Below are 72,089 nucleotides of genomic sequence, written 5' to 3'. Positions count from 1 at the left end.
CTATCTGTATCAATCTGCGGTATTTTGTCTTATACCTAGATGTAAGCTCCTTGGGACAGGGACCATCTTTTTGTTTTGTTTGTACAGCACCTAACAAAATGGTCTTGGACTTGGACTTGGACACTTGGTATAAGACTGAGGCTCCTAAGTGCTAAAGTAATAAAAATACAATAATAAATAACATAATAAAATGAAAAGGGATGTCAAGTGAGTAAAAAAATTAATCGTGATTAATCGCATTGTTAAACAGTAATAGAATACTATTTATTTAAATATTTTCAAATATATTGATTTCAGTTACAACACAGAATACAAAGTATACAGTGCTCACTTTATATTTATTTTTGATCACAAATATTTGCATGGTAAAAAAGAAACAAAAAAATAGTATGTTTCAATTCACCTAATACAAGTACTGTAGTGCAATCTCTTTATTGTGAAAGTTGAACTTACAAATGTAAAATTATGTACAAAAAATAACTGCACTCAAAAATAAAACAATGTAAAACTTTAGAGCCTATAAGCCCACTCAGTCCTACTTCTTGTTCAGCCAATCGCTCAGACAAACAACTTTGTTTATATTTATGGGAGATAATGCTGCCTGTTTCGTGTTTACAAGTGTTCGCATGGCACTATTGTAGCCAGCGTCACAAGATATTTATGTGCCAGATGCACTAAAAATTCATATGTCCCTTCATGCTTCAACTACTATTCCAGGGGACATGCGTTCATGCTGATGACGGTCTCTGCTCGGTAACAAACCAAAGCAGTGCAGACCAACACATGTTCATTTTCATCTTATGAGTCAGATGCCACCAACAGAAGGTTGATTTTCTTTTTCAGTGGTTCAGGTGCTGTGGTTTCTGCATCAGAGTGTTGCTCTTTTAAGACTTCTGAAAGCGTGGTCCACACCTCATCCCTCTCAGATTTTGGAAGGCACTTCAGATTCTTAAACCTTGGGTCAAGGTCTGTAATTATCTTTAGAAATCTCACATTGGTACCTTCTTGCATTTTGTCAAATCTGCAGTGAAAGTGTTCTTAAAATGAACAACATGTGCTGGGTCATCAACCAAGACTGCCATAACACGAAATATATTGCAGAATGCGATTAAAACAGAGCAAGGAACATACAATTCTCCCCCAAAGAGTTCAGTCACAAATTTAATTAACACATTATTTTTTTTAATGAGTATCATCAGCATGAAAGCATGTCCTCTGGAATGGTGGCCGAAGCATGAGGGGTATAAAAATGTTTAGCATGCCTGGCATGTAAATACCTTGCAATGCTGGCTACAACAGTGCCATGCAAACATCTGTTCTCACTTTCAGGTGACATAAAAAAGAAGTGGGCAGCATTAGCTCCCATAAATGTAAACCAACTTGTTTGTCTTAATGATTGGCTGAACAAGAAGTAGAACTGAGTGGACTTGTAGGCTCTAAAGTTTTATATTGTTTTGTTTTTGAGTGAAGTTATGTAACAAAAAAAAATCTACATTTGTAAGTTGCACTTTCACAATAAAGAGATTGCACTACAGTACTTGTATGAGGTGAATTGAAAAATACTATTTTTTTTCTCATTTTTACAGTGCAAATATTTGTAATGAAAAATAATAATATAATGTGAGCACTGTACACTTTGAATTCTGTGGTGTAATTGAAATCAATATATTTGAAAATGTAGAAAAACATCCAAAAATATTTAATACATTTAAATTGGTATTCTATTGTTTAACAGTGCGATAAAAACTGCAATTAATCATGATTACTTTTTTTTTTTAGTTTTTCATTTTTTAGTTAAGCGCATGAGTTAACTGCCCTAAAAATAAAATAATAACAATAAAATACACCACTGACCACATTCTGCCCTGACTTACACTTTGTGCCATCTCAGCTGGTGAGTGCAGAATGAGGCCAACTAATTAGTTGATAAAGTACCAAAGCTTGAAAAAACAATTAACTGGGCAAACAGAAAAAGTTGTATAAAAATTGATAACTGAAAGGAGGTATTAGATCTAAACAGAGTTCTCTGGCCTCCCCCAATCCTGCATCTGTAGCATTATTTCCACATAGTAATTATATATATTCACAAGGGGGAATTAACTATCTGTGGAAAAAGGAAAGATTCATGTATCTCTAAAGCTCTTTCCAGTACAATGACAAGACACAATACTTTTCAGTGTCTCAATATAGCCAGCAGAGGGCACAGCCAAACAGTCTCTTGTTCTTAGAGAGACAAAGTGGGTGAGGTAATATCTTTTATTGGACCAGCTTCTTTTCGTATAAGAGACAAGCTTTTGAGCTACACTCAAAAGCCTGTCTCTTTCGCCAACAGAAGTTTGCCCGGTAAAAGATATTATTTCACCCTCTTTGTATATTTGATATCCTGGAACCAACATGGCTACAACAACTCTGTTGTTCTTACTCTTCTTTTGTCCTTCCAGCTTAGCCTGGGTAGAATGGTCACAGAAAGCTGTGCCTCCACATCAGTGGGAATAGAACAAAGTTCTTTCCTATTTAACTTATGTTTTTTCCCTTTCAAAATAAACTATTGCAGCCTGATTTTCAGAGGTGCCGAGTACCCACAGCTCCACTTAAAGTCAGTGGGAGATATACCCATCTAGCACCACTGAAAATCAGGCCCTTTATATAGAACATACAAATAAATACATGAAACTTCAGATGGAATAAGAGAGCTAATCTAAGACTAAACTCCAGTTCTGGAATGGTTTTAAAATGCTGGACAAAAACACCTTTCTGATTGGCTCAGCATGATGTCATAGCACCAAAAATAGATCATTCTGATGACCTTTGTTAGTAATACTCAGGAAATGTCAGGGGAAAACATTTTAAGGTTTTAAATAATTATTGTTTCCTAATAGCAGTAAATGCCTCAAATATTTTGCGGGGACTGAGACGTGCCTTGCAGTATACCCCAGAACTATACAAAGAAATAGAATGCGTACAGTGGGCACAGTGAGTAGCAATGCCTTTGGTGGTAAAATGCAGTGTCACAGTATCGTAAAAGTAGTGAAATGCAGAGCTGTACAGCAACCCTAATCTGTCTCATTCTCAGCAGCAGAGAAGCAACAGGAATCTGTGAAAACTCACGCTGCTGCTGATCTTCTAAATACAAGGCCTCAATATAGACCGAGGCCAGAGTTCAGATCACACGTCATATCCCCTCATTTGAGATGATGTTTCCACAATACGGACAGACCACAGGGACTAGGTTGGTAAAATCTCATAATGTTTCACCTCTAGGTGGGAGGCATGGATCAGCGTTCACGTCACACTCCGCATCAGTGCCTGGCCTGGGCTGGGGAACCTAACAATCCAACCAGCGTACCAAATTTGGTGATTAATCCTGGTCATGTGCCTCCTGAGGCACATTGCGCATAGGCTTAGAAGAAGACCTCTAGGTCTTTACTTCAAATCTCACTCAGCTGAAAATTACAGAAAGTGACGTGTTGAGTTGACTACATGAAATTGATTGGTCTTAGGCCAATTCCTAATTGGGACAGGTTTTTGCATTACAAAATCCATCACCAAAATTGGCCCATTGTTGATAGTTGCAGCAGAGAGATGTATGATTGAATGGATCAGGGAGACATGAACTTTCCTTTCAACCCTGTGAGGTGAGGCATGTTGGTGGACTTTGCACGAAAACCGCCTCTGTTGTAGCTGTTTGGTGATTATGCAGAAGACTTCAGTCTCCTGGATTGTCAACCTGTCACTTTTCATACAAGGTAACGTGTATTTTTAAAATATATGAACAAGCTAAACTTGTCACTTGGGAAGGTTGAATGGAATACAGAGGAAAATAAAAGCTTGCTTGGGTTAAAAAGAAGCAAAGGATTCTTTAAATAGCTCATGGCAAAGTATCACATTATCTCTGAAGTACTGAGGCAGAATCGACTATCCCATACTCCTACTCTCTCTCATCCCTTGTCAAATGCAGGGAAATATTTATTCTTTTTAAACACTGCAGGTCACTGTGAAAAGATCACATGGAAAATGGATTCTTTATAAACTGCCTGGGATAGAACTGGAGCCTCTCTCAGTAACTGGACACAATCAAAGAGGAGGAAGCTGGCGTTCTACTAGCTCAATTACATGCAGAACAAGAGCTGTCTTTTCTGCTCAGGAGATGGAATTTGCTTACTGAAACTCCAGAGGAAACATAATTGGGGCACAGTCTACATTTCCAATCAAAGCCTAAACCTAAGGATTATGCTGAAGTCAAGGTGCTGGGAGGCTGTATGGATTTTTACTGCCTACAGGCGGTCCCTGAGGCATTAAGAGGATTAGTCTACAGCTAAGAGGAAGGTTCAAAAAAGTTCTTAGTGCTACTTCACAGGAAAATAATCCTTTAAGTTAAGAAACTAGCTGTTGGATTTCTCTCTCTCTCCCCCCACCCCCACATTAATTTAGGGTGGGATTTTCAATAGCATCTAAATGACTTAGAAACATAAGCCCCACTTACAGAGGGACTTGTGCTCCTAAGTCACTTAGACACTTTTGAAAATTCCACACAGTGAATGCAGTAACAAAAATTGCACTGCTGGCTCAGGGAACTGTAGATACTTGAGCTGTCTAGATATCAAATTATGTTTAAAAAATGTCTTCTGTTCCCTGTCTCTCTCTACCCTCAGGACCCCAAAAGATCTATGTTTCTCTAAGATAATTTTATAAAATATATATATATAAAACAAACATGGCAGAAGACTCAGAGTCAGAGAGACATTTTGTACCCATTACTGAAAATAGGCTCGATCCCATTCAGGCAAATGTTTAATCATATGCTTAACTTTAAGTAGGTGAATACTCCCATTGACTGTAGCTGAAATAGTCACTTGCTTAATTTTAATCACGTTCTTAATTTAGATCAGACTACAGCACTCAGCATCTTGCAGGACCAAGCTCAATATGTTTTTTGTGTTAACATCTTGTGACTTCTTTCAGATATATGGAAACACAGCAAATCTAATACATCTTGAGGTTTTTATGACTCCATATGACTTTCATTTGCTGTATCACTATGATGTCATGAAAAGGGGTGTGTGTGGAGGTGAAGTAATGTGTATGGGAATGGTAAGGTAGGCTCTGTCTACACTAAGGAAACTTTCTAACATGATTTCCACTTCACTAATGTTAGCAATGGCAGGCTGTTTAGAAAATTTCCTACTGTTGGCAGGGCTGTGGAATTTACAGTCATTTAAATAAAATTTTCTCTTTTGTTTTTTAAAACAGAAATGAATCAGGCTTCTTGTTGGGTGGTGGGATCACAGAGGCAACTCAACCACTCATTGGACAGTTGATTTTGTTTCATTTGGATAACGTTATGGTTACAAATAGTGTTGAGATGCCCAGGTATTTATTCAGGCTTTTAAGGTGGTCTAATATCACAGCTATGACAACACAGGCATGACACATAATAAACAATAATTTAGCACTTGTCAGCTGAGCTGCTTGAAGTGCTTTATGAAGGTAAGTATCATTATCCCCATTTTCCAGATAGGGAAACTAAAGCGCTGAAATGTGAAGTGACCTGCCCAAGGTGAAGCAAGGAATTGAACCCAGACATCCTCAATTGTAGTCATAAGCAATAATATAAATTATTAGCAGCAGCATGTTTGTACCAAGGGCCTTTGAGCTGGGCTGTGAGGTATAGGACTAAAACCCAAGAATTTAAGCCACTCATACACTCTGAGAAGGGCAGGTACTCAGTACAGCTTCTCCATTTAGATGCATTGTGACTTCTGTCTTTTTTTTAAATCAGAAGGGAAAAAACTTTATTTTTTAAAAAATATTTGTTTAGATTTACCCCCTGTTTTCTTAAGATAGACTAACCCCTTCTAAATGATTTAAGACTGTAGCTCCCCCGCCCCCTGGTTACTTTAAAGTCTATTTTCATGTATCCTTATGAGCAAATTCCTCTATGATTGCTATTCCAGCACTGCTCGGTACTCAGTATTCTGTTCCTCTCTGCCTTCTTCGGTGCTTTTTTCCCCTTCTTTGTTAACAGCTGCCACCCACTCACCGTATTCATTGGATTTTCTGCATTCCCCCCCTCTCCCCCACTTTCATCCTCTCAAATTGCTGAGATTTTAAGTATGAACCATATGGCCACTAGCTCCTCTCTCAAAATTCTCTTATTTTATCTCTCACCTAATGTTATTGTTTAGAATGTGGGAAAGAAATGGAAAATTACAGGTGCACTGAGAACAGCAGGGGATTTAAAAAAACACCACATTTATTTATAATTTCAAGAACATTGTGCACAATCAATAGCAATTACTGAAACAAGATTGAGCAGACATTATTACATGCCATAATATCAAATATAAACCAAGATCTTGTACAGATTAAAAAGAAAGACCTCAACAATCTTGGAGAAGAAATAGAAAACCAAAACATATATTAGGAGTCTAGACGTTATTACAACCTAATGACATGAGGTAAAATATTACCTATCTGAACATAATTGGCTATTTCAATCACATGGGATTATGAGTGATCAGATTAAAGTAAAAAGAAGAACAGGAGTACTTGTGGCACCTTAGAGACTAACAATTTGTTAGTCTCTAAGGTGCCACAAGTACTCCTGTTCTTCTTTTTGCGGATACAGACTAACACGGCTGTTACTCTGAAACTTCAGATTAAAGTAGTTCTGAAGATTAGATACCCATAGAGAGGGGTGGATTAGAAATGTTTAGACTAATTTGTATAGTAATAGTGGGTAGGAGTGCAATTGGAAACTTCACCGCGGAAACTGAAGCCTGTTCCTATCATGTCCATATTCTATAAAGAAAGGGAACTAAAATTATTGCAGTGGGCCATTCATTGAAAAATGAGGGACCCACACATGATTATCACACCAGAGGCAGGCTATGGTATTAAAGCAAATTTAAACCCTCCCAAAGTTAAGACATTTTTGAAAACAATCAGTCCTGTAGGTCTTGTCCCTATATTGAGGTCAGATGCATGTGATGACCTGAGATTTAAAAGAAAGAAATGATACTGAATTCTTGCAAAGCTCCCGGCTGTTTGCTTAGATGTTATCTCAGCAAATTAGCTGTTAGTGCAGTCAGACTAGTGATAACATAGGTTCTTGTAGCACATGCTGATTTATGGATAGAGAGCCCGTGATACTGACTGGAACAGGAAAGAGACATGAGCCAAATCCTGGAATTTTTATTTATTTATTGGTAGAAGTTCATCTACTCCTGTTGCTTCCATTCAGGGCCGGCTCTGGCTTTTTTGCCGCCCCAGGCAAAAAAGCCTCCCGCTGCCCCCCGCCGGGGAGCGCGGCAGGGGAGGGCGGCGAGCCCGGCCGGGGCCCCGCTCTCCCCAACCGGGGCCCTGCTCTCCCCGACCAGCCAGAGCGCCGGGGGAGGGCGGCGAGCCCGGCTGCGGCCCCACTCTCCCCGGCCAGCCGGAGCGCCCAGGGAAGGTGGTGAGCCCGGCGGCAGCCCCGCTCTCCCCGGGTGAGCACCGCCCCCCTCCAGGTGCCGCCCCAAGCACATGCTTGGAGGGCTGGTGCCTGCAGCCGGCCCTGCTTCCATTGACAGGCTTGTGTGTGACACTGTAATTAACTCTGCAGCAGCTGGTTCTGATGGCTCAGAGGGGTAGGAATAGAAGTGGAAAACAAGCAAAGGGAACAGGGGAATTAAAAAAAAAAGAGACAGACAGAGAAATCCAGTTTTCAAGAAGAAGCTTTTAGGAACAGAGGGAAGAGAAAATACAGGTGGAGGAAACAAAGATTTTCAGAGTGTAGACATTTTCAAAGTGTCTACTCAAACTATCAACTATAAGCATCTCTTTAAATCTAATTTTTCTGCCTGTATTACTACTAACCTCAGAAACTGCAACCTGATGGTTGGTAGCAGCATAAAAATAAGACAACTGACTGCCATAATGGGGCAGCAGTGCAGCTCTCTGTTCCTTCCTAACTTCATTGCTCCAAATCTGTCTGGGGGAAAATGAACAAGGTAAGAATGTGAACATGCATGGTGCTCTTCTCTTTGCATCTCAGCCTTTCAGGAAAATAGGCCTATTGGCCTTACCTACAATGCAAATATCTGGAACTCCTAGAAAGCCAGTTTCCACTGGTGCATGGACTTTCACACCTCCGTTTAGACTGTACTTGCTGTAAGCAAGACTAACCACTTTAAATCACTCTTCCTTGTTACAACCAGTGTAGACAGCAGTAAAATAGTCCCACAATGCAATTAATCTTCCTACTCCCACTATAGTGCAATCACTATTTAGGTGTTATATCTGTTGAGTTTTTACATTCTAATAAAGCACGTTGAAGTTTCCCAGAAGTCCTTTATTTGTGCAATTAGTGCTGCACACAACTTACTTATTTGTGATTGCTGTGTTAGCAACCCACTTTGGAGCACTCTCAGAAAAAGACATTGTACAAGCATGCTGCAAGCTAGCACAGAACCAATGGTTGAATTTTAGTGAATATTCAGGATGATGAAGAGATCTGGTCCCCACTGAATTCTGTTATCAAAATCCGTGATATATGATCATGTCTGAACACCTTGTCGAGCAGAGAAAATAAAAGGGACAAAGTTGTAGTATAATTTAAGGACTGGGATGCCATGCAAACAGTCACTCTGGGACAGGAAGCACATATGTGTGCAATGCCTGATCTTTTGTTAGTCAAGCACAATGGTCTTCTTAACCCTGAATTAGTACCCAACTGACCTGAAATGATCTGGAATAGCTGGCACCCACATGCAATCACCACTCCCTTTTCCATGGTAAGCAGAGTTCTCGCCCTCATGATCTGGTCCAGCTAGTCTTCCTCCTCAATGGGAGGTTCTTCTGCCATGTTGCTCATCCAAAGTCTCAAGAATAACTCTGTCTTGCTAGTTCTGACCCAAAAGTTGCACTCTATCCATTGAGCTGCATCTTGGAATAATGCACAGATCTAGCTACTATGGGGATGGGGAAGAGCACAACTTCTCACTAATTTGCAGCATGAATTTTATTAAACTGTTGTCTTTTTTCTTTAGCTCTCTGCACATACTGTTAGAGCCATCACCTCTCTTGAGCCACAGGAGTCATTTGAAAATTGATTTGTAGGGCTGCTATCAGAAAATTGTCTCGGATCAGAACTTGCTGTTTGCTCATTCAATCCATCCTCTGTTCTGAGAATACAGAAATAGCCGCATTCCCCAGGGTGTTGTGTGAGGAAGGGTCAAAATCTCATAACTCCTTTGAGGCAGCAAAAAGCCTTGCCAACTTTCCCACAAGCCACTGATTTTGGGAGTTGTGTCCGGAACTGCAGTATAGGTACCTAAAGGGTGAGGCAACTGCAACCCTCAACTAGAGTTCTGTATGTGGATGTAGGCAGAATTGCACCCAAAACAGATAGCCAATGTGATGCTCTGCACCACTGCTACTTACACCAGTGCTATCCCAGTTACTAATAGTTCAGTTCTCTAGTGTTGATGCAACTTTTGAAACTGAAACACGAAGCTTGTTTTGCTGCCAAGAAGCTGCTAACCAGTCATTACAAAGCACGTACAGTTTTTTAACTCATCCAATTCAGTCCAGTATCAAAACATGTTAAAAACATAACAAATGGAAAGGGACAAAGGTATCCCCAGCCACTCCTCTTTTCAAAAACGTATGTGTGACTTAGGCTTGGTCTACACTAAACCCCCAAATCGAAGTAAGGTACGCAACTTCAGCTACGTGAATAACGTAGCTGAAGTCGACGTACCTTACTTCGAACTTACCGCGGTCCACACCCGGCAGGCAGGCTCCCCCGTCGACTCCGCGTACTCCTTGCGGCGAGCAGGATTACCGGAGTCGACGGGGAGCACTTCTGAGTTCGATTTATCGCGTCCAGACAAGACGCGATAAATCGAACCCAGAAGTTCGATTGCCTGCCGCCGAACCAGCGCGGTAAGTATAGACAAGCCCTAAAATTGGTTCACCTCAAAACAAAGAACTGACAGTATAGTCTCAAGCTAGGTGCTGTGTAACTTTCCATTATCCAATAGCTCTCAAGTCTGCCCCTGTAGTATCCTCTGCTCCTCCAGTCCTGCCCACCATAGCTTTACTCAGAGGTGCTGGAACAATTTGTATAGTTGGGGTGCTGAGAGCCACTGAACCAAACGGTAACCCCTGTATATAATGGAAACCACTTCAAGCCAGGGTGTGCGGCAGCACCCCCAGTTCCAGCACCTATGGCTTTACCAGTGCAATCAATCCTGACTACAGCCCTCTTGTATTCTAGTTCTGTTCTTCCACAGTCAGCTCTGCCAGTGACTTCCCTCAGATTATTTATCTATAGCACCAGTAAGAGAGGCACTTTTTACAACTTTGTGTCTGAGCTGAGGAAAGAGGTGGCAGGAAAAAGTTGACAGCTTCATCCGTACTATATGAGGCTGCCAGGTAGGGCCTGTACTTTTTGTTCTCCTTCAGTGGACATGGAGAACAATTAATCACCATCCTCTTTATAACGTTATTATGTTCCCCTCAGTCTTCTTTTCTCAAGACTAAACATGCCCAGTTTTTTTAAACCTTTCCTCATAGGTGAGATCTTCTAAACCTTTTATCATTTTTGTTACACCCCTCAGGACTCTCTTCAATTTATCCACATTTTTCCTCGTGTGGCACCCAGAATTGGACACAGTACTTTAGATCAAACTAACTTGATACATATATATAAAATATGAGATTACAAGTTTTGTTGATAGAGGTAATAGCGCTGATGTAACACACAGACTTCTGTAAGCCATTTGTCTTGGTACTGCATGATGGTTTGATTAAGAAAAGAGAATGATGTAAAATCAACATGGCACACAAAATTGATTAAAACTGGTTAACTGATCTGTCTCAATATTTTATGATAAATGGGGAATCACCACTAAGTGTGTGTTTCTAGTGGGGTCTTGCAGGCTCTTTCCCCTATCCTATTTAACATTTTTTATCAACGACCTGGAAGAAAACAAAATAATTACTGATAAAGTTTACAGATGATAAAGATTAGGGAAATGATATATAATGAAGATTATATGTCACTCATAAGAACAAATCCCATCACTTGGTAAACTGGGGGCAAACAATATGTGTTTCAGTATCACAGAATGCAAAAAGTCTTACATCTAGGAACAGAGAATGCAGGCCATGCTTAGAAGATGCAGGGGGTGAGGGGGAGTGGAGAGGGGACTCTATTCTGGGAAGCTATGATTCTGAAAGAGTTGGAGGCCCTAGTGGATAATCCACTGAACATGAACTCCCAGTGTGATGCTGTGGCCAAAAGGACTAATGCAATCAATGGCTGTATAAACCAAGAAATTATCAAGGAGGAGAGAAAGGTTATATTACCTTTGTATTTGGCAGTGACCACTTCTGGAACACTGTGTCCAGTCCTGGTACCCACAATTCAAGAAGGATGTTGATAAATTGCAGAGAGTTCAGGGAAGAGCCATGATATTGATAGGAAAACATTAAGTGATTGAATTCCTTGAGTCTGTTTATCTTATTAAAGAGAAGGTTAAAGGGTGACTTGTTCACAGTCTGTAAGTACCTACATGGGGAACAGAAATTTGACAGAGGGCTCTTCAATCCAGCAGACAAAGGTGTAACAAGAGCCAGTGCCTGGAAATTGAAACTAGACACATTCAGACTTAAAATCAGGCACACATTTTTAACAGTGAAGGCAATTAACCATTGGAACAACTCAGCAAGGGTTGTGGTGGATTCTCCATCTCTGGCCATTTTTAAATCACTACTGGATGCTTTTCTAAAAGATACGGTTTAGCTCAAACAAGAATTAATTCTGAGTCCTATGGCCTGTGTTATGCAGGTCAGACTAGATCACAATGGTCCCTTCTGGGTTTGTAATCTATGAACTTGATTTAAAAAAACAAACAAACAAACAACAAAAAAACAACCCTGTTTTTTGTCATCTAGACATATCCCAAAGAACCACATATCAGCTATGGATAGCCAGAGTGCAGCCACTCCCTTTCTCCACTTCTGCAGCAGGGGTGACGAGAAAGATAGCATAGCAGCCAGCTACTTTGCCTCTATGGATGTGAGCAACTCCTGCATGCTGGGATAATCCCTAACAGGACAGTGACTGGTTTCTGTTTCCTTTCTGGCACTTGGGCAGCACAAAAGATGGGAAACTGGGAGCAGAATTTGCCTCACGTCACTGATCTGGCAGCTTGACCTTCCTGAAGTCAGGGCTGAAAACGCTGGATGCAATTGTATAGATTGTATGATCCAAGAACATCCTTCTTGGGGAGAGACTGAAATTCTTGGCTCCGGAAAAAAGTATTGCTTCCTCTTTGAGAGGAGATAACCTACATTAGCAGTTTGCAATTTCAACTTTCGCACACTTGGCTGACAAGATTAGCAATCAGTGTAGGTGTCTACCCCTACACAGACAGCATGCTTCTTGCAGTTTTCACATAATTATGGAAGTTCGAGATAGAAAAGATTTGTTTGATTATCTAGCCCATCTCTATGCCAGTGCAGGATTTTTCACAACAACATATTTTGAATGTTTTGAAAAATCTAATTTTACCTCTTCTTTTCCAAACTGTTTGCCCCTTTAGTGGAGATATAATAGGCAAGGATTAACATTAAAGATCCTGTGGTACTTTTTGTAGGGACGTGCTATTACATGCCACTTGTTGGTACGCATTGCTCCAGAACTAGCTGCATGTGACTGTAGTGCTGTTCGTTACTCCTGGAGGAATTCTGCACCAAGAAATTAAAAATTCTAAACATAATATTTTAAAATTCTGCAGATTGTCAAAATAACACAATATAATCATGCCAGTTTCAATTATTTTGGTAATTTATTTCAAAATACCTGTCAGCAAGTATGTCTGTATCAATACAGACAAAAAAAAATTTCCTGAATCTTTTTTGGATAAATAGATTTCTTACTAGGTATATTAATACAGAACTTTGAATAATAATTCATTTAAACTACAATACAGAACTGTATTTCCTGCACCCCTCAGAAGCAGTGCAAAGGCTTGGCTGAGTCAGGGGTATTGGAGTTGCTGAGGGAGAGGGCAGTAATTGCTGGGAAGGAGCCTGGGAGTGAACTTAAGAGGAAGAAAAGTAGGGAAGAGGGTTTTTTTTGGGAGGGGGGGAAAGGATTGGTAGGAAGTTGAGGAGCCTCCCCCATGAAGACTCTAGCTGACCCCTAGCCTCTCCCATTTCAGTCAGACAGATCTGTCACAATCCCCATGTGTCCCTTCAACTCCCTGCCCTCCCCAGCCACCTCTCTTCCTCCATCCCCATGTGTCCCTGCACCCTCTGCCCTCATGTGGCTCTACACACCCATTCCCATTCAGCCCGACTCAATGCTGTTACCACACTAGCTCCTGTGCCCACTCCAGTCTGTCATCCCCCCCCAACTAGCCTATTTGAACCCCAGCCTGTATCACCCCCCAGCAGCCCAGTGTTCCCTGCTCTGTCCGTCCCCCCATATCTCCTCACCTGGCCCTGCGGGCAGGATGCTGTGAGGAAGACAGCCTCTCACCCTCCCTCTCCAGGGCTGGCTGAGCCAGCTGCCCTCTCTTCTGGTTCCAAAGCAGCCCCTGGTGGGCGAAAGGTGTATCTGCAGCGCCTTTCTGGCAGACTATTTTCTGCACGGGGAAAAAAAAATATCTGCAGGAGGCATGAATTCTGTGTACGCGCAGTGGCACAGAATTCCCCCAGGAGTGTGTTTGCATAGAGTATTTTGTGGTAAAGGACTCCATAGTTTAATGGTATTATAGCAACCCACAATTTTTCAGGCACATACTTTATTTCATTCATATTTCACAGTCTGTCTCTAGAAAGTTTTACAGAAAAAAAAGTCACATTTTGTAATCAAGTTCTCATACTACAGTATTCAGATTTTGCAATGCGCTTGAAGATACAGAAAATATTTACATTCAACCAGAGTTATTGAAGTTAAAAAAAAAACCTTCATTAAAGCAATTAAAAATTCAAGATGTATAAAGTTATTAAAACTTTTACATGAAAGCAGAAGTCTGCTTGACCCATCAATCTTCTCCTTTCCATGTCACTTCAGCCAGTTGGTGGCAGCAGCAACAGCTGAAGCTGCAGAAACTGTTTAGATGACCTTTCAGAGCTCAGGACCTCTGGTTTAAATCTAGGTTGTTAAAGCAAATTCTAGTTCAGTGTTTCCCAAACTTGTTCCGCTGCTTGTGTAGGGAAAACCCCTGGCAGGCCAGGCCGGTTTGTTTACCTGCCGCGTAAAGTTGTCCCCAGAATGTCCCTCGGCCCACACCGCTTCCAGCAGCTCCCATTGGCCTGGACCAGCGAACCATGGCCAGTGGGAGCCGCGATCGGCCGGACCTGCGGACGCAGCATGTAAACAAACTGGCCCAGCCCGCCAGGGGCTTTCCCTACACAAGCGGCGGAACAAGTTTGAGAAACACTGTTCCAGTTGATCCATAGATCAAAAAACCTCCAAAACTTGCAGGGCCAATGCTTACAGAATTGTTTCATTGAAGAGGCTGATGTTTTTGGACAATCTGGCTAGGCTGTTTCTGGATTCAGTCTAGAACTGGCTTCAGCTTCAGACCAAGTATACTAAAAACCAATGAATTCTCTCACCATAGCTCCATCCCCTTTTATTTTACTAAACTTACAACTAGGGTAGGAAAGCTTTTGCTATATAAAGCTTCAGTAAGGCTTCCAGCAATAAAGGCAGCAAAGAGACATATGAGTAAACTGGGGTTTGACAGCTTTTTGTATATCTACAATCAGCGCCTTCCAGCATACTTCATTAATGACCTTAACTGCTAATTTATCTGGGGACATGGGTCCTAGGTGACCCCAGATTTATTCAGTAGCTTTGAAGAAGATTTTTCTAATTCAGAACATACTGAATAAGAAGTTGAGATTCTGACAAGCAGTATGATTTCGAAGCAGTTGCTGAATTTCTATTCACAGTTTTACTATGTTCACATATATTTTATATAAAACTACACTAGTTAGAAAGATCCGCTAGCTCTGAGCATACCACTTTTAGCCCACCCCTCGTGAGAGAGCCTGTGATGTTGTGTGAGCTACAGCAGATTTACACTGTCCAGAGTTTTCCTACATCAGGAAGTACACTATATCCTGTTAGGGTAATTTTCTGTCCTCTCTGCTCCACCAGAGTGGAGCAAGTGGGAGCCTCCCTCTCTTCCCTTCAATTAACTGGGACTGAATTTCTGTCAACCGCCATTCCTCTTAATTTCTAAAATGTCTATAAATAATTCTAGATCCATCACTTCATGTTCTAGAACAGTCATTCCTAAATTCAGATCCTATTTATTAAGATTCTCCACAGCCTCAGATGGGAGAAGCAGAGCTTCCAAGGAAAGAGAAGGGACCTCTGAGGATAGGACTAGGTGGCTCACATGTCTATTCCCCTCTCTGTAATCCCATACACAAACACCTGTATCACTCAGATCAAGGGAACAACCTTTACTCTCTTTCAATAAGGGGGTTGGAAGCTCCACTGCAGTAACTTTGTTATGATTCTCTAGCAGGCTCAGGTGTCTCAGTGTTTGGCCCGGAATGTGTGATGGCCTCCTGCTATATGCAGCGTCTTATAGATTCATAGATTCTAGGACTGGAAGGGACCTCGAGAGGTCATCGAGTCCAGTCCCCTGCACGCATGGCAGGACCAAATACTGTCTAGACCATCCCTGATAGACATTTATCTAACCTACTCTTAAATATCTCCAGAGATGGAGATTCCACAACCTCCCTAGGCAATTTATTCCAGTGTTTAACCACCCTGACAGTTAGGAACTTTTTCCTAATGTCCAACCTAGACCTCCCTTGCTGCAGTTTAAACCCATTGCTTCTTGTTCTATCCTTAGAGGCTAAGGTGAACAAGTTTTCTCCCTCCTCCTTATGACACCCTTTTAAATACCTGAAAACTGCTATCATGTCCCCTCTCAGTCTTCTCTTTTCCAAACTAAACAAACCCAATTCTTTCAGCCTTCCTTCATAGGTCATGTTCTCAAAACCTTTAATCATTCTTGTTGCTCTTCTCTGGACCCTTTCCAATTTCTCCACATCTTTTTTAAAATGCGGTGCCCAGAACTGGACAGAATACTCCAGCTGAGGCCTAACCAGAGCAGAGTAGAGCGGAAGGATGACTTCTCGTGTCTTGCTCACAACACACTTGTTAATACATCCCAGAATCATGTTTGCTTTTTTTGCAACAGCATCACACTGTTGACTCATATTTAGCTTGTGGTCCACTATAACCCCTAGATCCCTTTCTGCCGTACTCCTTCCTAGACAGTCTCTTCCCATTCTGTATGTGTGAAACTGATTTTTCCTTCCTAAGTGGAGCACTTTGCATTTGTCTTTGTTAAACTTCATCCCGTTTAACTCAGACCATTTCTCCAATTTGTCCAGATCATTTTGAATTATGACCCTGTCCTCCAAAGCAGTTGCAATCCCTCCCAGTTTGGTATCATCCGCAAACTTAATAAGCGTACTTTCTATGCCAATATCTAAGTCGTTGATGAAGATATTGAACAGCGCCGGTCCCAAAACAGACCCCTGCAGTACCCCACTCGTTATGCAAATCCAGCAGGATTGGGAACCATTAATAACAACTCTCTGAGTACGGTTATCCAGCCAGTTATGCACCCACCTTATAGTAGCCCCATCTAAATTGTATTTGCCTAGTTTATCGATAAGAATATCATGCGAGACCGTATCAAATGCCTTACTAATATCATGCGAAACCGTATCAAATGCCTTACTTGTTTGAATCTGGTGTCACTATGCTATGTGTTAATAATAGCAAGTTAACTTCAGATATCAGGCAACACAGGAAACCCACATAAGATTTTGGCCAAATTCCCATCCACTGCCCCTCTCCCCCCACTTTCTTTGGTGGTGCTCTACCCCACAGCTGGGATGGTGCTTAATCAGCTACTATTCAGTTGGGTTTTGAGGGGAATCTCTCTCTAGCTCCAGAAGTCAGTCCAAGTCTGACTTTCATGTTCCATCCCTTCTTGAGGCACGTATGCAACTCCTTTTCAGTGAGCTAAGTAAGGTGCTGAAAAGGGAAGACTCTTCTCCTACCTCCAAAGTTTCCCAAGGCATTTATTACAGTAATGCTGTAGGTGAATTCTTTAGGACCTCCTGCAATGTTCATTTGAGACCATCAGAAGAATGAAAGGGTCACATCACTGAATGAAAAGACAAAAGGCCAACTCAAACTTTCTAACTGGAATGCTTTTAGGTTTCTTTTGGAGAAACTGAAATACATACAGGAATGTAAGAATGTCCAGGCAATACTTGATCACATGAAATGCAAGTTTTGTTTGAAAAACATTGTCAAACCAAAGGGATCAGACTCTGATCATATAATTTAGAATGGGAAAGACTGTTCACTTCATTCTTAGATGACCATATTTTAAATCTCCTTATACAGAGGAGTATTTGAAAGACATGGCTCAAGATGAAGGGAATACAAAGGAGAGTGACAAGTCAAATTCAAACAATATGAACGTGTCTGTAGAACAGCTTTTGAAACAAGATTGTTGGGTACATCTGACACTAAGGTCTAATGCCTCTACCAGCATCAGTGTGTAAGTGCATGCTTCAAGACAAGCAGGTTGGGAATGGTAATACTCATACTGAAGAGAACATTAAAAAGTGTTCAAAGTCATATTCTTGGGAAGATGTCACCAAGGTGACCAGAGTCTTTTCTAGTGATACACTCAGATGTTTCTCATAAAAAGAAAAGCAAGGCTTGCTTCACCCTAGGACCTGTATAACCATTTTTTCCCCTTCTTTAAACTCAGCAAGCTGATTTCACAGCCAGAAAAGAGTCTCTCCTAAACTGGATAAAGACCAAAGGATGCATAGCTGGTCTTGCTAGCTGCCTAGCGAGGAACGTATTTTGGAGAAGTTCTATAGCCTATGATATACAGGAAGTCATACTAGTTGATCACAATGGTCCCTTCTGGCCTTGGAATCTACAAATCTTCATTGTAATGCATTTAAAAAATACCACTTAGCTTTTTTTTTTTAAGTAACAGTCAGTGTTTAACTCCTTGCATACTTGGGAAATCCAAAGCCACCTTGCTTAGAACAGCTGTTAGCTGTTAATGGGCAGTACAAATAAACCTGCTTTGGAATAAACACTTCCAGTGCAGGTCTAGTGCTTTCAAATTTTCACCCAGCTCTCAACTTTAAAGAAATTAAAATAGACAGGCTAACAGGGCCCGCCTAGAACTATCACATCCCCTACCTCCCCACCCCCACTTTGCTCAAGCAATGCAACATATAGAGTGCAGCTTTAATGCAAGCAGATCTCCATTTGTTCAATGTGGTGATTATCCAAAAGCAAGGTGTCATAACTATAAAGGGAAGGGTAACATCCCTCCTGTGTACAATACTATAAAATCCCTCCTGGCCAGAGACTCCAAAATCCTTTTACCTGTAAAGGGTTAAGAAGCTCAGGTAACCTGGCTGACACCTGACCCAAAGGACCAATAAGGGGACAAGATACTTTCAAATCTTGGTGGGGGGAAGGCTTTTGTTTGTGCTCTTTGTTTGGTGGGTGTTCGCTCTTGGGGCTAAGAGGGACCAGACATCAATCCATGCTCTCCAAATCTTTCTGAACAAGTCTCTCATATTTCAAACTTGTAAGTACAGCCAGGCAAGGCGTGTTAGTTTTATCTTTGTTTTCTCAACTTGTAAATGTACCTTTTGCTACGGTGTTTACATGTTTGCTGTAACTTTGAACCTAAGGCTAGAGGGGGTTCCTCTGGGCTCTTTAAGTTTGATTACCCTGTAAAGTTATTTTCCATCCTGACTTTACAGAGATGATTTTTACCTTTCTTTCTTTAATTAAAAGCCTTCTTTTTAAGAACCTGATTGATTTTTCCTTGTTCTAAGATCCAAGGGGATTGATCTGGACTCACCAGGAATTGGTGGGGGGGGAAAGGGAAGGGAGGGGGGGAATGATTAATTCCTCCAAGGGTTTTGGATCAGTGTTCACCAGGGAATTAATTGGTGGAAGAGTCTCTCAAGGCTACCCAGGGAAGGGAGTTAGCACATTGGGAGTGGTGGCAGCAAAAGCAGATCTAAGCTGGTAGAGAAGCTTAGAGGTTTTCATGCAGGCCCCCACATCTGTACCCTAAAGTTCAGAGTGGGGAAGGAGCCTTGACACAAGGCCACCTTGTGTCTTTGGAGTATTAACACAAAGCCGGAGATACTATGTTACCCATCAAGTTTCCTCTTTCCCTATCAATTCATAAGCGGCTACACTAGATCAGGTCTAGTGAATTCTGTGAATTGGCTGTCTGGAGATAGGGGGTGAAAAAAGGTGCTTGCCAGGAAAGAGCCATTTTCAATGTTCTCCATCATAAGAATGGGAACACATCACATCATAGCACCTTCACACCTTCATGGCCCAAAGAAGAGCACAGTTACTCAATTCCAGGTCACATGAAGCAGTACTAATTCCTGCCTATGCCTCTCAACTGGCATTTGGGACAGTTTATTAATGGCATGCTGCTTTGTGAATGAGTTTTAAAAGTAGTCTCAAACTTAGAAAATGCTCTTGTAAAAGCTTGAGACAGAGGAAGAGAGGCACTCTAATCACTTGACCAGCTATATATCTTTTGCACTACATGTTGGGATATGTAGGAGAAGCCTCAAGGCTGCTGTCCGCTTTATCTGACCCTGTTAAGGATGCCTCTAGCTCTGCCCAGGCCTGAGGAGCATTGCTCTTTATTGCCTCCATGAACAATTGTGTTTGCTGCTTCAGTCGGTCCAGTTCAATCTGGGTTACCTGGTTCTGATGAATCAGCTCCTTGGTTTTCAAGGTGATCTCCAGCAATCCAGACCTGTGCAGCACAACAAAGGTATTCTGAAAGCGCTTGCGCTTGCGTTGCTGCTGCAACAATAGCTCAGGAGTAGTGTAAAGTTCTTCTGCTGCTAAAGGTGGGCTGCAGGTTGCTAATTGCACCATATGATGTACTGGATTCTCCATCTCAGGAGATTTGCGGTCTGATATCTGGAGGAGTCCAGTAGGGGAAAAGGGAATCAAACCTGGGGCCTTTTGTTTGGCAGTAGAAATATACTGAAAGCCATCAATAGTTGACATTTTTCCATCTGCCATCAAAGCTGGAGAACTCTGCTGAGTAGAGTCCTGAGCAGGCTTAAAGTCAGGTGATACTTGGGGGCAAGCACTAGAGGGCAATAAACTATTATTGGACATAGCAGTATCTGTGCAAAGCCATTTCTGTCCACTGGTTCTCCCTCTTTCCTCCAAATCCCAGACACGATCTCTTTTGCTGGGATGTGGTGCTGTCTTTGTGTAGGAGTTCAGGATGGGCAGGTAATTAGTAGAGTCACTTCTCTTTTCACCAAAAAGGTGAGGGTTAATGGGATGGGAGATGGCTGGATGAAGAAACACTAGCTGTGGCTGACCTGGAATCACTTCAAAAGATGGCTGAACAGTCCAAGACTGAAGCTGCGATGAACTGCTTCCCTGAGAAGTATGGGGGGAAAAAGTGGAATTATCACAACTAACAGTGTAAGAAAAAATGTTAGAAAAGCTTTATCAGAACAGGTGAGCCTAGTGCCAATGACTGTAGACATTGTTGCTGCCAGTTATAATGCAATCTGAGTAGGTTTTACCTCCTATAAATTCATTCTTCCCTTCTTGTGACATTTGAGGACACTGCTAGAGACAAAGCTGTAATTCAGAATCTATTTACTGCTGAACAGCAAATACATTTAGAAGCCATTCAGTTTTAGCATTCCTATTTATGCTAACCCTGGACTTGAGGATATAATAAGAGAATAATAACTACAAGTGTCCAGACAACTTTGAAAGAAAGCCACAACACTTAAAGTTATGATTTAAAAAAAGCATTCAGATGAATGCTGCACAAACATTCTATCTAGAAGTTTAAATTATATATTAGTTGAGACATAAGAACCCTATCCTGTCTCTTCTATTCTTACAGCAAGTGCGTGAAACAGTCTCAGTTATTTCTAACACAGTAGGTGGTCACTAACAAGTGCTGTAGTTCTAAAATTTACTGAAACCACATATTATACAAAAACCTAGCACTTGAAGTGTACCTAACGCCTACTAGCCCAAGGAGAAACACCTGCTCTCCACACAAAGTTGCACCCTTTCAACACCACACCTTTGGTTAAACTGGTGCAACTTTGTGTGTTGACAAGCTTAAAGTCTATTACTGTGGGGAGAAAAACACCTGTGCCGCCTCTCCCTTCCTAAAATTACACCTCTGGCAATGTAAAAAAAATGAAATATTTGTAACATTATCAACCATTTTGATTTAATTAAAAAAAAACACTTACCACATTGATACTAATTGGCTCTAAATTGTGTCTTCAGCTAAACCTATCCTAAGACATCCACACTACCTCCCACTTATTTGTCTCATCTACCTTTAATGGTGGGTCTTTTAGATGCCAATGCAGCAAAGCATTTAAACATGAGCTAGAGTCCATCTGTATTCAGCAAAGCACTTTACCACACAATTAAGTGCTTTGATGAACAGCAAACGGCAGAGGAAGGATGATTCTGTGGCTAGGATACTAGTCTGGGACTCAAGAGGCTCTGGTTCAATTCCCTGCTATGCCACAAGCGACCAGTATTACTAAGGGCGAACCACTTAGAGGCAGAGAAACTGTTTCTCATCTGTAAAATAGGAATAATATTACCTTCCTACTTCACAGTGGTGCTGAGAGGATAAATACGTTGTGAGGTGCTCAGAGATTACAGTAATAGGGGGGCCATAAATACCTTAGATATACAGAATACAGATGGGCTGTAGAATTTGAAGCCTTAGGCTACATCTACAACAAGCAGTAGGGGCGTAATTCCCCTGCTCATGTACATATACTTACGCTACCTCTCATCAACCTAACGCAAGTATAAATAGCAATGGAGCTGAGGTAGCAATGGTAGCAGCAGCAGAGGCATGGCTGAGTCATGCCAAGCACATACCCAGCAATTTCAGGCAAGTTTGTACTCAGCATGGCTCAGCCTTGCTGCCATTACCAGTGCTACAGTGGCTACACTACTATTTATACTTGAGCTAGCATGAGTGTGTGTACACAAGCAGGGGAAATCATTCTCCTAGCTGGTAGCACAGGCATAGCTTGAAAGGGCAAGCTCTTTGGTGCAAGGCCTGTCGTTTACTATATGTTTGTACAAAACCTAGCATAAAGTGGCCCCAATTTGGTTGATGCTTCTACATGCTATCTTGCTCTTCTTTACTTGCCTGGATTCCTTTCTCATAATACATATTTTCCTACATTGTCCATTTCCTCCCTCCACCATCCGTCACTCATTTTTCCCCTTGACACTGTGTTCTCTGGTCTTTTGCCTCCTACCAAAATCTCACTTTGTATCACTCTCCTTTTTCCTAAGTTATTCTATTCATCTCAGCTGATTCACATTTGGAAAGCTCACTTTACAGCTTTTTTTAAAATGGAACCTTAAATTTTGCAACAGTCAACAGCACTTGTCCAGAAAGGCTTTGTGCATGCATGGGTGAGTGACTTTGACAAGACTTGTAAAAACTTCGCAGATAAATTGCACTGAGTTTAACCGAATTAATTCCATCTTGTTTTTAGCAGAATTATAGTAGACCACATTTTCACTTTAAAATCAGCACAGCTGATCTGCACAGCTAGTATGTGTTTCTATGTAGGAGGATGGTACTGTTCTAGTAGTTCTCCTAAGCTGCTTGCCTGGTCTGAACCAGAGGAGAAAAAGACAGAATGCTGATGGTCTAACCTGTGATTAAAAAAAAAAAATTCTGTCTCATAGCTGTTGCACCAAGAATTGTGTGGGACAACAAATCAATAAACCCTCTTATTTTTGGCACTGATCACTGTATTCGAAGGATCATTCCAACACAGTTGACTGACCCAACATATTCCAATTTGCTTAGTTATCACAGGTTGAGGCAGGAATGCATTTCATGATCATTAACCTATAATCATTGCTTTTGTTTGCTGAAGTAAAGTCTTCCATTTTACTTTAACATGACTCCCTCTTTATTTTATATAAAGAGGTTTGGACATGAAGATCTATGACTCAATGGACTGTCTTCCTTGTTTATTCTTAATTTCTCTCCCTCACTCTGCTACATTACAAAATTTCGTAACTTAGGTATATTATAAAAACCAGTAAAGTTTTGCTTGCACCATGCCCTGGGAAGTTTGTTAGCATAACAAGAGAGCCCCTATTTCATTTTCCACCTCTCACCCTGAAGGCACCAGTAGGAGAAGCTAGCCTAACCCCTACCAGATTGGAGCTTTGTGCGTCTGCTTAAACCGTTTGTCCACATTTCCAAGAACTGTGAGGGAGGGAGGAATCCACACAGTGTTTTGTCAAGCTAAAGAGAGCATGTCGTGGAGATCAAAGAACTGACTTCCCTCTAAATGCCTACTCCAGCCATCTCTTTCATTGCACATCTTAACAGAGCATCACTCTCTCTTTGGAGATCAATAGTGAAGTTTAACCACATTTGCTTGCAACCATTCCAGCCTGGGCTGTGAGTCTGTCAGATCTCACAACAAAGTCAGGAGAGACTAAACTTGGATTGTGGTTTCTCCTTGGAGGGTTCCCATCCATTTTTCCCCACTGCATTTTCAGGAATTTTTCACTCAGATGGAAGGCTGAAGAAATTTTGATCCCGCTCTGATGAGAGAGTTAGAAATAATGGTTTCTCCCACACCTCATTTTAAGTTGTACATGTTTCAAAAGTGGCTTACAATGTGCTCATAGACTGACAGAACGACGTGGCAGAGAAACTAATCAATTAATGAGTTCATTCAGTTGTTACAACTTAAGCCCTGAAATTTACTTTTTATTTAGCAATTGTTTAACATTTTGTGCCGAATCATCTTAATTTAGACACAAAAATATAGATTTATTAGAACAGAAAAAGCTTTGACAAAATCCAATATAAGCAGAGATGGTTTCATATTTTATTCATTTTGAATTACACTTTAACATTTGCTTATACTATTGAAATCCAAAATCCTTCTTAAATACTTGAGATCTAGCAAGTGAAACTGACTATTCTAGTTTCACTGTCTAAGCTGAGTAAAATACTCCTGGGGGAATTCTGCGCCACTGCACACACACACAGAATTCATGTCACCTGCAGATTCCTTCCCCTCCCTCCCCCTCTCCCACCACAGAAATACATACTGCCAGGAAGGCACTGCAGGTACACTTTTCACCCACCAGGGGCCATTGTGGTGCCAGAAGAGAGGACAGCTGGCTCAGCCAGCCATGGAGAAGGAGGGGGAGAGGCGGTCTTCCTCACGGTGCCCTGCCTGCAGGGCCACATATGGGGAGGATGGACAGAGCAGGGCACACGGGGGTGCTGGGGAGGTCACACAGACTGGGATTAAGAAAGTGGGGGGGAAGAGTGGGGAAGGGGCACATGAGCTAGTTGGGGGACAGCATTGAGCAAGGGGCTGAATGGGAGTGGTGGTGCACGGCCATATGGAGACACGGGTGTGCAGGGACACATAGGCACACTGGCAGATGTGCCTGACTGAATGGGAGAGGCTAGGGGTGAACCAGTGTCTGCATGGGGGAAGCTCCCCAACTCACTCACAATCCCTTCTCCCCCCCCCCAAACCCTATTCCATACTTCTTCCACCCACACCCAACAACCCTCCACGTGCACACCCAGGCTCCTTCCCAGCAATTACTTCTCTCTCCCTCAGCTCCTCCGTTAGACGTAACTCCCACAAGCCTTTACACTGCTTCTGAGGGGTGCGGGAAATACAGTTCTGTATTGTAGTTTAAATTATTACTCAAAGTTCTGTATTAATATGCCTACTAAGGAATCTATTTGTCAAAAAACATTTCCTGAATCTGTTGTCTGTAGTGTTACAGACATACTTGCTGACAGGTATGTTGAAATATATTACCAAAATAATTGAAACTGGCATTTTTTTTTATATTGTGTTATTTTGACAAATAAAATATGCAGTTTGCAGAATTTTAAAATATATTGCACAGCATTTTAAATTTTTTGGCATAGAATTCCCCTAGGAGTAGTAACGTAGCAAAGCATCAATGCAGAAAGTACGCTAGATTTCTAAAATTCTTTCATTTAAATAATCTGAGGTGCTAATAGTATTTTTTCTAAATATGTCTTTTATCTTTCCAGGATCCCTTTAAAATAAAGAGATTTAACAAAGATGTATGAGGCTTAAGAAACTTATATTTGATATATCTTGGTGATGTTAGCCTGCCTCTGGCCAGGGACAGACTCACTCTAATATATCTTCTACTGATACTATGATTCTATGAGTGTAGCAACAAGTTAGATGAATGTCATCCTTTAAAAGAGTTATTTGCGAAGTGCCCTTCTGAAAGGAAAACATACTTTCCAATATATTATTATTATTCCCCCCCTACCTGTTTGACCAGTAGTACTGCCAGGGCCCATCCTGTGTGTTCCAACACAATGCATTCAGCATATTCTCTGAGTTGGTCAGCTACACAGAACTCAAGATACTCTGAATTTCCATCTGGTAGATGCAAAGTCCAGTTATTAGTTGTTTTATATGCAGCAAGCTTTCTGAGCTCCCACCCATTTCCTGATTCCACACTGTTCAATCAGATTGTGCACAATGCTGCTAATTTGATTTTGGACTCCAACTAACATGGGCTTCATTCATTGTCTGATGGCTGCTCAGTGGCCTCTGACTTTAGTTAGTAATTTTCAGTGATGGATTTTATTTACGTGGACCTTTCCTCACAACTGGCACCCTGTTGTAGTCTCAGAGAGGCCAAGGATTGTACTTTGTCTTCATGCCTATTCAATCTATTAAAGCATACTAAGGTAGGACAGTGCTGCAGAATCTCGCACTGCCAGTTTTGTACCCAGGGCCTCATATCTCTATCACTCACCTTTCACAAATATAATTCTTTTTTCTAAAGAAAGGGAAAGATCATTGCATAGTTTTGGTGTGTATTAAAACTCTACTTGGATGTGCCATTTTAATCAACTTTACAAAAATTGCTTTCTAGTGTAACAGGCTGTTTGACATTCTGATCACATGTAACTCAATAGGTCATGCAATGACCAAATAGGAACCCCTTTTACTAGACTGTAGCTAAAATGAAAAATATGCCCCTTAGAAGTAGAGACTGAAGCAAACCTCAATACCATGCAGATTGACAAAATGAGCTTTAGAAGAGTATTAAAGCTTGGCTTTGAAGATTTTAGTAGTCACAGGATTTTCAAACTTGTGTAAGCAGAGTCAGGATGAGCTCTACCCTGACATCTGGTGGTGAATTATGGCGAGGGTGGAAAAGAACTCCAGGGGCTGATCTTGTTTGCATAGGCACACCCACTCGCCTGGCATGAAACCACAGCAACTCAAAGTGGTTACTTTGGCTGGTGTGGGATCCCCAGTTTCTCTGTTATTGGGGCAGGAAGAATAAAGTTTTGTTACCCTGATTCTGTGAATCAAGGCCAGTGGAACTATTGTATGACAGAAGGACTGAGTGAGTCATTCACCATTACCTAAGTAGCATTGGCTTGTCAAGGGGCATGGGTTACAAAACCCAGTGAATTGAGAGAGGATGGGGACAGGTATTTGTACCTGATGGTGTGGCCCCCTCCCTGAGGGGGTTGAAACACCAATTGCAGTACCTTCTCTCTCCACTGTTGAATGTCAAAGCTAACTTTGATTCCCTTAGGAGTCTAGTTACAGACTACTGAGCTGAGTTCACTTTGGGCCAATAGTGCACCAGCACTGGGGCTCCCCTACTACTAGCTGAAATCACTAAGAGCTGAAATTACAAAAGAGCTAAAGCTATTTAAGAGCTGAGATCACTGAGGCTGTGTTAACTAGTGGGGGAGCCTGAAGCTATATTGCTAAGCTAGCTTAGCGGGGGTGAGCAGAGCGGAGCGGCTCACAGGTCGGTGAGCGGAGCGGCTGGAGGAGCAGCTAGCAGAGCAGAGCCTTGTGGGACGGCTGGAGCGGAGCGGCTCACAGGTCGGTGAGCGGAGTGGAGCGGAGCAGCTGCCAGAGCAGTTCGTGGGACTGCAGGTGGAGTGGAGCAGTTCGTGGTGAAGGCTGCGGTGGAACCCCACGGAGAAGCAGCCGGTTGGCCTCGGATCACGTAAGGTGCCCCTTAACACCCTGCTCACCCCCCCCCCTTTGAACTCGGGGGCTGCACTGATCATGGACAGAGACTTTGGGGGGTTGTCGGACTTTTGGGACTTTTGTGATTCTTGGGTTGCTGGACCCAAGAGACTTTGGGATTGGTGGACTTTTTGGGACTTTGGTGATTCTTGGGTTGCTGGTTTCAAGAACCAACGGGAGAGGACACGGCCCAATTTGCTGGGGTGGGTCTTCGCTCATGGTTTGGTCTAAAAACTCTAGTTGTGGTGTTTTTCCCATTTAATGCTGATGTTGTTTACCTCATGTTATTAAACATTTTCTGTTACACTCAGACTCTGTGCTTGCGAGAGGGGAAGTATTGCCTCTTAGAGGTGCCCAGGGGGTGGTATGTAATTGTCCCAGGTCACTGGGTGGGGGCTCGAGCCGGTTTTGCATTGCGTTATTGAAACGGAACCCCTAGATACAGAACCCGGCCCTTGTTGCTGCCAACTTAGATGGGCAGAAGGGTTACACTTGCAATATGAACAAGTTCTCCCACCCTTCCACATACAAGTTGACTGGAACTGTAAAAAGATACGTTTGTTAAGCAAACTGTGAAGTTTAAAGGAGATAACAGGAGGAAAATTAATTATCTTTTTCTAAACCTGAGAATCCAGATTCTTTGTCAGATTCATGCTGCCATGCTGAACTGATGCGTCAATCTCTTCATGTCCATCACATTGCCACCACATTGCCCAGTTTGGTTAATAGCCTTCTGGGGCTCTCTTTAGATGGGTACTTTCTCTCCATGCTTTTACAGTGTTGGAGACACAGTTGTCAACACTTCTCCACTGGGGGTGGAAGAGTGGGGAGGAAGAAATCTGGAACAAAAAAAACAAAACACCCCCCCCCCCCCAAGTCCCTCTGAAGCTGAGGAAGCTATTTCCACTAATGCAGAATAAGCTTTGCAATAAGAGAAGCTTATCTTTCTCTGACAAGCCCTTGAAATTATACTAACAGAGCTGGTTATCTAACATCCAGCTCTAGATTTGCCACTTCTATAAAAAATTCAGGTTAGTACGTGGACTGTCAATAATAGCAGAGCTGATTCCCTGTAAACCTCTCTCTCTAAACTTTATAACCTAGAGTGCTAAAAACGCACAACTCAATATTGCATCAAACACATATTATTATTATAGGCTGTGCTAATAAAGATCCTTATAGGTAAGGTTGTCTGACAATTTACATTAGACAACCTAGTTTTCAGTTGCTTAGCTTTACCAAACTGCTTGGGTTGAAATTTCCCATGCTAGGTGTCTGCCTCAGGCTAAGCAGTTTTATTTTATTTATTTTTTTTAAACAGAGTTACAGCTAAGTTCTTCCGCCATTTCTCAGAATGAGGTTAGGAAATATGTTTTGTTTTGTTGTTAAGAATTCTTACAACTATTTCACTAAGAATCTCTAGCTCCTCCATGCTTTGGAGCACAAACTTGACATCTGGCAGGGGAGTTGCCCTGGTGTCAAGAATGTGCCTTTTATCATCCTTGTGAAAGTCCACCTAAGTTTTGGCCAAGTTATGAGCCTCTGAAAATCTGAGTTCATGCATGTTCAGTAGAGATTTGTTGGAATTCACAGCTAAGTTCTCCAAAGATTTCATCTACACCAGGGGTCTCAAACTCAATTTACCTTAGGGCCAGTGCCAGTCCTCAAATCCTCCCAGCGGGCCAATAGTGTCACTGAAGATGGTGTTCAGAAAAGAAAACGTTTATATTGTATTTTTTATTTCAAATTTCTTAGAATAAAACTGTCATACAACTTTATATAATTCTTTGCCTGTCAGAGAGTTTTTAGTGTTTGCCAAACCCCTGGCAACGCTTCAGGTCTGTCAGTTTGTTGATGTTTGGCCTCAGTGACTGAGCAGTTGAAACCTTCAGGATTGCAGCAAGGTGAGCATCAGATAGTTGTGTTCGGTATTTTGACTTGTTTATATTCATTGTGGAAAAAAGTGACGCTGACTCTGCCTGGCGACTAGTGATGGTATCTCTGTCCCTCTACCCCAGCCAATGGGAGCTGCGGGGGGGGGCGGTGCCTGCAGCAGATATTGCCGGCAGTATGGCTGCCAGCATCTCTCCTCCACGGACCGCAGTGGGGAGGTTCTCGGGCCGCTAATGGCCCGTGGGCCGGGACTTTGAGACCCCTGATCTACATTGAGCATGCCTCTGGGGCTAGCAGGACTTTTCCTGCAATTGTTCCTCCCAGCAGCTAGGGGCTGCTGAGGCAGCAAGCGCAAGAACTATGGGAATCAATAAGGTTCTACATGACTACAATTTTGTTTTTTTCAGAGATGTTAAAAGAATGCTAAAGTTGCAGAATCATACCCTTGCAAGTACACTCTTTAATCACACACTATTTCCCCACCCCACCCCACCCAAAAAAACCTGCCTCATTCAGTGCTCAGGATGGACAGTGCTCAAGGAATGAATCAGAGTTGTGTAGTGAAGGAGGCTGTTGTCTTTAGGACTCCTGCCTCATCTGTTGCAGAACTTGGAGGGTGTCTAGTGAATGAGACAGAAGAAGAGAAAGGATGGTCATATCTGGGTTAGTCAGTGGAACACTACTCTGGAAAACTGAATTTTATCTCTATCTTTGCCACACACAGTTTTATGACAAGTAACCATTAACTGCATGTTACCCATTTTCTGGTGGCCCACTTTGAGACACCTGGGATCTGATCTGCAGAGCTGCTGAAATCAGAACAGCAACTGCTCTCAGACAGCTGTGCTCTGAAAAATACAGTTTTATAAAATACTAAGTCAGGCCATAGGCCTTTCAAATTGGGAACCCAAAATTCATGTACACTTGATAAACTGGAGAATTGGTCTGACATCAATAAGATAAAATCCAATAAAGTGCAAAGTGAACTTAGAAAGGGAAAATCAAATGCACAAATACAAAAAGGGGAATGACTGGCTAGGCAGCAGTTCTGCAGGAAAAGGTCTGGAGGTTGAAGTGGATCACAATTTGCATATGAGTAAACAGTGTGATGCTGTTGTGAAAAAGGCAAATGTCATTCTGGGATATATTAAGAGGAGTGTCATCCTTAAGACATGGGAGGTAATTGTTCCACTGTACTCGGCATTGGTAAGGCCTCAGCTGGAGTACTGTGTCCAGTTTTGGGCACACACTAAGAAAGATATGGACAAATTGGAAAGAGTCCAGAAGACCGCAACCAAAAAAATAAGACAGCTTACAAGATAGGGGGAAAGGTTCAAAGTATTTGACACATTTAGTCTAGAGAATAGAAGGTTGTGCGGGGAGACATGATAACACACTTCATATTTATAACAGATTGTTATAAAGAGGATGGTGATCAATTGTTCTACTGAAGTTAGGACAAGAAGTCATCTGCTTAGTTTGCACCAAAGGAGATTTAGGTTGATATTAGGAAAAACTTTCTAACTATAAGGATAATTCAGCACTGAAACAGATTTTTTAAAAGTTTGTGGAATCCCCTTAATTGGAGGTTTTTAAGAACAGGTTAGACAAACACATGTCAAGGATGGTCTAAGTGTACTTAGACCTGCCTCAGCCTTGGGAAGGTGACAGATGGACTAGATGACCTTGTGAGATCCCTTATAGCCCTATATTTCTATAATTCTATAAGTCTCTATACCTCAGTTCCCCATCTGTAAAAAGTGACATGATTACCAAAGGTATTGTGAAACATGCTGGTACTATAGTGATGAGTGCCGTAGAAAAGTCCACAAGGAAGTTAATTTTGTATTCAGAATAGGGGTTGAACGGTTTTCAGTAAATAAGGCATGGGGCCACACATGGAACAATGAGGATCAAACAAAAATTACACAGTTGTTCATTCAATGAGCACGGACGACCCTGTCCACTGATGGAGGTAGGGGTCCAAGTGGGGAAAAAAGCATGTGATCATATAATTAAAGACTGCACCATAATGCGCACATTAGAGGGCCAAATTAAGGTTGCACAGGAAACCTTAATTCTGGCATTTCATAACTGCTGAGTGCTTGACTTTATAACCTTAATATTCTCTTAGTGTAATTTTTGTAAGTAAATATTTACACAGGGCCATCAATATGAATGATACTGTATTTTCGCTGAACAAATATCTAGGAAATGTTTATGCACTGTTTTCTGAAAGGTAACACTGGCAAAAAAATTAACATTTGAGGACCAGAAGTAATTGTTACTGTACAACTAACTATATGAATTTTCCTCTAAGGATCTCAAATTGCTTTATTGATACTTGCTAAATGAGCTTAATACCCTTGAGAGACAGGACAGTATCATTACACCCATTTTACAGATGGGAAAACTGAGCTCCAGAGCTGCAATGACTCTCTCAAAGTTACTAAACAGGATAATGCTGGAATCAGAAATAGTACCCAGGACCCTGAGTCCCAGGCCCCTGCTATAGCTGCTAGACAACACTGTTTTACCAGAGGTGACAGCTACACTCGGTAATCCAGAATCTGAATACCTATCCTATTAGCCTACATGTGTGGCAGAAAGGCTTATATGAACTACTGTCTTGCTTTTTAAACCCATTGCAACTTGTCCTAACTCAGGTAACATCAGAGTGAACAACTGTACCTGATGACATGGCAAATAGGACAAATGTATTGGCATCTGGGACACTCAGGTGTACTTCAAAGAAATAAGGCTCAGGATTGCTGGTAGTGACACAGGAATAGTTCCCCTCATATGTAACTCTAGTGTGACCAATTACGAAAGTAACAGTGGCAAGAATAGGACATCAGCTCTTAGGATAGGCGAAAGATGCAGATAGGACATGTAGCTAGGGAAGAAAGTAATCGAGTAAGGAAAACTGACACCTTTGAAAGCCCCATAATCTGAACTCTGATCCTGAATTCTATACATGAAGGTTCAAATACATGTTCTCTTATAAGTCATGTGAAGAGGAATACCATTTTAAACATATCTGAATTATCTCGTGGAGCATATGAAAAGGATGTGAAATGCTTTATTGTACAGCTTTTATGCTATCCCTTGCCACCATAAGTTACAAATACCATCTATGAAGCAGAGAGAGGAACTGAAAAAAAACAAAGATGAGAACGTGCTGGAAAGGGGCTAGCATGTAATTATCTTGCTCAGCTCCTTTTTTTGGCAAATGGCTTAAAGCAGAAAACACAAGTCAGCCAATTTTACTGAGTTGAACTACACTAAAATTACGCGGAGTCCTTGTGGCACCTTAGAGACTAACAAATTTATTTGGACATAAACTTTTGTGGGCTATGACCCACTTCATCACATGCATGGAGTGAAAAATACAGTAGGTAGGTATAAATATACAGCACATGAAAAGATGGGAGTTGCCTTACCAAGTGGGGGGGTCAGTGCTAACAAGGCCAATTCAATCAGGGTGGATGTGGCCCATTCCCAACTGTTGACAAGAAGGCGTGAGTATCAACAGAGAGAAAATTACTTTTTGTAGTGACCCAGACACTCTTTATTCAGGCCTAATTTGATGTTGTCAAGTTTGCAAATTAATTCCAGTTCTGCAGTTTCTCATTGAAGTCTGTTTTCGAATTTTTTGTTGTTGAAGAATGGCCACTTTTAAGTCTGTTATTGAGTGTCCAGGGAGACTGAAGTGCTCGCCTACTGGTTTTTGAATGTTACAATTGCGGATGTCTGATTTGTGTCCATTTATTCTTTTGCGTAGAGACTGTCCGGTTTGGCCAATGTACATGGCAGAGGGGCATTGCTGGCACATGATGGCATATATCACATTGGTAGATGTGCAGGTGAACGAGCCCCTGATGGTGTGGCTGATGTGGTTAGGTCCTATGATGGTGTCCCTTGAATAGATATGCGGACAGAGCTGGCAACGGGGTTTGTTGCAGGAACTGGTTCCTGGGTTAGTGTTTCTGTTGTATGGTGTGTAGTTGCTGGTGAGTATTTGCTTCAGGTTGGGGGGCAGTCTGTAAGCGAGGACTGGTCTGTCTCCCAAGGTCTGTGAGAGTGATGGATCGTCCTCGAGGATAGGTGGTAGATCCTTGATGATGCGCTGGAGAGGTTTTAGTTGGGGGCTGTAGGTGATGGCTAGTGGCATTCTGTTACTTTCTTTGTTGGGCCTGTCCTGTAGTAGGTGACTTCTGGGTACCCTTCTGGCTCGGTCTGATACTCGCACCTTCTTGTCAACGGTTGGGAATGGGCCACATCCACCCTGATTGAATTGGACTCGTTAGCACTGACCCCCCACTTGGTAAGGCAACTTCCATCTTTTCACGTGCTGTATTTTTATACCTGTCTACTGTATTTTTCACTCCATGCATGTGATGAAGTTGGTCATAGCCCACGAAAACTTATGCCCAAATAAATTGGTTAGGGTATGTCTACACTACGAAATTAGGTCGATTTTATAGAAGTTGATTTTGTATGTCCACACTAAGCGCATTAAGTCGGCGGAGGGTGTCCTCACTACCGTGGCTAGCATCAACTTACGGAGTGGTGTACTGTGGGTAGCTATCCCACAGTTCCCGCAGTCTCCGCTGCCCACTGGAATTCTGGGTTAAGCTCCCAATGCCCGATGGGACAAAAACATTGTTGCGGGCGGTTTTGGGTACATGTTGTCATTCGCCCCTCCCTCTGTGAAAACAACGTCAGACAATCGTTTCACTCCTTTTTTCCGTGCAGACGCCATACCATGGCAAGCGAGCAGCCTGCTCAGCTCAGCTCACCGACACCGCCGCTGTTGTATCCTGGGTGCTGCTGTCAGCAGATGGTGCAGTAGGACTGCTAACTGTCGTCATACACTGCTTCCGCTGCAACTCTTGTTGCTCTGGTGCTCTTGTCTCAATAGCGAATTTCTCCATGTTGTCTGTCATGTGCTCCCAGGTACGCATGCTCTTCTGCGGGAAATCTGCGCAGTGCTAACTGTCGTCCTCCACCGCTTCCGCTGCAACTCCGCTCTCCTGCAGACACCATACCATGGCAAGCATGGAGCCCGCTCAGCTCACCGTCACCGCTGCTGTTGTGAGCATTGTAAACACCTAGCACATTATCCTGCAGTATGTGCAGAACCTGCAAAAGCAGGGCGAGAAGGCGATGACAGCGCAATCACGATAGTGATGAGGAGATGGAGAGAGACTTCTCTCAAAGCACGGGCCTTAGCAATTTGAACATCATGATGGTAATGGGGCAGGTTCCTGCCATGGAATGCCGATTCTGGGCCCGGGAAACAAGCACAGACTGGTGGGACCGCATAGTGTTGCGGCTCTGGGATGATTCCCAGTGGCTGCGAAACTTTCGCATGTGTAAGGGCACTTTCATGGAACTTTGACTTGCTTTCCCCTGCCCTGAAGTGCAAGAATACCAAGATGAGAGCAGCCCTCACAGTTCACAAGCGAGTGGCGATAGCCCTCTGGAAGCTTGCAACACCAGACAGCTACCGGTCAGTCTAGAATCAATTTGGAGTAGGCAAATCTACTGTGGGGGCTGCTGTGATCCAAGTGGCCAACACAATCACTGAGCTGCTGCTATCAAGGGTAGTGACTCTGGGAAACTGTGCAGGTCATAGTGGATGGCTTTGCTGAAATGGGGTTCCCTAACTGTGGTGGGGCGATAGATGGAACGCATATCCCTATCTTGGGACCGGACCACCTTGGCAGCCAGTATGTAAACAGCAAGGGGTACTTTTCAATGGTGCTGCAAGCACTGGTGGATCACAAGGGAAGTTTTACCGACACCAAGGTGGGATGGCCAGGAAAGGTGCATGACGCTCGCATCTTCAGGAACTCTAGTCTGTTTGAACAGCTGCAGGAAGGAACTTATTTCCCAGACCAGAAAATTATCGTTGGGGATGTTGAAATGCCTATAGTTATCCTTGGGGACCCAACCTACCCCTTAATGCCATGGCTCATGAAGCCATACATAGGCACCCTGGACAGTAGTAAGGAGCAGTTCAACTATAGGCTGAGCAAGTGCAGAATGGTGGTAGAATGTGCATTTGGACGTTTAAAAGCTCAATGGTGCAGTTTACTGACTAGGTTAGACCTCAGCGAAACCAATATTCCCATTGTTATTGCTGCTTGCTGTGTGCTTCACAATAACTGTGAGAATAAGGGGGAGATGTTATGGCGGGGTGCTAGGTTGAGGCAAATCGCCTGGCCGCTGATTACACGCAGCCCGACACCAGAGCACTTAGAAGAGCACAGCAGGGCACCCTGCGCATCAAAGAAGCTTTAAAAATCAGTTTCATGACTGGCCAGGCTATGGTATGACAGTTCTCTTTGTTTCTTCTTGATGAAAACCCACCCCCTTGGTTGACTCTACTTCCCTGTAAGCCAACCGCCGTTCCCCCTTCGATCACCGCTTGCAGAGGCAATAAAGTCATTGTTTCAAAATCATGCATTCTTTATTAATTCATCACACAAATAGGGGGAAAACTCGCAAGGTAGCCCAGGAGGAGTGGGTGAGGAGGGAAGCACCGGGTGGGGTGCTGGATGAGGGGAGGAGGGAAGGACAAGGCCACACTACAGTTCAAAACTTATTGAATGCCAGCCTTCTGTTGCTTGGGCAATCCTCTGGGGTGGAGTGGCTGGGTGCCGTAGCCTCCCCCCTGCGTTCTTGGGCATCTGGGTGAGGAGGATATGGAACTTGGGGAGGAGGGCAGGCGGTTATACAGGGGCTGCAGTGGCAGTCTGTGCTCCTGCTGCCTTTCCCGCAGCTCCTCCAGACGCCTGAGCATGTCAGTTTGCTCCCCCATTAGCCTCAGAATTGCATTCTGCCTCCTCTCATCGTGCTCCTCCCTCCTCTCATCGTGTTCATTTAACGCTTTCCTGGACTCTGCCATTGTTTGCCTCCAAGCATTCTGCTGAACTCTTTCAGTGCGGGAGGACTGCATGAGCTCTGAACATGCCATAGCGAATGTGTTTTTTTTGCCTTCTAATCTGCACTAGCCTCTGGGATTGAGATGATAGGGGGAGCATAGAAACATTTGCAGCTGCCGGAGGAAAAAAGGGGAGAGTAGTATTTAAAAAGATACATTTTAGAGAACAAAGGGACGACTATTTCACACTGAATCAAGCGATTCACATTACATAGGACATGTGCTTTTGATACAATATCGCATTTTGCTTCTTACATTGAGTGCCTGCCGGTTTAGTGTGAGACATCACACACGCTCGGCTGGGCAACAGAATTTGGCTTGCAAGCAGCCATGGTAAGGCAAAGGGTTTCGGCTTCTTCAACCTTCATAACGTGTAGGAATGGTTTCAAACGGCAGCGCCCTCCTTTCCCATACCAAGCAAAGCCCGTTGGGTTGGCCATTTAAAAGGAGAGGCTGCGGTTTTAGGGTGAATGTGCAGCACAGCCCATCCCTGCCTCCCCAATTCTCTGGGATGATCGCTTCACCACCACCACCACATACACACACACCCACCCCACCGCATGGCTAGTATCAGGGATGATCCCTGTCAGCCAAACGCGAACAGCTCAGCATAAATGGGGCTCCCACCACTGCGTGGCTAACAGCGGGGATGATTTCTTTTCAGCCAAAGGCAAACAGCCCAGCAGGAACGGGCACCTCTGAATGTCCCTTTAAACAAATTTCCTGTATTTCAGCCAGGTGACCATGAATAATATCACTCTCCTGAGGCTAACACAGAGAGATAAAGAACGGAAGTTGCTTGAATGCCACCAAAGCCCGGGCCCATTTGCTGCAATGCTTTGTTCTGCAATGATTCCAAGCTACTTGCTACTGGCTTGGTGTGGTAAAGTGTTCTGCCCTCCCCAGAAACCTTCTGCAAAAGCTTTTAGAGTAGCTCCAGGAGAGCTTCATGGAGATATCCCTGGAGGATTCCGCTCCATCCCCAGACACCTTAACAGACTTTTCCAGCAGTTATACTGGCTGCGAATGCATCCCAAGTCTTCAGGGCAAATTAATCATTAAACATGCTTGCTTTTAAACCCTGTATTATAATTACAAAGGTACACTCACCAGAGGTGCCTTCTCCGGATTCATGGTCCAGGAGCCTGCCTTGGGAGGGTATTGGCTCCAGAGTGAACAGTTCCTGGCTGCTGGGGAGAAGGGATTCTCCGCTTGCCTGCTGTGCGCTATCCTCAATCTCCTCCTCATCTTCCTCATCCACAAAATCCTCATCCCTGTTGCGTGAGACTCCTCCCTTGCAGGTGTCCACAGACAGTGGTGGGGTAGTGGTAGGGCCCCTCCCAGAATTGCATGCAGCTCATCATAGAAGCGGCATGTATGGGGCTCTGACCCAGAGCGACCGTTTGCCTCCTTTGTTTTTTTGATAGGTTTGCCTGAGCTCCTTAATTTTCACACGGCACTGCTGTGTCCCTGTCGTAGCCTCTGTCCACCATGCCCTTGGAGATTTTGGCAAATATATTGGCATTTCGTCTTTTGGAACGGAGTTCTGCCTGCGCGGATTCTTCAGCATACAGCAATCAGATCCAGTACCTCCTGTTCAGTCCATGCTGGAGCTCTTTTGCGATTCTGGGACTGCATGGTCACCTGTGCTGATCAGCACACCACACTGGCCAAACAGGAAATGAAATTCAAAAGTTCCCGGGGCTTTTCCTGTCTACCTGGCCAGTGCATCTGAGTTGAGAGTGCTGTCGAGCGGTCACAATGTAGCACTTTGGGATAGCTCCCTGAGGCCAATACTGTCGAATTGCGCCCACACTACTCTAAATTCGACCCAGCGAGGTCGATTTTAGCGCTAAACCCCTTGCCGGGGAGGAGCACAGAAACTGATTTTAAGAGCCCTTTAAGTCGACAAAACAGGCTTGGTCGTGTGGATGGATGCAGGGTTAAATCAACCTAACGCTGCTAAATTCAACCTAAACTTGTAGTGTAGACCAGGGCCTTAGTCTCTAAGGTGTCACAAGGACTCCTTGTTGGTTTTGCTGATATAGACTATCACGGCTATCCCTCTGAAACCTGAACTAAAATTGTTTCATACTGGAGTTTATTTAGTACACTATATGATAGATTCATCTGGAGAAGACTCTCTGCATAAATATTCCTAACTCTTTAAAGACTCTTAAACAAGCTACTAATTCTTTACGTGTGACACGTGAATTAGTAAATGGAAATGTAATTTCTTGTATTGAACTGTGGAAAGGCAATGCCTGGCTCTACTTGATTACTGTGAAGTTGAACAGTATGGTGACCCAGTTAAGTTATATATTTTATATCCACTGTCTTATCTGTAATTAAATCAATGCTCCTTTGTGAAAAGTGGAATACTCATGTATATTTTAATTTTCTTACAAAGAATGCTGTCAGTGAGCTAATTGGAGACCTTTAGGAAGTGGAAGCATCTTAAGAATGTGCATGCATCTTCAAGGACTGAAGCGTAGATAGAAGACTAAAGATGTAGCTCCATTCCCATTTCCCCAAACAGAGAGAACTGACTAAAAAACAAAGATTATTCAAACAAAAACAAACCAAAAACAAACAAAACCACTGTGTTAAGGGGAGTTAAGGTTGCTTAGGCCATGTCTATACTGAAGACTTCTGCCAGCATAGCTATGTTGGACAGGGGTACAATCCCCGACCAACATAGTTTTGCCAGCAAAAGTCCCTATTGTAGACACAGCTATTTGTGGAAAACACAGTTTTGCCAGTGCAGCTTGTTTTGTATAGTTTTGCTGGAATAAGCTAAGTCCACACCAGAAGCATTTTACCAGTACAGTATACTGGTATATCTATACCGGTAAAGTGCTCCTGGCATAGACAAGGCTTCAGAAGTGCCTCTTCTTCAAGCTTTCATGTTCTGAAAAGGTGTGGGAAGTCTGAAGTTATACTGTGAAAACCATAAAAAAGGTACAATTAAGATAATGCTTCACACACCCCACACTCCTACGTCTTTCAATTTGCCCTTTTAGAGTGGGACAGGCATAACTCAAACTTCTGAAAATGAAGAGCGATTTCTTCACTTATAGAGACAAGATAAGGTAAGTCAGACTTTTGTTAGAGAAAGTTGAGGGGACTAGTGTTGGCAAGCTGATCATATGACTGGTTAAATAGCACCACCTGAATGCCTATTATTTGACCATGGGCAAATACTGTCAAACATTTGAGCAAGAATTCTCTAATGTAGGTGGTGGCCTACTTTTTGATTGCATCATGGTCTCATCTGTTAGTAAGACATTTAATTACATGCTAATGCTACTGTTGGGGGGGGGGGGGGGAGGAGAACTAGCTGAAAATTCAACATCTTGATTGGTTGTAATCTTCTAAACACTGTATATACCTATATCTTTATTTGTTCACCAGGCTATCAGTGTACATGGCTGATTATAAAGTACATTAAAAAACATGGTCTCTGCCCCCGAAGTGCCTACAATGTAAACTGACTAGACAAATATACAGAAATTAATTCAAAAGGGAAGGATAGAAGGGAGCCTCCTCCTTCAACACAAAGAGAATAGATGTACAGCCATTAAGCTGCTTGAAGAATTGAGCCGCTGCCTATCTAGCATAAGTGCATTTTAAAATGGCTCTTTTTTATAGTTGCTAAGTATTTCATTTCTGTTTAATTTCACGTCTGTTCTTTAACTGCTCAGTCTTGAATAACATTCACATTTAAATGCTAACCTAATATTGTTTTAAAAGGTAATATTAAGGTCTCTCCTTTTTTCACAATTTTATTTAATTGTTTCACATTTTTCTGAATTAAAATTACAAAAAACAAGTTACTTAATTGAGTTATCATGCATAAGTATCTAAGGCTAAGCCTACTGAATACCATAAAAAATTACTTTAAAAAAAAAACTGTTCTAATATATTCATGCTTTGATAATATTTGACCATTTTTGACCAATATTTGACTGGTCAATTGACCAATTATTTTTGGATCAGTCAAATATCCAACCCTTGGGAGGACAGGACAGAGGAATTTATTAAGCCTAATGCTTTTTCATAAATGTTTTTATGGTTTAAAAAGACAAACAAAAAACACACAGCATGTTTGGATTCAAACATTCCTTTGCAGTGTCTGCAATCCAGAAAACTGATTTGTGCTAATGCACAAGAAACAAAAAGAGAACCAGACTTATTAATTTGCATAAACACACTAAAAATCAATTGTAGAAGTTATTTACATTTTATTACTCTTAGATGTTCTTAGTTACATAGGTAGGAAATGTGTTTTTAAAAGCAATTTTTTGCTCTAGTATGGTTGCGTTAGAGAATAGTTCTGATATGAAAAGTGAACTGTAAAATGGGAACAGAGGAATTTCTATAAGGGGTCAGACCAGTGGTCCATGAAGTCCAGTCTCCAGTAGCGGACAATGCAAGATGACGCAATAAACCATGTACAGGAATAAACCTACTCATAACAAGTTTCTTCTGAACTCAGAGTTAGTAGTTGACTTATGCCTTGAAGCATAAGTATTCATATCCACAATAAATTTTCAATCTGTCTAATAACTGTGGGTGGTTTCCTTATCCACAGCAGAATTTCTAAGAAGTTTAGATATTGTAAGTTCTTGGCCTTGATATCTTGTGGCAGTGAGTTATATAGATTAACTAGATAATAATGCTGAGATATTTTGACAATTAACACTAGGTAAAACTAAGATAGACAGACTAATGCTTAGTGAAAGAGTATATCTTTAATGGTCCTTTCCCTCCCCCTTCATTTCTGCTATCTGCATGTTTAATCATATCTGCTGACCTGTCAGCATTTACAGAGCCAATGTAACTATGGAAGAGCAAGCCAGATTCTACCCCAGCCTGTGCATCATTAACAAAATCATTAGTTAAGTTCTTACTGAAGAATTTTTATTACTGATGGGGAAATACAATTTGAGAAAGTACGTATCTGATGGATTCTCACATCACAGGTGAAATTAACATTTAAAGTAAATGAAAATATGATCTGACATTTAATCTCTTATTAATTTTATCTAGAGCTATCACTCACTAAAAATAAATATGGATCCCAGGATTGTGCAGTTACTGTAGATTAGTGGCCCAACTCAGTGTATGCGAGAGATGGAATCATTGCCCTCATCTCTTTCTTGATCACTTATCCCTCCCTGAGACAGATAGGGGCATTTCTTTTTAATCAGTTTACATGTACTGGTGAGACACATTAACCATTGAACAATTTAACCAAAGAGACTGAGTCACATCGGAGGGTTTATCCCTTTAAGAGATTAGGAAAGGGTAAAACAGGAATATATCACCCATGGGCTCGATCACAGTATCACCAAAATGGGAAAAATTTGGAAGTGTGACAGGGAGAGCAATAACATTTGCTCATTTCCCCCTACACCATTTTTTGTTTTTTAAAGCACTAGGAGCTATGCAACTCTGGAGTTTTAATAGGCTACTAAAGCTCGTAACTTTAATTCACTGCTTTTAGTCTGGCTCAGATCACTAAATGGGAAAGCTGTTACCATCCAGCAGTTGCTCAGTGGCACATATGAAATAAATAGGTAGTCCAAGTCTAGTGAGCAGGAGTCTATTTCACAAACACCCCCCAGTCATAATTGGTATAAATTGAACTGATGACCTAGTGAGCAATCTAAGCTCAAGGAAGACAGCAATTTAAACACAGAAGCTGGGCAGTGGAAGCTGCCACACCAGTATGCCTTTCCTCTGTGCTGGAAGGAAGGGCTCCCTCCAGCGATAAGGGGAGGAATTCAGTCTCCAGGACTTTTATCGGTAACAGACATATCATTAAAAAGGGAGGGCTTTCGAGTAAGATGTGGGATCATCTCAGAACAGCGCACGGAAGCGGTGTCATTATCATCAACACCATTTCTCAAGGCTCACGTGTTCCCGGCTAAGCCTGCAGGCGGCAGCAGGAGGGCCACACCACCGCCCTTGCGGCACAGCCCCAAACTGGGTGCCCGCTAGACACCCCGATGTCGGATCACTCAGCCCCCTCTTTGCGCTCCTTGGCCCTCTTCTCCGCTACACCCTAAATGCCCCCCCAACTGACCCTGTTATGCCCCCATCAGGCCGCCACCTCAAGCCCCCCCACGTCACCCCTCCTGAGCACCCATCTTAAGTGTGGCCCTCACACCACTCCACTCTCTCTAGTGCCCCCCTCTGCGCTCACTACCCCCATTAGGCTCCCTCGCCCCCCTCCTCGCCTTCTCCCGCAGCTCCACTGCGCCTCCACGAATCCAGCTTCCCCCCCCCCCCCGCGCCCTACTCCTCCTCTGCCCCCCGCCCCTCACCCACCTGGGCACAGGTACTACTAGCGGCGGCTCTCCCTCCAGCAGCACTCCGACTCTCTCTAGCTACCCTCCCAAGCAGCGCATGCGTCCGACCGGCAACATAGAGTACAAACCTCCCCGTCGCCTAGAGAAGCCCTATCTTGAGGTACCTCTTCCGTTTCCAGCCTGGAGTGGGTGGGGTCTGTGCGGCCCCTCCCACCACTTCCGGCTTTCCCCGCTCCTAAAATGGCGGGTGGAGGGGCTTTAACTGACTTTTCTAGGCTTAACATTGAGTCACCTCTAGGGTAGCTTCAGTGCGCTTGCGTGGAACGAGCTCCAGCCTCTGGTTGAGCGAGCTGAGCGGCTCTACTGCGCACGCGCGGCCAGGTCTGCCGTCCGTTTTGTTTTGGCGCCATCTGTGTCCCTAGATGTGAAGTACGCGAGGGCGTGAGGGACCCTAGTGCACCCACCCCTTTGTTTGTGCGACAGGGAGCCTCCGTGCTGTGCCACCGTTCCCGCAGGTTTCCCCACCGTTCCCGCTCCCTTACTCTTCAGCCAGGGGCCGCAGGAGTGGGCATGAGGCACAGTAGATTGGAGGGAAGGGGCAAAGCGAGAGGGAATGAAGAGAGGGAGCTGCAAGTGCTTGGTAAGCAGTACAGCCCTCAATAAAACCTCCACGGTGTATATCAGCCAAAGGCTGTTATCTGCGCCTGGCAGCCTTGGGCATCCAAAGAGGTTTGATGGAAGAAGAGGATGGGAGCTGAGGTTGCCAGGATTAGTCTCCCTCATGTTTAAAACTTAGAAGTACCACAGGCTGGCCTTTCTCTTACCATGATTTATCACCAGCACTGCATTGGAAGGGAGCATCTTCATTAAAGGGCAACGTGGTTATCCCTACCCAACAGCTGTCTTGTACAGGATGGTGTGCAAGCCTTGAGTACTAGCCAAATGCCTGTTTGTGGGGTTTGAACCTTTCACCTTATGGCTCAGAGTGATGAAGGGAGTCTGCAGGCTGGATAGACCATGAGTTCCTGAGGCTGTTGGATGGGCTGAATACAGTATAAAGGGGTAACAACACAGCCCCCTTGAGTGACAGTCTTTTCTACAGTCTTTTTGGCCAAAATAACGAGAGCAATTAAGGGATGGGGAGAATGAGGGAGGAAACAGCAGAATTTTAAGGTTTTTGGCCATTTGGCCAAAGGGAGGGGGAAGCAGCAAAATGAGGTAATTAGGAGACCTAGAAAGCAAGTGAAGAGTGAGAAATACCCCTACCCTTCCAAATGATTGGGAAAATCAGCTAGTGGAATAAATATGAGAGTATGATGCCCCATACGTGCTGGAGAAACCAGGCCCAATGATCAGGAGAGAGCCTGTGTTCGGGCCTAATGGAGACAAGATGTTGTGACTAGAGTAGTCCCATGAATTCTGCCAGAAATGGGGATTTACCTGCTCCATCTGCAAGTCTGCCAGAGACAGAATGATTTGCCTTTGGACATGAAGAGCAGTTTCATAGAGAGTTCAGATAAAGACTAAAATAAATTCTGTGAGCAGAAGTGGAGAGAAACAATAATAAATACATTCAGATGGTGTTTGTGTTCAAGAATCTGAAACATCCCCATTAAAAATGGCAAACATAGGCCAATAAATTCCTGAATGGGTGAGAAGAGGAAATCACCTCCAACCCAAACATACAGTGGATAAAACAACCAGTCACAAATGGAAAAGGAAACAAAAATGCCTTGAGTGTCAATTGAAAGGATGACCCAGATGAGATAGGGATTTCTCATCCTATTGAAATTGTACCACAGGATGGCAAGCACCTCCAACCTCATTAGTCTTAAGTGCTGTGAAAGGACACAAGGCAGGAAACAGGTAGGCTGTTCCTACAATATATTATTTGAGGCTTTAAATACTAACATTGGGCCTCTATTAGAGCATCAGATCCAAACAACACACCTCTTGACTTTGGGGTATGTCAGATTCAGTGTGTTAGATTCAGACCCCAAGACTAGGTGTTGTGAATCCCTTTCCATTTCCAGATTTGGGGAAAAAGGAAAGATGATAAGAATACTGTTTTAATTTATCTCCTCTCCCAGGCCCGTCCCTGGTTTCTCCAAGCCCATCCTGACCCCGAGAGGTATCCCTCACTGAGCTCTCAATATAGGATTATGATCCTGGGTGTTGGTAGAAGGAGGGTTTGTAGGGTGGGGAAGTCGGTGTGTGGGGTGGGAGTGTTTTGGAAGTGGCGAAGATCAGCCATTCACCTCAGATGATGCCAGTGTCGGGGAAGAATGACACCAGACTTCCATCCAAAAGACAACGCCAGGTACGAAGACACGTAGGGGGGAGGGTCTCTCAAGGGTCCACTGGATAGTTTGGGTAAGCATCTGAACTTTTAAATATTTATCTGAAACAAACACCAAATCATTTGAAGCCGAACCCACCCCTTTCATTAAAATATGTTTTTTTTGCAATATTGGGGCCAGTTTCCTTTGTGCTCTTATATGCATTTTTGCTTATGTGAGGGTCTGGTTTACCATATGCTTTTATGTGGATATTGACAATGTTGAAAGGCTACTTTTGCCTCTTCCTATGTATATTCATGCATTGCTGAAGCTGTTTTCCTGTGTGCTACATGTACATGTTTCTATATTAATTATGGCCACTGTGAAGATTGCGTTCCTGTGGGCTTGTATTTGAATTTGAGCAGTGTTGGGAGCGTGTTTACTGCCTGCTCCCGTATATCTTTAGCTGTGTTGTGCCTCTTGTACTGCATATTCTTCAGTGTGCGTTTTGTCAATTTTCAGAGAAGAAGAGGACATCATTTAGTTCTTGCTCTTATAAGTATATTGTATAAGTATTGTTGAGCTTGGAATTTGCATGTTTTTTATTTTTTTAATCTCTGTAGTACTAGAAGCAGAGCAAAATTATTCAAATTTTGAATAAAATTGGGGGGGGGGAGGGATAGCTCAGTGGTTTGCACATTGGCCTCCTAAACCTAGGGTTGTGAGTTCAATCCTTGAGGGGGCCACTTAGGGATTTGGGGCAAAATCAGTACTTGGTCCTGCTAGTGAAGGCAGGGAACTGAACTTGATGACCTTCAAGGTCCCTTCCAGTTCTAGGAGATGGGATATCTCTATTAATTTAAAAGATGAGAAAAATATTATATTTATTTTAGTGAAGTCTATCAGGGGAAACTTGGAAAATATAAAATCCTCCATATTCTAAAAGGCTACATTCCTTTCAGCTGTAAAGTGAAAACTAAAAACTAGAGTTGGCTCTCATGTTGTCCTTCTGTAGAAAAACCAAACTGTGATAACTGAAATTTTGCTAATACAAAAACAAAGGCTTCATGAGCCCACTGACTAATTATAACCTATAAAAACATATGTGGTTTTATAGAAGTATTAGGAAGTATAGCTTTTTTTAGATTGTAGCTACTAGAGGCTGAACATAGTCACATATACACAAACAGGTCTGATCTCGAATACACTTGAGCGGGAAAGGATAGCAGTGTATACATACAAAGTAGGGTGGCAACTATACATATAAAATGATGGGGTATAAAATAGCTGTTACGACTCAGTAAAGAGATCTTGGCATCACGGTGCATAGTTCTCTAAAAATGTCCACTCAGTGTTCAGCAGCAGTCAAAAAAGCAAACAGAATGTTAGAAATTATTAGTAAGGCTAAGATTTTGTTATGGTTATTTTTAGTAAAAATCATGGACAGGTCACGGGCAATAAACACAAATTCACGGAAGCCGTGACCTGTCTGTGACTTTTGCTGCTGCGGCTCCATGGTTTTCCCCCACCACTGTGGTGTCTGGGAGCTGTGGGATTCCCCCTCCGCCCACGGCGGCTGGGAGCTGCACGGTGACCATATTTCCCAAAGAGAAAATGGGACACCCCAGCCGCTTGCCGGAGGCGTCCCCCCATTCCAGGCTGTCGCCCGTCGCAGGAACCCTGGGGAGGGCCCCCTCAGGAGTCTGTCACTTGTTGCTGGAACTTTGCAGAGAGCCCCCTGTCACTGCTGTCGCCTGTTGCTGGAACACTGCCAGGGCCCCACTGGCTGTCAGTTCCAGAGTCCTGCAGCCCCTGGACCTGAAGCAGAGAATGTCACAGAGGTATCTGGAAGTCACGGATTCCATGACTTCCATGACCTCTGTGACATAAACATAGCCTTAACTATTAGGAAAGGGCTAGATAATAAGACAGTAAATATCATAATGCCACTGGGTATGCCCATGGTTTGAATACTGAGTTCATTTCTGGTCCCCTCATCTCACAAAGGATAATTAGAATTGGAAAAGGCACAGAGAAGGGCAACAAAAATGATTAAGGGTATGGAACAGTTTCCATGTGAGGAGAGGTTAAAAAGACTGGGACTTTTCACCTTGGAAAGGGGATGACTAAGAGGGGATATGATAGAGATCTATAAAATCATGAATGGTATGGAGAAAGTGAATAAGGAAGTGTTATTTACTCCTTCACATAACACAAGAACTAGGGGTCACCCAATGAAATTAATAGGTAGCAGGGTTCAAACAAACAAGGAGTACTATTTCATACAACACACAGTCAATCTGTGGAACTCATTGCCAGGGGATGTTGCGAAGGCCAAAAGTATAACTGGGTTAAAAAAAGAATTAGATAAGTTCATGGAGGGTAGGTCCATTAATGGCTATTAGCTAAGATGGTCAGGGATGCAACCCCATGCTCTGGGTGTTCCTGTCCTCTGATTACTAGAGGCTGGGAGTGAGGATAGGGGATGGATCACTCGCTAATTGCCCTGTTCTTTTCATTCCTGCTGAAGCACCTGGCATTGGCCACTTGGGAAGACAGAATAGTGGGCTAGATGGACCATTGGTCTGTCCCAGTATGGCTGTTCTTATGTTTTTTAAATGTTACTGTGCTGGGTTGCTTTGGTATTTCCCCCCACAAGGATGTTAAATTTAATTACATTATGGTCACTATTACTGAGCTCTTGAGTTATATTCACCCATTGGACCAGATTCTGTGCACCACTTCGGACTAAGTCAAGAATTGCCTCATTAATAGTGCAATCACTAATGCAGGGGTAGGCAACCTATGGCACGGGTGCCGAAGGCAGCACACGAGCTGATTTTCAGTGGCACTCAGACTGCCCAGATCCTGGCCACCGGTCCGGGCGGCTCTGCATTTTAATTTAATTTTAAATGAAGCTTCTTAAACATTTTTAAAACCTTATTTACTTTACATACAACAATAGTTTAGTTATATTTTATAGACTTATAGAAAGAGACCTTTTAAAAACCTTAAAATGTATTACTGGCACGCAAAACCTTAGAGTGAATAAATGGCAACTGGGCACACCACTTCTGAAAGGTTGCCGATCCCTGCACTAATGCGACTTCAGTCATTAATTGCGTCTAAAAATTTTATCTGCATCCCATCCTGAGATGACACATCCCCAGCCAATATGGGAATAGTTGAAATTCCCCATTATTAGTGAGTTTTCTGTTTTTGTAGCCTCTCTGATCTCCTGGTCAAGGTGATCAGTAGTATATTCCTACTGTTATACTTTTATTATTCAAGCATGGAATTTCTGTCCATACAGATTCTATGATACTGTTTGATTCATTTAAGATTTTTACTATATTTGACTTTATACATTCTTTCACATATAGTGCCACTCCCCCACCGTCTGACCTACTCTATCATTCCTATATATTTTGTACCCTGGTACTACCATGTCCCATTGATTATCATGGTTCCACCAAGTTTCTGTGATGTGTGTTATATCAATATAGTTATGGAGATATACCTATCTCATAGAACTGGAAGGGACCCTGAAAGGTCATCAAGTCCAGCCCCCTGCCTTCACTAGCAGGACTAAATACTGATTTTGCCCCAGATCCCTAAGTGGCCCCCTCAAGGATTGAGCTCACAATCCTGGGTTTAGCAGGCCAATGCTCAAACCATTGAGCTATCCCTCCCCCCAGGCCTCAGCTGGAGTATTGTGTCCAGTTCTGGGCACCGCATTTTAAAAAAGATGTGGAGAAATTGGAAAGGGTCCAGAGAAGAGCAACAAGAATGATTAAAGGTCTTGAGAACATGACCTATGAAGGAAGGCTGAAAGAATTGGGTTTGTTTAGTTTGGAAAAGAGAAGACTGAGAGGGGACATGATAGCAGTTTTCAGGTATTTAAAAGGGTGTCATAAGGAGGAGGGAGAAAACTTGTTCACCTTAGCCTCTAAGGATTAGAACAAGAAGCAATGGGTTTAAACTGCAGCAAGGGAGGTCTAGGTTGGACATTAGGAAAAAGTTCCTAACTGTCAGGGTGGTTAAACACTGGAATAAATTGCCTAGGGAGGTTGTGGAATCTCCATCTCTGGAGATATTTAAGAGTAGGTTAGATAAATGTCTATCAGGGATGGTCTAGACAGTATTTGGTCCTGCCATGCGTGCAGGGGACTGGACTCAATGACCTCTCGCGGTCCTTCCAGTCCTAGAATCTATGAATCTATGAATATTCTCATTTAATACCAGGCACTCAAGTTAATCCATTTTAGTATTTAAACTTTTTGCATTTGTATGGAAACACTTTTAAAGTTTGTCAATATTTAGTTGTCTGCTTTAACTTATACTGTGCTGCAATGGACATCTATGGGCCGTTGCAGCAGACCAGAATAGTTTAGAGGGCAGTGTGCTCTTAGCATACTAATTCCCTCCTCCAGTACATCCCCTCCCTTTCCTATCCACATACCCAACATGACATACATGCTAGCTTACGAAGGGTGGGGAGCATAGGTTCATTCTGCCAACCCTGTGCAAGGGAATTCTTCTTATGCTGTGGTTATTTTCTGGTGGAGAGATCTGCTGTCTTTGTGGTGCTGTTATAAAGGTGCTGTGTTCCCCAAAATCGAGGATGTGGAGTGGTAGAAAACTCTACAGGCAGCATTTTCCTTTGTTTGTGGTTAGCTATTAAAACATTAGACGCAAAGACTAAGACACTTACCAGGACGCTGCGATCCAGTAACTCCTCACAATGCTTTTGCTCCTTTGCCTCCCTGCCAGTGGAGCTAGGGAATTGATGATATCAAATGACATGGGTGTGGCAATGAGAGATGAAAAAGGGTGTTAAGTGATGCAGGACAACTTTTGCATCACCAGTGTGTCCACACCACATTATTATCACCAGTTAATCTACTTCCATGTGGGATAATTATGTCCAAAAGAGCTATGTCATTTTTAAATAACTGCTCCTCATTCTGGGCAGACATCCTATGGTGCATTGCTCTATCACTAGGTCTTATAAATTCTGGAATTTTCCTCACTGCTCTTTGTGGGATACCAACTGGAAGACACAGGAATTGTGAGACTTGCGGTCAAACTAAATAATTTCCATGATTCCTCTCATTTCATCCCATCATCCATCTTGTTACAGGCCAGTGCCATTTTCAGAACACTGAAGCATGGAGAAAAGTTGCTGAGTGCTGTGACCCTCATGATGCCTAATATAAACAGGCTGCTGCACATATATATCAAGTTGTGCAGTGACTTCAGAGCCAGAGCGATACAAGCATCTGCGGGGGAGATGGCTGAAATCGAGTAGACACTTTTACTTGAACTTTTCCTGGAGTGGCTTCACAGGTGGACTGCCACTTTTGGGCTCAGCTAACTAGCACTGACTGGTGGGACAGGATAGTGCTGCAGACCTAGGATGAACAACAGTGGCAGCAGAATTTCAGGATATCAAAGGCCACTTTCCTAGAAATCTGAGCAGAGCTCACCCTGGAGCTACAGAGATGGCACACATACATAAAAGCTGCCCTGAGCATGGAGAAGCATGTGGCCATTGTCATGTAGAGGCTCACCACACCTGATTGCTACTGGTTAGATACTGACCAATTTAGTATGTGTTGCTATTTCTCCTGTCATTCTTAGAGATGCAAATTACCTTCTACTTCCATGGCTTATGAAGCCTTTTATTAGACACTTGGATAGGAGAAAGGACCTGTTTAGCTATACCCTGAGCAGTTTCAGAATGATAGTGGAATGTGCATTTAAAAGGTCGATGGAGGCTCCTGATGTCGAAGCTGGAGGCAGCTGATAGCTCAGGGGAGGGCAAACTTTTTGACCTGAGGGCCGCATCGGGTTTCATAAATTAAAAACCCAGTGCAAAAGTAAAAAAGAGAAAGTTCTGAGAGTACTCAAGTATGTGCTTTTGAGGTCACAGATTTATGTATGGAGAGAGATGAAAAATGTTCTCTGCATCTTGTGGTGTGGGATGGCAGTAGAAGAGCCTATGCCTGGTGAGTGATGGAATTAAGAGGTTCTTCCAGTATGCACTTTTCCCCTTGTTGTCTTGGAGTGTGGAATGTGGAAGGTAAAGTCTGTTCCTTGGATTTGGTGAAGTGAAGGGTGTAGCCCAGTAACCAGAGTTATCGGAGGAAAAGGGTTGCAGGACATGGCTAAGCAGGGACACTCTCCTTGAACATACTGCCACTATGTTCTGCAGGAGGGTTGTGTGCTTCTCCATCATCCCCAGCAGTTGTTCCTGGCCAGATCCCTGCCCTTCTCTGTTTGGATGGGCCCGGACATGATCCTCTCCTCACAGGGCAATGAAATACAGGACCTCAGCACGGGATCAGGCACAAACATGAGGCATAGCTACAGAATATTTGGTTTTGAAATCCAGTTATGTAAACTCACCACAAGCTGGAATTGCAAAGGGCCACCCGTGGCTGAATGCCAGCATTTAAATGGGGAGGTAACATTCAATCAAAATGACCCTAGAGCAATAGAGGGTGCCCAGGTAAACAGAGAGGCTGACCTAGGTAGCCAGCAAAGCAGTTTCGGATACTAAATGTGGAACTGTTGTTTTGGGATGGGCGGGAAAGACAATAACAGAAAATGTGAAAATGGCAGAAGTGCTAAATGGCTTATTTCTTTCAGTTTTCACCAAAAAGTGTAGTAGTGATTGGACATCTAACATAGTGAATGCCAGTGAAAATGAGGTAGCATCAGAGGCCAAAATAGGAAAAGAACACGTTAAAAATTACTTAGATAAGTTAGATGTATTCAAGTCACTAAGGCCTGATGAAATACATTCTAGAATATTCAAGGAGCCGATGGAGGAGATATCTGAGTCATTAGTGATTAACTTTGAAAAGTCATGGAAGATGGGTGAGCTTCCAGAGGATTGGAAAAGGGCAAATATAGTGGCAATCTATAAAAAAGGGGGAATAAGGACAATCCAGGGAATTATGGACCAGCCAGCTTAATTTCACTACCTGGAAATATAATGGAGCAAATAATTAAGCAATCAGTTTGCAAATACTTATAACCTTTTTATCTTCTAGGTAACAGTCAGCATGTATTTGTCAAGAACAGATAGTGTCAAACCAACCTAACAGCTTTCTTTGAGAGGATAACAAGCCTTGTGGATCTGGGGGAAGTGTTAGATGTGGTATATCTTGACTTTAGTAATGCTTTTGATACTATCTCACATGACCGTCTCATAAACAAAGTATGGAAATACAACCTAGGTGGAGCTACTACAAGGTTGGTGCATAACTGGTTGGAAAACCATTCCCAGAGACTAGTTATGAGTGGTTCACAGTCAAGTAGAAGGGCATATCAAGTGGAGTCCTGCAGGGATCAGTTCTGAGTCCAGCTCTGTTCAATATCTCCATCAATGATTTAGGTCGGGGTGGGCAAACTATGGTCCGGGGGCCGCATCCAGCCTTTCACATGTTTTAATCCAGCTCTAGAGCTCCTGCCAGGGAGCGAGGTCTGTGGCTTGCCCTGTTCCGGTGTTCCAGCCGGGGAGCGGGGTCAGGAACTTGCCTCGCTCCGTGTGTGCAATGGCTCTGCGTGACTCCCAGAAGCAGCGGCATGTTCCCCCTCTGGCTCCCATGCATGGGACAGCCAGGAGGCTCCACACGCTGTCCCTGCCCCAAGTGCTGCCCCTGCAGCTCCCATAGGCCACTACAGGGGCAGCGCCTGCAGACGGGGCAGTGCGCAGAGCTGCCTGGCCACACCTCCATGTAGGAGCTGGAGGGGGGACATGCCACTGCTTCCGGGAGCTGCTTGAGGTAAGGGCCACCCGGAGACTGCACCCCTGACCCCCTCCCGTGCCCCAACCCCCTACCCCAACCCTGATCTCCCTCCTGCCCTCTGAACCCCTTGGTCCCAGCCTGGAGCACCCTCTTGCACCCCCAACCCTTCATCCCCAGCCCCACCCTAGAGCTCTCACCCCCATCACCCGCACCCCAACTTCCTGCCCCATCCTGGGTCTCCCTCCCGCACCCTGAATTCCTCATTTCTGGTCCCACCCCAGAGCCTGCACCCGCAGCCAGAGCCCTCACCCCCTCCCACATTCCAATCTCCAATTTCGTGAGCATTCATGGCCCGCCATACAATTCCATACCCAGATGTGGCATTCGGGCCAAAAAGTCTGCCCACCCCTGATTTAGGAGATGGTATAGAGAGTACACTTAAAAAGTTTCTGGATGATACCAAGCTGGGAGGGGTTGCAAGTGCTTTGGAGGATAGGATTAAAATTCAAAATGATCTGAACAAACGGGAGACATTGTCTGAAGTAAATAGGATGAAATTCAATAAGGACAAATGCAAAGTACTCCACTTAGGAGTTGCACACATATAAAATGGGAAATGACTGCCTGGGAACGAGTACTGTGGAAAGGGATTTGGGGGTCATAGTGGATCACAAGCTCAATATGAGTTAACAACAGTGCAATACTTTTGCAAAAAAAGCAAACATCATTAACAGGAATGTTGTAAGCAAGACACAAGAAGTAATTCTTCCACTCTGCGCTGATTAGGCCTCAACTGGAGTATTGTGTCCAGTTCTGTGCAGCACATTTCAGGAAAGATGTGGACAAATTGGAGAAAGTCCAGAGAAGAGAACAAAAATGATTAAAGGTCTAGAAAACATGACCTATGAGGGAAGACTGAAAAAATTCCTAGCTGTCAGGGTAGTTAAGCACTGGAATAAATTGTCTAGGGAGGTTGTCAAGTATCAGAGGGGTAGCCGTGTTAGTCTGGATCTGTAAAAAGCGACAAAGAGTCCTGTGACACCTTATAGACTAACAGATGTATTGGAGCATAAGCTTTTGTGGGTGAATACAGGACTCTTTGTCACTTTTTAGGGAGGTTGTGTAATCTTTGTCATTGGAAATTTTTAAGAGCAGGTTAGAAAAACACCTGTCAGGGATGGTCTATAATACTTAATCCTGTTTTGAGTGCAGGTGACTGGACTAGAAGACCTCTCAGGGTCCCTTTCAGCCCTACAATTCTATGGTCCCTTTCAGTCCTACAATTCTACGTGTAAGCAGAGTCAGGATGAGCTCTACCCTGACATCTGGTGGTGAATTATGGCGAGTGTGGAAAAGAACTCCAGGGGCTGATCTTGTTTGCATAGGCACACCCACTCGCCTGGCATGAAACAACAGCAACTCAAAGTGGTTACTTTGGCTGGTGTGGGATCCCCAGTTTCTCTGTTATTGGGGCAGGAAGAATAAAGTTTTGTTACCCTGATTCTGTGAATCAAGGCCAGTGGAACTGTTGTATGACAGAAGGACTGAGTGAGTCCTTCACCATTATCTAAGTAGCACTTGCTTGACAAGGGGCATGGGTTACAAAACCCAGTGAAGGGAGAGAGGATGTGAACAGGTATTTATATCTGATGGTATGGGCCCTCTTTGAGGGTTTGAAACACCAATTGCACTACTTCCTCTCTCCACTGTTGAATGTCAGAGCTAACTTTGATTCCATTAGGAGTCTATTTACAGGCTGCTGAGCTGAATTCACTTTGGGCCAATGGTGCACTAGCACTGGGGCTCCCCTACTAAGAGCTGAAATCACAAAAGAGCTAAAGTTATTAAGAGCTGAGATCACTGAGACTGTGTTAACTAGTGAGGGAGCCTGAAGCTATATTGCTAAGCGGCTGGCGGAGCCGCTAGCAGAGTGGAGCCTCACGGGACGGTTGGAGCTGAGCGACTCACAGGTCGGTGAGCAGGGTGGAGTGGCTGGAGAAGCAGCAAGCAGAGCGGAGCCTTGTGGGAGCGGCCCAAGGAACGGCTGAAGTGGAGCAGAGCTGAGCGGCTCACAGGTTGGTGAGCAGAGCGGAGCAGCTGCCAGAGCAGTTTGTGGACGGCGGGAGCGGCTCACGGGACAGCTGGTGGAGTGGAGTGGCTCGTGGAGAAGGCTGCGGCGGAACCCCACGGAGAGGCAGCCGGTCGGCCTCGGATCACGTAAGGTGCCCCTTAACACCCTGCGTCCTGTCCCCCCCCTGGCTTGAACTCTGGGGCTGCACTGACCAGGGACAGAGACTTTGGGGGGTTGTTGGACTTTTGGGACTTTGGTGATCCTTGGGTTGCTGGACCCAAGAGACTTGGGGGGGGCGGTTGTTGGACTTTTGGAACTTTGGCAATCCTTGTGTTGCTGGACCCAAGAGACTTTGGGGTTGTTGGACTTTTGGGACTTTGGTGATTCTTGGGTTGCTGGTTTCAAGAACCAAAGGGAAAGGACACAGCCCAATTTGCTGGGGTGGGTTTTTTGCTCATGAAGCCTGTTTGTGGTGTTTTTCCAATTTAATGCTGATGTTGTTTACCTCATGTTATTAAACATTTTCTGTTACACTCAGACTCCGTGCTTGCGAGAGGGGAAGTATTGCCTCTTAGAGGCGCCCAGGGGGTGGTATGTAATTGTCCCAGGTCACTGGGTGGGGGCTCGAGCCGGTTTTAAATAAATAAATTAATGGAGATATCCCATCTCCTAGAACTGGAAGGGACCTTGAAAGGTCATTGAGTCCAGCCCCTGCCTTCACTAGCAGGACCAAGTACTGATTTTGCCCCAGATCCCCAAGTGGCCCCCTCAAGGATTGAACTCACAACCCTGGGTTTAGCAGGCCAATGCTCAAACCACTGAGCTATCCCTCCCCCATTGTGTTATTGTGTTATTGAAACGGAACCCCTAGATACAGAACCCGGCCCTTGTTGCTGCCAACTTAGATGGGCAGAAGGGTTACATACGATTCTATGTATCTATATGTACTTTGTTGTACATAAACTCATCTTGCAGCTCAGTAAACCTGCTTCCACACTGGGTTAAAACACCAGGTGATTCACAACAAAAAGGTGTGTGTGTGTGGACAAGGTACTTTATCATGAAATAACTCAAGTTAACTTGCAACAATTTTCAAATTTAGACAATCCTAATTTTTTGCCTTGGTTTTCAGACACAATAGGAAAGAGTAAACCAACGCTTCTTGGGCTGTGCATAGGATTGAGAGGAGCAATGAATCATCATTTTGAATATAAAATTATCAGTCAGATGGGAAAATTGAAATAGATGTTAATGTTTCACCTTTGGCTGGTCTACACACAGTTATTATGCCAATTTAATTACATCAGTTTAGCAATAGATATAGTTAAATCAGTGCAACCACTTAGTGTAGACACAGTTATACAAGTATAAAGGTTTTTTAATTGGTGTAACTTATATCAAAACAAGCTGTATCGATTCAAGCACCTTTATACTAGGATAACTGTGTCGACAGTAGGGGGGTTGTACCGATTTAACTATATCTGTTTCTAAATTGTGGATAAACAAGCCTTAATATTCCACAGTATAGAGCATTGTGCATTTTTCCTCATTATTTTGTTTGATTCTGTTTATTTTTGTTTTAAAATGAATTTGGTGGCTGTCACAGGATCAAGTTCAGGACAGTCATGCCTAGTGGTTGGAGAAGGAGTCAGGCCTAGTGATTAGAACAGGAGTCAGTAGCCAGGAATCAGAACCTAGGGCCAGAACAGGAGTCAGAGTCTATAAGCCAAAGCCAGGGGTTGAAGCTGGAGCCCAGAATCAGAACCAGAGTCAGAGGCCAGGGCCAAGGGACAGAGCTGAAGTCAGAGGTGAGGAATCAGAGTTGAGGGTCAGAACCTGAAGTGAGGCAAAGCTGGGTCTAAGTCAGAGCAAGGCTAGGTGCAGGGGCTGTCATACCCATGGGCAAATGCTTTGAGCAGCCACTGACCTGCTGCTGCGTTTAAGAGCTGGTCTGCTGACTCTTCCAACCGATGAGGTGGCAAAGCCAATCAGGCAGCCTGTGCTCATTAGGTTGCCTGGAGACTGACTCTGCTGCAAAACTAGCTCTGCTGCAGACCCTGATTCCTGACAGTGGATGGTTTTAGAGTGGCAGTTCTGAGACTAAAGTTCTCTTTTTATCCCCAGAAGAAGTACAGTGCAAACAGCAGCAGTGCAAACTTCCCCACACATCCTCAGTCAGTTAAGATCTTAAGGGGCCCCAGAGCAAAAGGAGGGTTCAGTATCCATAACTCATTCAGTCTTCCACTCCTTGGATTCTCTGCTGAAACTGCCAAAAAGACCAGTTATTTCTCACCGTGTTGATGACTTTTTAAAATGGACACTTGTTCAGTAGGGACTGAAACATGAATGATGAATTCATTTCATAAAGACCACCAAAACAGTCATTGGATGGTAATTACATTCTGTATCTATTGACCTGGTGCCAGATTAGAAAGAGTGATCTAGAGCAGGTTTGGCCGGTCACGGCTCCTACTCGCCGCAGTTTGCCGCTCCAGGCCAATGGGGGCTGCGGGAAGCGGCGCAGGCTGAGGAATGTGCTGGCCGCCTTTCCCACAGCCCCCATTGGCCTGGAGCGGCGAACTGCGGCGAGTAGGAGCCGCGATCGGCCGAACCTGCGGATGCAACAGGGAAACAAACCAGCCTGGCCTGCCAGGGTCTTTCTCTGAACAAGCGACGGACCAGCATTGAGAACACTGTTATAATATATATGCTGGTGTGTGTCCCAGGAACTATCTGTGATCTCTGTGTCTATGTGTATTTGTTACTTCCTGCATTAGGTCTGTGTCTAACCTGACTGGAGGCATCATGTAAGCTGACCAGTCACCGGTCTTTAATAAAATAATAAGATCTTCTGAAAACAGGATTTGTCTCACCTTAATCCAGCGCCAAGATCTCACCAGTGAAAGGATCTGTATCTCATTTCCATTCCCTGAGCCATACTTATTTCTTTTTCAAGTTGGACATGGCTTTGTGGAGGAGCAGTGACAATAGGAGGTACAGGAGATGTTTAAATGCAAAATCTGAGAACAGAGACAGTCAGTGGTATATCATTACTGATTTGTATCCTGTAGCTAGAATGTTCCGTGTCCTCTAAACTTTCAGTTACTGGCTACCAAGTGCAGCAGGGAAAACAGTGTCGAATTCATAAAGCCATAATCAGTATAAGGAAGGTATTGTGGGGAGAGAGGCAAGGACAGTGGCAACTTTGGAAGATTTTAGCTGCATAGAAGAGGAGAGCCATTCTGAAAAGAGGCGGGAGAAGAAGATAGATGAAATCAGTCCATTTCCACTACATGACAACAATCTCTTTTTAAAAAAACAAACCCAACCATTTATTTGTTCTTCGAAGGAGCAGTTACAGCAGTGACACTAGGACCTCAATGGTTCAGGAGCCAACTTAGTGTTCAACATTACCCAAAAGAGCCACTGTAGTGTGAATTCATTGTTTCATTTACTGTAGTACTATTCATATTTAAACAGTATGACAGGGAAATATTTAGTTTTTACATATATAATTCTCACAGCAAATAAGTTCATAACTTAGTGCAAGTTGATAACTTAATTGGTTAATAACATAATAAAAACATCCTGATTAGTTAATAACTTAGATTGGTTAATAATTAAATCACACGGTGTTTTAATATCATGTGCTGCAAAGAGCCGCAGGATGCACATTAAGGACCCACTTGCGACTCATGAGCCACAGTCTGCGCGTCATTGAGTTACGGTATAGTACACAATGGAGTACATGGCTACAGCAGGTACACAGACCATGCCAAAACAGGTACACAGAGTATATATGAAGTTATGGAGGTAAAGAACATACGCAGGCAGCAGCATAGGAATATTAACAGTCTATTGTGCTAGAAGCTGGAAGTCAAGTGAGTATTTGGTGCAATAAATCAGTTTGTAAAGAAGTTACAAATTTGCAGGCTAGCCAGTCTATAAAGAGCTTAGTGTAGCAGCATTTTATACACGAGAAGGCACTTAAAATGTTTGGGGTGACTATGTCTTATTTTCCTGGAAAGCTGAAATTATTTTGTGTTGGTATTTTAGTTCTAGGTCAAGGTTGTGTGTTAGGTTTTTTAATTATTTCGTATGTTCCAAAGAATAACTCTGTTCAAGCTCATCTTTACTGTTGAAGTTAGGCAAGCATCTTGTCCTATGCCTTTGTCTTATATTTTGTCCAATCATGTCTTAATTCTGTACAGTTGTCTTTTGTGAGCTGCAGTATTGTGGTATATTTTCTAGTATTAAAAATGTACAATGTTCAGCCATGTACAATTACCTCTAATGACCACTAGGTGTCATCTGTCACTTCGTATTATTATAATACCAAAGGGGAGTTCAAATCCAGTCAAAGACCCTATATTGACATTTTTTCAGGATCAAAAGGGCTACACCTAATTTACATAAAATGACATATATAACCTATGTTTAAACGATGGTACTGCATTTATGTTGCAAGGTGAGCAAATCGAATGAGGGAGGGCTCCTACAGAAAAACAGCTTCTTTCAGTACACAATCTTGATTTATTTCCTGAGCACCATCTATCCTGCAGTGGTCTCATGGAAAAAATAGGAAGTGTTCATGTAATTAAGACTATATCATAAGATATATATATGACATGGCAGAATTAAAGTTGCACAGGTAATCTTAAGTCTTTCATTTCCTAGCTTTTGAGAATTTGAATATGTAACTTACATTATATATTTTTTCATATTTATTTTTGCATGTCATTTCCTATTATTTTAGGCAAAATCAAAAAGACAAAAATTAATTCTAGTATGTGCAATAATAACAAATCCATATAAGGCATCACTAATAGGATTTAACCCTTAAATCTTCAGCACTGCAGTATAGACCTACTGCTTGGGCCTAAAGGACTAACTACATTAGCTGGGGGCAGGAGCAGGCTATTATCTTCTTTGGACCAGCCACTCCTGAGGACACATAATACACCAAAACTGGGTTAACTCTGCAGGAGTAGCCCCATTTTACAGATAGCAGAACGAAGAACGTATATTTGGCATAATCTTTCTGAGGTACCATGTTGCTTAGTGGTTGTCATTTGGGTTTGCCATGTTACAGATCTGAATTCTATTCTCAGCTTGTGTAACCTTTAAGTAGCATATGAGGCATTGCTAAATAATAACGGTTATTCATAGATTTGAAGGCCAGAAGGAACCATTTGTTATCATCTAGTCTTACCTTCTGTATAACACAAGCCATAGAACTGCCCCCAAAATAATTTCTAGAGTATATCTTTTAGAAGAACGTTCAATCTTGATTTTAAAATTGTTAGTGATGGAGAATCCGCCACAACCCTTGCTACATTGTTCCAGTGGTTAAATACTCTGACCATTAAAAATGTGTACCCTATTTCCAGTCTGAATTTGTCTAGCTTCAACTTCCAGCCATTGGATTGTGTTATGCCTTTCTCTGCTAAATTGAAGACTCGATTATTAAGTATTTGTTCACCATATAAATACATATAGACTGTAATCAAGTTACGGTATGAAGGGGTACAGAATCTCCTTGTTACGGTATGAAGGGGTACAGAATTATTAACATAGATTATTAGAAGAGGTGAATGTAAAACTCAATCTCCTAGGTCCTAGTGCAACATATCTTCCCGTAGGCCAAAGGCAGGGCTGGCCCACAACATTTTGGTACCTGAGGCAAGGAGCTCAAATGACACCCCCATACCCCCTCGCTTGGGCCAAAACTTTGAAAGGGCTTAATTCTGCCTTCTTCCTGTTTTACTCCTCTCATGGTACTGCTCTGCTACCTACCCCAATAAAGGAGAACTAACAACTTAAAATGCCTTGTTCAAAAATTTTAAGTAACACTTAACTTTCACACGCCTGAACAGCAAATGTAACTTTTCTTGTCTGCATAGTAAACACTGGCATTTTTATCTGTTTGAATACTCAAAGTGGTGCTTTCCATGCCTTTTTGGTTGCAAAGATTTGAACTGCTTCCTGCTGAAGGTCCACAGTCTGGGCCAGCTCATGCTCTGTTGAGATGGTTGCAAGGCTGACCAGCCTCTCCTGTGTCATTGTGGAGCGTAGATGTGTTTTAATTAACTTCAGCTTGGAGAAGTTGCGTTCTCCACTGGCAACTGTTACAGGAAGTGTTAGAAGTATGCGCAGAACAACAAAAGCATTTGGAAAGAGGGTGGTCATCTTATTTGTGCACATATATTCCAGAACAGCGTTAGGAGTTGATCCTGCTGAAATGTATCTTGAAAAGGCTTTCAGCTCATCACCTAAATCACTTGCATCAATATCGCGCATGTCATCATGTGCCAACACTGTCTCTAGTGCCCTGCATTGCTTGTGTAGGTCTTCTTCAGGTATAATGAGGAGTTTTGGAATATCATACAACATCCCAAATATACTGCTCTGTTTCTTGAGCTGCATGAAATGTTCTTCAGCTGACTGTATTGCACAATCTAGCATTTAGTTAAAGAATTCAACTTTGAATTGTTGTTTGGGGTCTCTTATGGGATTATCCTGTGCCTCGTAATCAAAATGTCTTCTTCTTCTTCGTTGACTCTTGTATTCTTGAATGGGTGGGAAAATAGCTTCAGTTTGAAGTTCCTCTGCCAACTTCTGTGCACTCTTCAGAACGTTTTGAAATCCCTCATCTGACCGGTAAGACTGTAGGTATGACTTTGCTTTGTCCAGTTATTCCATTGCTCCAGATATATCAAGGTCAACACCTTGGAGTCTCTTGCTTACAACATTTATTTCAAACATTATGCCATGCCAAAACACTAAGCCACACAGAAATTTGAAATTATGTATGTTTCTGGTGATTCCATTTCCCTCTGCCACTGTTCTCCCACGAACAGTTCCTGTCATAGCATTATCCTCCATAATGGCAACTATGGCATCATCTGTCTTCCCAATTTGGTGTTCGATAGTCTTTATAGCCTCCACTCGACTTTCCCATAGTGTGGCTTCAGTGGTTTCAGTGTCAGAGAGGATGTTCCCAGATGTTGCTTCAAAATTTGCCATCGATGAGCTGATGCAGAGAAAAATACATAGATGCTTTGAATTACATTAAAAAAATCAGCAGCCTCACTAGAGGCTGATGCTGCATCACTGACCACCAAGTTCAATGAATGAGAACTGCATGGGACAAAAAAAGCTCGAGGGTTTAACTCTCGGATCCATGTCTGCACTCCTCTGTTCTTTCCTCTCATGTTGGCACCATTATCGTAGCCCTGACCTCTCATGTCAGCTATTGCAATTCCCGTATCTTCCAGCTTTTAAAGAAGCACATTTGTCATACCAGCTCCTATAGTATCATCAATGTCAATAAATTCTAGAAAATGCTCTCTGACAGTCACCATTGCAGGGACATTTTCACTAGGTTCTGTTGTTGTTACAAAACGCACCATTAAAGTCATTTGTTCCATATGGCTGATGTCAGGTGTGCAGTCCAGAATAACAGAGTAATATCTTGCTGACTTCAGGTCTGCCACAATCTTCTGTTTGACTTTTGTTGCCAGTAACTGTATGATCTCATTTTGAATTGTTTTTCCCAGGTAGTGGTGTGTGTACATTTCTCGGGTGGTGACTCTTCTTAGATGCTCCTGGAATACAGCATCAAACTCAGCCATCAGCTCCACAGTTTTAAGGAAGTTTCCATTGTTTGGCACATACAGCTGATCTGAAGTGCCACGCAGTGCTAGGTTTTGGGTAGCAAGCATTCTCACAATGGCAATGAGCCTTTTCAGAACATTTTGCCAGTAAAGAGACTCTGATGCAATCTTCTCTTGATGCTGATTATGTATGGTGGCCTTTAACCTTAGTCTCATCTCAAGCTCTTTCCACCTATGGAATGCTCTCTGGTGATTTGCTGCCCTCTCATGGCATGCCAGATTTCTAGCCAGATTTTTCCAGTCCTTTGTTCCTATAGAGCCCAATGTGGCTGGAACATTAGATTGGAAGAGTTTGCAACAAAAACAGTATGCAGCATTCTGGGTTTTTGAGTACATAAGCCATGGCCTCTCCACTTTGTCACCATTGGGGATTTCACGCCAGTAATGTGTTGGATGGAAACTTCTATTTTCATTGTCTTTGGGGAACATGAAGTTTTTCACTTGCTGTGACCCATGCAGTACAAGGAAGTCCCTCAGGCTACTGCTCAAGTGGGTCCACAGTCCTGGATCATCTAGATTTAAGGAATTAAACTCAGCAGCAGCTTTTTCTTGCGCCTCCACCACACTCTTCTCTGATCTACACTTTTCTTCAGGAATGTGCATGGTTACATCCATTTGAGATGGAGATATGGATGCTGCAGTAGCTGCCAGGTCACCTGCACTCTGACTAACTGGAAGATCAGGCATCTCCTCACCATTCACATCCTCACTGGGGCCGGAAGGCTCACCATGAACATTTGTGTCTATGTATCTCAGGAGAGCTCCTTCCTGCTTAGATAGAAAAGCTTCCTTTGCTTTCTTCCTTTTTCTGAATGCTGCCCCAGAGAGGCGTTTTCTTCTTTCACTCATGACTGCTGTTCTGTGCCAGCTATAGTGGCTCTCAACACTCCATTGAAGGGGACAAATAAGCAGGCTGGTAGCAGGGCCCGAGTGAGGGAAGATATCAGCGTCTTAAGGGCCTAACTGGCTCCTACTACTTCAGTTGACTGCCTGTTCTCCTCAAGTGGGTTTAGGGAAGCAGCAGGAAACAGGAAGCTCCCTGAGAAGCTGGTGTTAATCAGTCCAGGTTCCTGGGGGTGCTAGAGAGGTACATAAGAGGCTCCTCCTCCTCTCTCCCTGTAGTTCCTGCTGCTTTCTGTTATTCCCTCTCACCTTTTCTCCTGCCTGCCTGTTATGTCTCTTGTGCCCTCCTTCCTCCAGCACAGCACTCCACCATCTCTCTGCATCTAGAGCAGAGAGAATACATATGTACCAGCAGCAGACATAATTTTCTACACTCTGGTCTACACGACCGCCTCAGTTTGCCTCATGGTAGGGCCAGCCCTGGCCAAAGGGTGTTTTGAAGTCCACTCTGTGTGAGCTGCTGCAATGAGACATAGGGCAGTATTAATGGGATCTTGAGAATGTTTAGCAGCAAGGCAAAACCAAGCTGTGAAATGGTGATTTTCAACAGTTTATAGCTTGGCTGAATCTGAATGGATTTTAAAGAGGCCAGCAAAAGGCACCTCCCTGTTCCTAGCACTATTCCTCAGCCAAATTTCAAAGTATTGCTTCAAACCATGGAAGCATAATAGCTCCTCAGAAAAAGATTATGTTATGCTGGAGTGTGGTGGTGGCTATGGTCTTTGATCTATAGGCAATCACAGACCGCTTTGAGGCTGATGTATATGCTCACCAGCCTTCATTCAGGATAAATGTAAGAAGCAATAAAGATCCTTTATGGAGTAAAATAGATGAAACAATAGAAAACACTGCCCAAGGAACTAGGCCAAATGCAAGACTGATCAGAAGTGATCTGTGTAGTTAGGGAGAGGGGGGTAGATGGGGGATGATTGCAAAGACAGGCTAGGTGTGTCAGAAGCAGATAGGACAGAAAAGTCAGAAGAGAGTCATTGAAGCACTGGTAGCATGGCCCTGGAAGAAGGAAAAAGAGAGAGCTGCCTGGAAAGGGGCTTGGAATTGTGAGCAGGAAAACAGGACTTTGTGTACACACTTTGTAAAGGATGTTAAATAGGATAGGACCCAAAAATACCTGACTATATCATCAATTTCTCCTCTGAATGAAAACAACCCACAAGGCCCAGAATATTGGCTGACTGTTTAGGCCAAAAGGGGCAACAGTCATAAGAGTTTTTATAATGTAAAATGTTAGGCAACCTGAATATAGGGGTTGCTGCTGCTCCTCTAAAATGGGACAGATTGCAGCCATACTCATCTTTAATGCAGAGTTACAGCTCATGGAGGTTATGGCCAACATTTTCAAAAGTGGATACCTAAAGTCAGGTTCCCAAATCTATATTTAGGCATAGAATCATAGAATATCAGGGTTGGAAGGGACCTCAAGAGGTCATCTAGTCCAACCCCCTGCTCAAAGCAGGACGAATTCCCAACTAAATCATCCCAGCCAGGGCTTTGTCAAGCCGGGCCTTAAAAACCTCCAAGGAAGGAGACTCCAGCACCTCCCTAGGTAACGCATTCCAGTGCTTCACCACCCTCCTAGTGAAATAGTGTTTCCTAATATCCAACCTGGACCTCCCCCACTGCAACTTGAGACCATTGCTCCTTGTTCTGTCATCTGCCACCACTGAGAACAGCCGAGCTCCATCCTCTTTGGAACCCCCCTTCAGGTAGTTGAAGGCTGCTATCAAATCCCCCCTCATTCTTCTCTTCTGGAGACTAAACAATCCCAGTTCCCTCAGGCTCTCCTCATAAGTCATGTGCTCCAGACCCCTAATCATTTTTGTTGCCCTCTGCTCGACTCTTTCCAATTTTTCCACATCTGTCTTGTAGTGTGGGGCCCAAAACTGGACACAGTATTCCAGATGAGGCATCACCAATGTCGAATAAAGGGGAGTGATCACGTTCCTCGATCTGCTGGCAATGCCCCTACTTATACAGTCCAAAATCCCGTTAGCCTTCTTGGCAACAAGAGCACACTGTTGACTCATATCCAGCTTCTCGTCCACTGTGACCCCTAGGTCCTTTTCTGCAGAACTGCTACCTAGCCATTCGGTCCCTAGTCTGTAGCAGTGCATGGGATTCTTCCGTCCTAAGTGCAGGACTCTGCACTTGTCTTTGTTGAACCTCATCAGGTTTTTTTTGGCCCAATCTTCTAATTTGTCTAGGTCCCTCTGTATCCGATCGCTACCCTCTAGTGTATCTACCACGCCTCCTAGTTTAGTGTCATCTGCAAACTTGCTGAGAGTGTAATCCACACCATCCTCCAGATCATTAATAAAGATATTAAACAAAACCGTCCCCAGGACCAACCCTTGGGGCACTCCGCTTGAAACCGGCTGCCAACTAGTCATGGAGCCATTGATCACTACCCGTTGAGCCCAACGATCTAGCCAGCTTTCTATCCACCTTACAGTCCATTCATCCAGCCCATACTTCTTTAATTTGGTGGCAAGAATACTGTGGGAGACCGTATCAAAAGCTTTGCTAAAGTCAAGGAATAACACATCCACTGCTTTCCCCTCATCCACAGAGCCAGTTATCTCATTATAGAAGGCAATTAGGTTAGTCAGGCACGACTTCCCCTTGGTGAATCCATGCTGACTGTTCCTGATCACTTGCCTCTCCTCTAAGTGTTTCATAATTGATTCCTTGAGGACCTGCTCCATGATTTTTCCAGGGACTGAGGTGAGGCTGACTGGCCTGTTGTTCCCCGGATCCTCCTCCTTCCCTTTTTTAAAGATGGGCACTACATTAGCCTTTTTCCAGTCATATGGGACCTCCCCCAATCGCCATGAGTTTTCAAAAATAATGGCTAATGGCTCTGCAATCTCATCCGCCAACTCCTTTAGCACCCTCAGATGCAGCGCATCCGGCCCCATGGACTTGTGCACGTCCAGTTTTTCTAAATAGTCCCGAACCACTTCTTTCTCCACAGAGGGCTGGTCACCTTCTCCCCGTATTGTGCTGCCCAGTGCAGCAGTCTGGGAACATCTAACTAAGTGGTCCAGTTTTCAAAAGTGTTGAACTCATAGATGTCATATTGACTTCCCATTGACTGTGCTGCTGACTTCAGTGGGAAATGGTGGGAGCTCAGCACTTTTATAAATGAGGCCACTTGGTTGGGTGCCTAAATATGGATTTGGGAACCTAACTTTAGTAGAGCTGGTCAAAACATTTCTGATGGAACATTTTTCCATTAGAAAATGCTAAATCAATTACATTGAAACATTTTGTGGGAACATGTCAGTTTCATCAAAAAATTTCAATGGGAAATTATTGAAGCGTTTAGTTTCAATAAGGTCAAAACATGTTGTTTTGACTTGATTGTTTTGACTAATATAACAGTTGAAAAAATGTTTCAATAAATGTTTCAATATTATTTTGTAATGTTTTATTTTGTGAACAATTCTGATTTCTGCTTTTCATCCCAATTTAGGATGAAACAAAATTTTGAAATATTGGAGTTTTCCCCAGGATAGGAATTGATCAGCTCTGGACTTCAGGCATCCACTTTTGAAAATTTAGGCCTTCAGATGTCAGGTGGTTATATTGCTTGGTTACTCACATAAAGATGGATCACTGCATGCAGGTACCTGTATTGTCTGTAGCAGTGGTCCCCAATGCGGTGCCCGCCATAGCGCCGCCGGGGCATTTATGTGCGCCTGCCTAGTGTCCAGCAGGGGAGAGAAGCCGCGGCCCCGCGCCTGATGGAGACAGAGAACTCAGGCTCCGGGCGCGGTGTTCTCTGTTCCCGGCAGGCGCAGGGCCCGTCTAGTGCCCAGCAGGGGAGAGAAGCCGGGGCCCCATGCCTGCTGGGGACAGAGTACTCTGGGGCTGCGGGCCCCGGTGTTCTCTGTCCTCGCGGCTTCTCTCCGGCTTCTCTCTTCTCTCTGGATTCAAATATTATGTAATATTAAATATGATGTTTTTCGTATTATTTAATGTACAAATACAAAATAAGCCTTGAAAAATTGTTGGCACGTGCCACACTCTTCTGAAAACATGAATGTGCTACTGGCCACAAAAAGGTTGGGGACCACTGGTCTGTAGGCCTTAAATTTTTGATCTAATGATAATTTATATAATTGCCATGGTAATATTATTCATCATATTGTTTTCTGTGTTAGTCTGGAGAAACCATAATGAATAGGGTGAAGTAGTGATGACGGTACCGGGAAGAATGTTTGTTTTCAGGTAAAGGAAGGGTGTGATGCAACAATTAAAATGGCAGATGAACCCGGTCTGTCACACTCATGGCCAGCTCTGTTGTACCGACAAATACAGTGCTTCCTTAGAAGGGTGTCAAAATACACTAGGGATGGCAGAATATTTAACAGCTGTTTAAAACACGAGTAACGCCAGGGCTCCCCTTGTGTAGCTGTGGGAGGGAGGTGGATGTTTTTCAGTTTGCCAAGAGTAGGAAAAATAAAATCTATGAGCAAGAAGCTGAGAAGAAAATGTTGCATATTTAGGACATTCTCCACATGATGGCAGTAAAAAACCCCTGGAATTCAGAGATGGTTTATTTCTCAACTTCAGAAACCAAAGGGGAGAAAACAACCCAAGAAGATGAGGCACTGAAGTGTATATGGCTGAGCTGTTATATTTCCAGTTTTTCTCCTGGTAATCCTTAGAATCTCCAGCTTGTTTTCTCAATGGTGAAGCAACATCAGGAATGGCACAGGGAGAACAGGTCACTGGTTACATCATACCAGTGGAGAGTATGACTCATAGGCATTAGTTCAAAGGAATTTTTGATTTCCTAAGTTGTACATATGTGTGGAAGGAGAGGATTCAGAGAAAGGAATTTGTTGTTATCCTCATGTGAAAATTCCTATCTGCCTGCCCAAGGAACTGAGGCACTGAAACTCATCACTTAAAGCTTCATAACTGAGTCTGTCAAAGGACACTTGGATAAGTATGCTGTTTGACCAACTTGGTTTGATTTATTTGACAATCCCAGATATGAATTAGTTTTGGAAGGAGTTTGCAGATGAGGCTAAGTTTGCCTGAGGCACTTGGATAATCTTGTGTGTGGAAGCAGTTAGAGGGGAATGTATTTAAAGACTCCAGAAGCAGCTGTGTAGCTAAAATTAAAATGTGTTTTTCTTGAATTTTTTTTTTTTTTTTTGCTTAATCTCCTGTTTCAGACTCTGGACTTGTCTATGGGAGCAAATGGGAGGGAAAAGGGGCGGGTGTGTGTGTGTGTGTGTGTGTGAAATTGAACTTAGAAATTCCTGGTTTGCTTTTTACAGCTTGGAAGCACCAGATATATGACATAAAAGGGGCTATAGCCAAACATCATCTGAATGTCTCCTCTTCATGCTTCATATTTATATCCACAGGCACCGACTGTGCCGGGGGATGCTCAACCCCTGGCTCTGCCCCAGGTCCCACCCCTACTTTGCCTCTTCCCGCCCCATCCCACCCCTTCTCCCAAGCCCCCGCCTCCATCCCGCCTCTTCCCACCCCCGTTCCACTCCCGCCCCGCCTCTTCTTGTCCTGTTCTGGCCTCTCCCCTAAGCACCTTACATATAGTAATGAGTGTATCCTCATAAGACCTCCAGTTCAATAAAGGGGGAACTGAGGCCCAGAGAAATGAATGGACTCGGCTAAGGTCACATGAGGCATCTGTGGCAAAGGAACATGAGGATGATGAGGGCAGCTTCTGTTACATTTTCCCTCTTTGACCATGTATTTCTTGGAGGATGTTGAGCTTTAGGCCCAAATATCCATGGGAGTCCAACAGCCCATGCAGTGTGGTATCCTGTCTCTAACAATGGTTTATACCAGTTGCTTTGGAAGAAGATGTAAAACCCCATTATGGAGTTTGCAAAGCTTGCCTTAGTCTTCCATATTATCTTTAATCAAATGAATCAAGAATACTTTTATTATGTGATAAAAGCTAAGGGGCTGTTCAAAATAAATAAGCAGGTCAACCAACACACTGAAATTCCATATTTCAAATTTAAAACACTTTACAAACATTGAAGCCTCACAACTTTCCTATGGGGTAAGTAAAGTGTATAGCCATCTTACAGATGGGTCAGATGAAGTGATTTGCCCAGCAAGTCATTGGCAAAGATGGGAACAGAATCCAGGAGTCCTGACTCCCAGTCCTTTGCTGTCACAACAAGAGCACATCACCTCTCAACCACAGATCAATCAGACGCAGCAAATGGAATTATATGTAGAACATCCTCCCTGGTAAAAGAATGTCTTACATTCAAGAGGGATTAGATTCCTTGTATACATATGGAATTCATATTCCTGATAATAAGAGTCATGCACTGTGTCCTGAACTCCCAAGTGAGCAGCATTGTGAGGGTCACACCAGCAGTTTGAACTCTGACCTGTCAAGGATTCCCTAAAACCAATGAAACCAAAAAGTGGAGGGTGGAAAGGAAGGTGTTCTGTTCCTCCTTTTTAGAGTCATCAGAATCTGAAAAGACCAAATCTAAAACTGTTATGCTAAGTCAGCTTTCTACATCAGCAGTCACCTTGACCATCACTTCAGATGCCCTAGGTCAGGTCCGATGTGGTGAAAGACACAGGTATGGCAGTCTGATAAGTGATGAGGCCTTTGCAGAACCCAAGCTCTGGTGTTTTCTGCAGTAAATGTGGCTCTGACATCCCTGAAAATAGCTCATACAAGGAAATCATATTTATATTTGTGGGTTTGTTTTTTATTCTTCAGAAATAACTTGTTTGTGAGTGATAAGTAAGAGAAGCACAGTGAGCAATTTTGGAGCTGCGCAGGGGACGGTTGGTAATTTCTGAGTATGTTTCCCAAGTCCTCAGAAAGGTCATTGGGGGTCTCCATTACATGCAGTCTGGAGCCTGTTACAGTTTTCTCATACAATTTAATCTGCTTCCTGGATGGCCTCCAGTGTACAAGCAACTGACAGTCTACAGTCTTTGGAATTGATTTCCTGGAATCGTGGAAGGCCTGTTTGGCGTCCAGATGACAGATGTGTGTTTTGAGTGTTCAGTGCAGCAAGATGCTTTGCAGAGATGAGAGAAAATTTGCCTCATTTCCACATTTTCGATTACCTTTTGAATCTTTCTCTAGAGTTTTGTGGGATAAACTCATTGTCGCATGCTAATGCCCCATTGAATGGGCATCACTAATAATCCTTTGTCCTTCTCTAGCACTTGTCGTCTGTGGATCACAAAGAGGTTTTATAAACATTCATTAAGACAAACAACATCTTTGCTAGGTAGTTAACTATTATTATAATAATTTTACAGATGAGGAAACAGAAAACTGAAGCACAGAAAAATTACTTGGCAAAGTTTACACAGTGTGGTTGTGTCTTCATTAGAAAAAAAGGTGTGTTTTTAACCCTAAGGCTCACCTAAACCAGCTAACTTTGTTTAAAACTACAACTGCCTTATCTTCACTATGATTATAACATGGATTAATTAACATGTGTTAAAAATACATCTTTTTTTGTAGTGAAGGCAAGGCCTGAGTGACAGAATTGACAGAAGGACCCAAGGGCCCTGACTCCAAGTTCCCTGCTTTAATCACTTAAGTTTCTCTCAGTAGTACTGTATACATTCCAAACATTGCTAAAACTGGGGTGCTGTTCTCTTCTCTTGTAGCACATAACAGCAAGGGTCACATCTGAGATCAAGGACTATGTGGGCAAGGTCTTCCGGGTGTCAATGGAAGGAGGCTTGGTAGTGGATGTACAATGGTAATAGAATATTCCAAAATATATGAAAACAGTACCATCTGAAAACAGTGGCCCAATATGAAATGAGTTGGTGGTGCCACTCTGGTTCTTAGCAGGACAGGAATCTGAATTAAAAACAATCAGTACTAATTATCTCCATTATTGACAGTCTCATTGGAGTGGCTGAAAACTGAATGTGGGACATAAAGACCAACTTTCCTCTCACTCCTAGAAATGGCCCTTCCAGGGCAGAGAGCAAGAGTCAGACGTATTGGCAGGCGGTGGTATGTGTCAGAAACCTGGCCTGCTGCTACCTATGCTGTTCTCATTTTGTGGATAAATAGAGCACTTCAGACAACAAGGATGTCAACCCAGCACTTTCACCAGCACTGAATGCACTAAAACTTTATATAAAGGAAAAACTATTTTCATCCTCCAGGGACAATGGGTGGAATTTTACTACACCCATTAAGTATGATGTTTGGGGACGTATTAAGCAATTTTTATCTTTTGGTTCTATTTGTAATAGATATTAAAAACAATATACAAGCATTAGCTGAAAAGAACCAGGGCTTTGGAGCAGAGCCCGGAGCTGGAGCGCGGAGCAGCTCCGGAGCAGTGGAGCTGCAGGTTTTTGCCTGGAGCTGGAGCGGAGCCAGAGCACAGCTCCAAAGCCCCGGAAAAGACTGCCAAAGTCTGTAACCTATCCTCCCTTTCCCTTTTCCCCTCCTTTTCCTAACCAATTTGGGCTTTTTTTTAAAAAAATGAAAATGAGAGCTTCAGACTAACTTCTAGTTTAGTCAGCTTGGTCCCTCTGTAGAACTTCTGAATGTCACAATTGAGCTCCAAGGGAAGCTGCAATTTCCCTTTGAAGAACAATCTAAGGTGCTAGCAAAGGGGGAAAGGCACTTTAAAGGGAAAGTGCTGCTTCCTGCAGAACCTGGTCATGGGTCTTAGGAGCAGTATAGATGCAGCATGATGCCTCACAGCAGGAATGCCATAGCCCACTAATATATACACTGTTGTGACTTATTACTGTATTAAAGTGAGTTGAAAACTGGTTCCAGAATCTCACTGGTTTTCCCTCACACTGACACTGTCAAAAATTCTGGCTCTTTTCAGATAGATAGGCACCCCTCTGTGTTGTGAAAAAAAACAGTGGTTTTTGGTTGTGTGCTAGTTTTTTTGTTTTTGTTTTTTTGTTTTCTTGTGGTAGCTAAATCTGCTTTTATCTTTTTGTTCCCTTCCTTCACTTTTTGAAGTTCAACATTCTCAACTACATGTTATGTTAA

At 43.2% G+C, this 72,089-nt stretch overlaps 1 protein-coding gene and 2 long non-coding RNA genes across 3 annotated transcripts; all 3 read right to left on the bottom strand.

The window, feature by feature from the left end:
* Positions 1 to 13,782: 13,782 nt before the first annotated feature.
* CIPC (CLOCK interacting pacemaker) lies at positions 13,783 to 42,689 on the bottom strand. The gene is made up of 2 exons (XM_042858720.2): positions 42,498 to 42,689; positions 13,783 to 20,527 (listed from the first exon to the last, which is right to left on the bottom strand). The coding sequence occupies exons 1-2, from the start codon at positions 42,651 to 42,653 to the stop codon at positions 19,661 to 19,663; spliced, it is 1,023 nt and encodes a 340-aa protein (XP_042714654.2). The 5' UTR covers positions 42,654 to 42,689; the 3' UTR covers positions 13,783 to 19,660.
* Positions 32,165 to 42,475, bottom strand: LOC135983174 (uncharacterized). Its single transcript, XR_010600711.1, has 2 exons — positions 42,389 to 42,475; positions 32,165 to 34,245 (listed from the first exon to the last, which is right to left on the bottom strand). It is a non-coding gene; the product is annotated as an uncharacterized LOC135983174 (long non-coding RNA).
* Positions 35,560 to 42,243, bottom strand: LOC135983173 (uncharacterized). Its single transcript, XR_010600710.1, has 2 exons — positions 37,163 to 42,243; positions 35,560 to 36,166 (listed from the first exon to the last, which is right to left on the bottom strand). It is a non-coding gene; the product is annotated as an uncharacterized LOC135983173 (long non-coding RNA).
* Positions 42,690 to 72,089: the final 29,400 nt, after the last annotated feature.

The sequence above is a fragment of the Chrysemys picta genome, chromosome 4, assembly GCF_011386835.1.
Source record: "Chrysemys picta bellii isolate R12L10 chromosome 4, ASM1138683v2, whole genome shotgun sequence".
In the NCBI taxonomy this organism is placed as follows: domain Eukaryota; kingdom Metazoa; phylum Chordata; order Testudines; family Emydidae; genus Chrysemys; species Chrysemys picta.
This window is presented reverse-complemented; position numbering and strand designations above follow the sequence as displayed.

Excerpts from the sequence above, each read along its gene's own strand:
- CIPC (XM_042858720.2), bottom strand. The coding sequence starts at position 42,653 with ATGTTAAGCCTAGAAAAGTCAGTTAAAGCCCCTCCACCCGCCATTTTA. Across the intron at positions 20,528-42,497 it reads CTTCTCTAGGCGACGGGGAG|GGAAGCAGTTCATCGCAGCT; the intron begins GTTTGTACTCTA and ends CATACTTCTCAG.